Raw genomic sequence first — 72,089 nt, 5'->3', positions numbered from 1 at the left:
TAGTCCCACTAGATACTGCTGAAATTGCTGAGACCTTGCCTTGAGCACATGATTGAGTACTTGCTGAATAACTGGGGAGAATAAGACAGTCCATGTGCTAATTGTTGAGGCAAAAGTGATGGTTCTTATGACTTCATGACTATGAGAAACACAGGTCCATTAAAGTTCAGAAGCAAGAAAAATGCCCAAGACTCAGGAGTGACTGTGAAGGTCTGAGGTGGGCGCTGAGGTTAGGTCCAACATACGAGGAATCATCATCCTTTGTTAGTGTTAATCGTCATAAAAGGTAAATAAAATAAAGGAAGAAAAAAGAAAGCACTAATCAATAAAATAATAAATGTAGTTACTTTGAGGAGATATAAACATTAAGAAAGAGGCATGCCAGATATTTGGTGGGCAGTCTTGATTGGAAAAGAATTCTATTCAATAGCATAAGAGAAATGAAACATTTACTTTTTAAAATGAATGCAATTATGCAGTAAGTTTAACAAAATCAAACTTCACTGTCAATGTTTTAGAGGAGCCTGAGCCCCAAAGAGATTGGAGTTCTGATGTTACGATGACCATGTGGATAGAAGGAAGCGATTATTCTTTTTGTTGAGGTAGTAAATACAAGAAAAATTGTACAGGTCAACCAAATTCTAATGATATAGGGAAACAAGAACAAAAATAAGCCAAATTGTGAAATGCTTGTTTGGACTCTTGTTGGTCACTGCAAAAAGAAGAGAAAAAGCAGCAGATATCTGATTAGACAGGTTCAAGGTCTCTAACAAGACTAAATTGGGAACTCCATTCACTGTGGTCCTGCTAATAGGACCTTCATGCTCTTAGCATTATCATGAGGAAGATCACATGCAAATGAATAAAGAGCAATTAGGAGCTATTTAGCTCAACCTTGTAGGAAGAACTAGGGAGAAATTTGCTTTGTGTTGTGCTACAGGCAAAGAATGGATCCAATGAGGGAAGAATTTGGAGTTGTATATAAAAGAGCAGTTGAATGAATTTCAACTGCTAGTCATTACTTCGCTAGCTGATCATGGTCAGGTCAGTGTGTGCAGCAAATCATACAGTTTGATAGCCTTGTTGCATTGCCACTACTTCCCATGGGCTTTGCACTGGAAAAAGAAAAGTTCACTTTCATTTGTCCTGGAATCAGAGCAATCATTGCATACTGCATTTATAAATTGTCCCAGGGACACTACTGTGCATTGGGTCTACCTGCATAGCTGCTGAGCTCAACATTAAAATAGACATTTTTCTTATTACATTGGAATGCCCTAGAGTTTCTTTTTCAGTCTCGTTTATACCTTCTCACTATCAAAAACTTAATCTTTGCAAACACATAGAATAATTATCCTTTAGATGAAATAACATGTCCAAGAGAATACAACCTCACTGTGCTTCTACTAGAAGAGAATGCACCAGGATTAAGATGACCATGTGTGTAGAAGTGAGCTCTTTTCCTGGTGGATTCCCATAATTGCACAATGTACTGATTTGTGCGATATCAGCAGAGATTTTTCACAGTTCCAGAAATGACCGTTTTAATTCCTAATCACCCATTGAGTATTTACAACTTCCTATGGAGCATTCTGTCCCCAAAAGAACGGATAATCCCTGCTTAAAAATAATTCTGGTCAAAATTAAGTAATAGAAATCCATTCTGAAATACCACTAATAAGCAGTGAAATGCAATTTCTATCTGAGGTTTGAACATAACCATGGCATGAAATGGCTGAGTGAGGACATATGGATGCAAGTTATGTCAGTAAACCAGTTTCCAAATATGTTGTACTGAGAAGTTTTCAATTCCTCTTTAAGGAAACAACATAAGTGACCTGAACGGAATCATGATATGCTTGTGATTGGCTTTAACTCAAATATTTGTGCTAATAGAATTTCTCATACCCTTCAGGTTCATATAGACCTAATATATTTTATGAACCTGTAAAGCTATTAAAATAACATTTCTCAGTAACAACATTATACATTCTTCAGTTTCACAAATGAAGTCAACAATGTAGTTGTGGAATCTGTTATAAGGATTTGAAAGGTGGTATGCTCTAGAAATGGTATGATATTTCTTCAATGGGTTCTCTTGACTGTAAAAATTAATAATGACTCAATAAAGATGTTAGATTAAGAGACTAATGAAACAGTCTCTTTATTTTTACTTTCCAATTATTCCTCAACCCACTCCAAACTGGTTTCTGTTTACATACCCTGCATATTTTAATTTCAATCTGTTCATGTATGGCTTAGCTGATACTTAATTTAATACAGTTTTTAAAGTTCTTATCCTGTCCGACATTTAAGCAATTTTTGACACTGATGGACATTCTTTCCTTCTTGAATCATTGTCTTTCTCTGGCTTCCAAGATACCCTGGTTTTCTTCCTGTGTATAATATTGATCATTCTCAGGCTGTTTTTGTGGCTTTGTTTTCTCAAAGAAAAGATTGTACTGGACAAAGTTAAAGAAGCAAAGAAGACATTATTCAAGGCTATTGCAATGTGGGAGAGAGGCCAGAACTCAGTTTTAATGCAGCTCCTGTGAAAGAAATAGCACCAGGGTTTTGAAGAGCTGCAGTGAAGAGGAACTCACAGGCCATCTGTGTTTGCTAAGTGACTTAACCCAAAGGAAAAGTAAACTTTCGTATATCTTCATAATGGGAGGTATTTTATAATTTGGAGCAAAGTGCCCTCCAAAGTTAGGTTTCTACCCTCACACAGAAACTTACAAATGGAGACACTGTCTTCCTTGGTTACATTTCAAAAGCATGGCTCCAGGGTCCTTGCTAAAGACAATCCTGGATTGTAAAACTTGCAAGATGAATTTAGAAAGATTTACATCTCAAAGTCCTAGTGAAACAATTTACAAAGTTTTGTAAAGTACATGCTCTACGAAAAGGATGGTTCAGGGTCTAGAGACAGGAAGACACCTGTCTCAAATTTAGGCTGAGGGAAACATTGAGGTCAGCAGTCCTTTCCAGACATTTGAATTTAGACTTTTGTTTTACAATACTTTTTTCTTGGCATCCCCTTGGAAACCTTTCCTACAGGCATTCTCATCTATTCCTATGGTTTTATCATATGTATTCTAATGACTCCCAAATTTTAATTTCCAACCTAGCACCATCTTCTGCACTTCAGACATATCTGTTCAATTGCCTAAATCCTGTCTTCACTTCAGCATTTCACAGGCACTTCAACATGCCAAAATTCAAATCCTAATCTTAGCTTTTGCCCTTGTATCTGCTAACTCAAATTAAAATACATTTTCTTCAGCTCCAAGTATAATTCATTACTAAGTACTGTTGATTTTCTATCCTAATATCTCTCAAAAAAAAGTTTGTATTTCCAACAAAAATAGTTTGCTATTCATTTTGCCATTGTTTACTTACTAGGCCAATAAATCCACTATGACAGTGACTCTGGCTTGCCACCCTTACCTCCACCAGGTCTGCGTTTACTCACCCCTTCCTCTTCCCTCCACTTCCCCTTCTTTGCTGCACACAATGATATACAGTCATGTGACATATACCAATGCTTTGATCAATGATAGAATTCATAGTTGAGAGTGGTCCCATAAGATTATAATAAAGCTGAAAAATATCTATGGCCTAGCAATGTTGTAGCCATGATAATGTCATAGAGCAATACCTTCCTCAGGTGTTTAGGTTGATGCTTGTGTAAACAAACCTGCTGTATTACCAGTTGTATAGAAGTATAGCACATAAAATTATGTATACTACATAATACTTGATAATGTTCATAAATTACTATGTTAGTGGTTATTTGCTACACTATACTTTTTATGACTATTTCAGAATGAACTTTTTCTACTTATGTATGTTTTATTTAGAAAAAGTTAACTGTAAAACAGCCTCAGGGAGGTATTTCAGAAGAAGGCATTGTTATGATAGAAGATCTTTCATGTGTATTCTTGCCCCTAAAGACCTTCTAGTGAGATAAAATGTAGAGATGGAAGACAGTAATATTAGTAATCCTGACCCCATATAGGCCTAAGCTAATGTGTGTGTGTCTTAGTTTTTAATAAGGAAGTTTAAAAAGTAAAATAATAATAATAAATTTTCAAAATAGAAAAAGCTTATAGAATAAAGACATAAATAAGCTATTTTTGTACAGCCATACTATGTGTTTCTGTTTTAAGCTAATTATTGCAAAAAAGTCAAAAAGTTAAAAAATTTTTTAAATTAAAATGTTATAGTAAGCTATGGTTAATTTTTTATTGAAGAAAGAAGATTTTAAAAACAAATTTAGTGTAGCCTATGTGTACAGTGTTTACAAAGTCTACAGTCATGCTCTGTGATGTCCTAGAGCTTCACATTCACTCACCATGAACTCACTGACTCACCCAGAGCAGCTGCTAATCCTGCAAGCTCCATTTGTGGTAAGTGCACTAAATGGGTTTACCATATTTTATCTTTTATACCTTATTTTTCCTGTACTTTTTCTATGTTTAGACAGACTTAGATGTACAAATACTTGCCACTATGTTACAATTGCCTACAGTGATCAGTATAGTCACATGATAAAGAGATTTTTAGCCTAGGAGAAATAGGCTATACCATGTAGCCTTGGTGTATAGTGGGCTATACCATCTAGATTTGTGTAAGTTTACTCTATGATGTTCACGTGATGAGATAACTGAACTAAATAGCTTCTGCACAGCAAAAGAAACTATCATCAGAGCGAACAGGCAACCTACACAATAAGAGAAAATTTTTACAATATACCCATCGGACAAAGGTCTAATATCCAGAATCTACAAGGAACTTAAACAAATTTACAAGAAAAAAACAAACAACCCTATCAAAATGTGGGCAAAGGATATGATCAGAAACTTCTCAAAAGAAGACATTTATATGGCAAACAGACACATGAAAAAAGCTCATCATCACTGGTCATTAGAGAAATGCAAATCAAAACCACAATGAGATACCATCTCACTCCAGTTAGAATGGTGATTATTAAAAAGTCAGGAAACAACAGATGCTGGTGAGGTGTTGGAGAAATAGGAATGTTTTTACACTGTTGGTGGGAGTGTAAATTAGTTCAACCATTGTGGAATAAAGTGTGGCAATTCCTCAAGGATCTAGAACCAGAAATACCATTTGACCCAGCAGCATTGCTGGGTATATACCCAAAGATTATGAATCATTCTATTGTAAAGACACATACACATGTATGTTTACTGTATCATCATTTACAATAGCAAAGACTTGGAACCAACCCAAATTCCCATCAATGATAGACTGGATAAATAAAATGTGGCACATATACACCATGGAATGCTATGCAGCCATAAAAAAGAAAGAGTTCATGTCTTTTGCAGGGACATGGATGAAGCTGGAAGCCATCATTCTTAGCTAACTAACACAGGAACAGAAAATAAAACACTGCATGTTCTTACTCATAAGTGGGAGTTGAACAATGAGAAAGCATGGATACAGGGAGAGGAACATCCCACACTGGCACCTGCCAAAGGTTGGGGCGCAAGGGGAGGGAGAGCACTAGGACAAATACCTAATGCATCCGGGGCTTAAAACCTAGATGATGAGTTGATAGCTGCAGCAAACTGCCATGGCACATACCTATGCAACAAACCTACACATTCTGCACATGTATCCCAGAACTTAAAGTAAAATTTTTTAAAAAGAGAGAAAATAAAGAGAGAAAGAAATGGCCTAACGACACATTTCTCAAAATGTATCACCATTGTTAAGCAATGCATCCCTGTATATTTAAAAACATACATCTTGTTACTCAACTTTGCTGTTTAAAACTCCTCAATCATGGTTTTTGAGGTAAAGTTCAGAATGTTTCAGAAGCTTATATGTCCTCTACAACAGAGGTTCAATCTACATTTTCAGATTTACCATTCACTGTCGATGCTTCAGCTATAGTCTTGTTTTTTCTTGTTCCTTTAAAATATAATGTTTTCTTACTTAATGATTTGCATTATATTGTTTCCTCTTTCCTCTACAAATCTTTTGGCTAACTCCTATGCTTCCTTCCAAAGCTAGGCTAATATTAATTTTTCAAAAAAATTTTTTGTACCCACCAAACTAGGTTTGTTTTCCCTACTACATGCTTTCATCCCACTCTGTACTTCCTTCTTTTTTTTTTTTTTTTTTTTTTGAGACGGAGTCTCGCTCTGTCGCCCAGGCTGGAGTGCAGTGGCGCAATCTCGGCTCACTGCAAGCTCCGCCTCCCGGGTTCACGCCATTCTCCTGCCTCAGCCTCTCTGAGTAGCTGGGGCTACAGGCGCCCGCCACCACGCCCGGCTAATTTTTTGTATTTTTAGTAGAGACGGGGTTTCACCGTGGTCTCGATCTCCTGACCTCGTGATCCGCCCGCCTCGGCCTCCCAAAGTGCTGGGATTACAAGCGTGAGCCACCGCGCCCGGCCCCTTCTTTTAATAGACATCATACTTCATCAAGTTCTGTTCCCAGAACAAGAACCTTCATAAGAGTGCAGCCAGAGTCAAGCTTGCACACTGCTAATTCTGACACCTAGAACAAAGGCTGGTATGAAGTCAGTGTTTCACGGATATGGATTATATTAAATGAACCACATATTAAAGTAGCAACTCCTAATACAAATGCCCATTGTACATAAGCACATATAACTTATCTACTCCAACACACATTCTTCAAAATGACTGAAGAAGATTACAGGAAAACTAAGCCAAAACATGGCTTTAGAAAGTTAAATTAAAGTAGCATGTAAAGTGCATCTTTTGCCAAAGCAAGAATTATCTTGAAAGAGTAATGCATATGAAATATAATATATTGAACTCATGGAAATGTCACAACAATTGCATCACCTGATTCCAGTTGTCCTGGTCATTCATATCATAATTTAGTTCACATAGTACATCACATCCAGAAGGTTAAGGAGAAGATGCCTGAGGATGGTGTCAAATTTACGAGACTGTGAATAAATATTCATGAGCCTACAGCATTTCATGATGCCCTTTGACAAACTTTCCAGGAGAATTAAGAGTTTGTCAAGATTTCAAAGCTCAGATGATTGATGTTTCCAATAGCTTGTTATAAATATGCAGTGTGATTTTCTTAGAAGGAGAAGCTTCTCATCACTAGAAGCTTTTGAAAGTCTTCAGGAGCATTTTTTTTTGTTATGAATAGTAATTTGTCGCTAAAGATCCCATGAGACAATGTTATCCCCAGCTTACTGAGGATATGATCTGAGAGACTGAAACTTAAAAAGGGGATCAATAATTATTCAATCTATTGTGAAAATTCTCACAAAATTTAAAAAACAAAAGAGGACTGACCATTTACACACTGTGCTCTGAAAACAATGATGCACATCAGGTTAATTATGTTACTAGGAATTATGTCAAAACCTACTAATGAAATCACACTAAAGATACACAGTGAAAAAAGCCCATGAAGAAACTTTTAACCCTCTTTATTTAATTAAATCCTTATTTTTCTGGATTAAAAACAGGAGATAGAGGTATATCTTTAAAAAATACGAGAATGGTTGAAGATTACCCATCAGTAATTGAAAGTAATAAGGTTCAGTAAAGACGATAAAATGTGAAAAGTGTTCACATATGTTCCTACTAATAGTAACATTTTATTTAAATGTTCTGGAAAGTATTTCACAGTATTCAATGAAATCCTTGCAATGTTAAAAGCCTTTCAATTTTTCATTTCACTTATAGTAATGTATCCTAGTGAAACAATTGGACTTATAGAAAATACTAATTCAGCATTATTATAACAACCAATAATGGAATTATCTCATATCCAATGATAGAATTATATAAATTACTAGTATATTGATATTTCTGAATCTTTATGTATTAGAAAGTTTACTTATAGAGATTACATAATTGGAATAATTACAATTTTTAATAATGTGTGCTTGCTTAGGCAAGACAGCAAAAACAGACTTCCAAATTATATATAAAATTTTATAAATTCTGCATATACACATCATGATATCAATGATTTAAAAATATGTATGGAAAATGGAATAAATACTCTGCTTATCAGTTATTTTAGACTATCAGTATGCCACATATAATCAGAAAATATTTTACTATATTTAAAGAGAGGTTATTTTTTAGAGCAGTTTTAGATTCTCAGCAAAATCAAAAGGAAACTACAGGAAGTTCCCATATAATCCCTGAGCTCACACATGCACAGGCTTAGCCACTACCAACGTTGCACATCAGAGTGGTACATTTATTACAAATGATGAACCGGCACTGACACATCATTCTCACCCAAAGTCCATAATTTACACTGGAGTTCACTCTTGGTGTTGTATACTCTCTGTGGGTTTTGACAAATATATAATGGTGTGTATTCACCATTACAGTATCATAGAGAATAGTTTCATTTCCCTAAAAATCCTTTGTACTCCACTGATTCATCCCCCTCTCTCCTAACTCCTGGCAAACACCAATCTTTTTACTATCACCATAGTTTGCCTTTTCCAGAATGTCATATAATTGGAATCATATGAGCCTCTTTAGTTGGCTTCTTTCACTTAGTAATATACATGAAATGTGTCTCCATGTCACTTCATTGCTGGATAGCTCATTTCTTTTTAACACTGAATAATATTCCATGTACTGTTAGCTTATTGATTATTGTCTTCAGAATTATAAAATAAAATGCATATTAGTTATTACCACATAAAATACAATGGAAATTTAAGCTAATGCCAAAGAAATCTATAGGGTTATTGTATACTTTATTTTTGCATTCTTTCCTTAAAAAAAGAATTTTCCAGGGAACACCACATTTTATATAAAATGTGTTCTTCTGAGATGTGCCAAAGTCAAAATAAAAAAAGAGCTCTCTAATGTGGTTTGGCTCTGTGTCCTTACCCAAATCTCATGTCAAATTGTGATCCCCAGTGTTGGATGAGAGGCCTGGTGGAAGGTGATTGGATGAAGGGGGTGGTTTCCAATGGTTTAGCACCATCCTCCTAGTCCTGTCTCATGATAGCCTTCTCACAAGATGTGGTTGTTTGAAAGTGTGTAGCACTTCCCCTTTGCTCTCTCTTCCTCCTGCTCCAGCCATGTAGGACGTGCTGGCTTTCCCTTCGCCTTCCACCATGACTGTAAGTTTCCTGAGGCCTCCACAGCCATGCTTCCTGTACAGCCCACAGAACGGTGAGCCAATTAAACCATTTTTCTTTATATATTACCCAGTCTCAGATAATTCTTTATAGCAATGCGAGAACTAATACACTATGTTATACATTACAGAGTGCTCAATATATGTTACAATTTCTAATTATTTTTAATAAAAGCACTTTCTGTGTCTGAGCCCTGCAGACAAAAGCATTCTCCAGTGGTGGAAGTGGACTGGGGAGGAGGTTAGAGACAGGGTATACTTGGCTGCAAAGTTCTAGATTTACCACCTACATTTATCTCTTGTAAGGCTTCTTTTAAGCTCCATTAACACAAATTCTGATAAGTTGACCCTTACAAAATCCAAAATGCCCAGGTGGATTGATTTCTAAAATGCCTCTATATTTCTTCAGTAATAAGCCCTTAATCTAAAAAAAGAAAGAAAATACAAGTATTTTGGTAAGCTCTATTCAGTCCTTCGACCTGAACCAGCAGTCTTCTGCTGAGATAAATGTGGCAGTAGTCAAGATGGTAAAGCTAAGAAAATAGCCTTTGTGCTGTTTGAACAGTCTTGTTCATCTGATTGAATCAGTTAGAAGTTTCATTGAAACAACATATATACAGACATAGAAGCACACACATATACATTTGAATGACAGTTGTAGTAACTTTGGGCAATGGGGAATTTTAAAGTATGCATTATGGAACTGTAAAGAAACTGAGATTCCCACACTTACTACAGTGATATCTCCACATCCTTAGCAACAACTCCTAACAGAATTCACTCCCCACCAGCAGGGAGTTTCATCACACAATAACTCAAATGAATCTAAATAGGCACTTAGGGAAGAGAGAATTCAGTCATAGAAAAGGCAGTTTAGGAAGGCATGTATCTTAATTATTATTATATATGGGTTTCAAAGCCAGTATTGCATTTTCAAACTTGTCTGATCATATTTGGAGGATTAGCAAAGCAATCCATCAACGGTAAATTTGCAAGGTGATTTAAGGGGACAATGAGAAAGGATAAAAAGTATTTGGGTCTTTGGCTTCACCCTAAATGGACTATGATCCATGAGCTCTTTCAACTCTCAGTTTGTGAAATATCTAGAGAATAAAGTCATCTAAAGAAAAAGAGGAGAGGGACTCAAGAAATTTAAAATTATCACTGAAATAATGATTAGAGGAAAAGGACGGATAGGTAACCACTCAGATTATCCTTTGACGTTGTCTGCCCCATGCCAGCTTTCTAGAGATAACAGACCATGAGATAAGAGCAGGGAAGATTCTATGTCACAAATCACTGCAGCCATCATGGAAGTTCAGTCATACAGGTGTGTGGCAGAGAAATGCAATACAATACAAAAAGGATTGAGATGAATTCCCTAAACACCAGTGGGAGACACCACAGCAAGATCACACCCAGCCACACATACCTGGTAGTAGAGAGACTTCCTGGGCAGGGCTTTCCCTCATCCCTTTCCACTTGGCCACAACCCTACAGGTGAAAATGGCAAGGGTTAAACTGAGATTTGCTGTTTTGTTAAGAATTCTTTTCCTGGGCTGGGGCGGTGGCTCACACCTTCAATCCCAGCACTTTGGGAGGCCAAGGTAGATGGATCAGCTGAGGTCATGAGTTTGAAACCAGCCTGGCCAACATGGTGAAACCCCATCTCTACTAAAAATACAAAAATTAGCCTGTAATCACAGCTACTCTGGAGGCTGAGGCAGGAGAGCTGCTTGAACCCGGGAGGCAGAGGTTGCAGTGAGCCAAGATCATGCCACTGCAATTCAACCTGGGTAGCAAAGTGAGACTGTCTCAAAACAAAAAGAATTATTTTCCCTAATTCTATCTTTAAAATTCCGTCTTTCGCACATGGCAGTTACATTTGTAATAAAATTAATTTGTTGTTTTTTTAATTGAATCTTTAGCTACAATTTCTGTATATGTTAATAGATTGGTATCACTTTTCAGTTTAAGGTAAGGTAAATCATCTTTTCTCATCTTAAAATAGCTCTCTAACTAGAAAATACAAAATGTTTAGAAAAAAATGCAAAAAATTAGAAGAAACATGGGTTGTCAATGGATGTGTTATCAATATCACAATATTTGCTGAGAGTGTACTTTGAGCCAAATGTAGTAAACAATAAAATAAAACGGGATTCTTTTCTTCATGGGTCCTAAGATCTTATTGAGAAAAATCAGTCTAACATCACATGAAACAATTAGAAAACAATTAAGTATGTAAGTATTTTGTACTGAGTAAATAATAAGCACATTGGGAGAAGAGGGAGAGAAAATAACCTGTATAATTTCTCTGCTGCCGGCAATCTTAGAAGTAACTTGAAGCAGCTGAGGTTAAAAAAAGCGGAAAGCACACAATTGTAGATAGCCCATAAGGAGCTGAGAGGAGGCAATAAATGCGTTAGCAAGACACCAGTAGAGCACCATTACTTCAAATAAAATGTGGCTTTAGGAGTGCTTTTTTTCTTTGCCTCCATTTTCCCACACTTCCATGTGCTGTGACCCCCCTTAACTCCAAAGATTTTTTGTTTTTTTTCTGTGCATCCTGATCTTTCTTAAATTCTCTCTGATGAGACAGTTTTCCCCTCTCTCACAAAACTATTTATCCTGGCTGGGAGATGTGTTGCATTTGCAGGTAGTTCTAAGAACAACAAACATGGCATGAATGTTAGCATCTGCCATGGCTGTTTCTCTCCCACCACCTTCTGTAAGGAGTGATCCCCTTGGCTTCCAAAACCATTTCTAATACCAGGTGGGATGTTGTTGGGGGGAGAAGTAATAATTCATAGAAAAGTGATTTGTAAGTTATTTTTTAATCTGTTTGATTCTCATAAAATATTTAAAGTAATTACTTAAGCTATTTGAGATCCTCCAAGTTTTAAAATTAACAAAGCAAAGCAATAGTTTAAGCATTAAATATCTATGCTTCTAATATATAGATTTACATGACACAGCTGAAAGCTAAAATATGATATCTCATAAACATGCCTAACCAACAAAATGTTGTACATTATGTTTGCATAATCATAGACATTTTAGTAATTTTTCACATGAGCTATTTTCATAGGCAATAGAAAGATGATCATTATGATAATCCCTATGATGATTTGACAAATTCTGAACTAGGTGTTTAGAGTTAATGTTATCACGGTGTTTTTCTACTTTATAAACACTCATTTATGATTTTAAAACCTATCTGTGATAATATGTTCTGTCACTTTTATGTATATGTTCTTTGTAAAAGAAATTTTCCCCAGTTTGCCCAACAGATGGTTCAACTATTTTCTCCTGGTTTTTACACAATTGAATGGATTTTTTGTTTACTGCTTCCATTCTTTATTGATTCTTTGCATTTTCTCTTTTGACATAACTGAATAAATCTATTCTTTAGTGCATTCATAGAAGGAAAAAATCCTCAAAACATAGACTGAGATTATTAAGGGAGAAGAGCATTGTGGATTATATTCTTTTTAAATACGTGTTCTATTAGCTGGTCATTTTATGTTAATATCAGATGTAATGTACTTAAAAAAAGTTACAATAGAAATGGAAGTCTAATAAAAAGAAATTTTCTTTGATGATAGAGACAGAAACCTTTTAATAAAATAACATTTGAAAACATTATCAGACTTTTTTTTCCAATACCTACAAAATTTGTTTAAAATTCAAGTAAAATGCTCTACATAATATCAAAAATAATTCTATAAAACCACATTGAAAGAAAAAAAAAGTCATGATATTACAGATGCTATTACTTTAAACAGCATGGATAACTACTGTATTGATCAATTATTTCCATTCAGATAATTGTTAGGGCAACTTTTACTGCCACTTAACAATGTATTAGTGCCTTAATAACACAAAGTAACGCATTGTAATTTTGTGAGGTTTGTGATGATAAATCTGTCATTTACCAGTGGTTAGCAACAAATTTTGAGGCGTGCCCAATGCAGAGCATATCCTATTAAGTTTAAAAATTCATTAAAGTTTCTATGTGCCAGATGGCACAATGTAAGAAATGTTTGAAGTACACAGCAATTAAAACTCATAAACATATAAAAGCCTAGCTGGCAATTTGTTATATATATTGCATGTTAGAGCACCACAAAATGCTGGCTAGATAATATCCATCTGTTAATATGTTGAATTTCTCAGAACATAAGTAAATAGATAAGCTTGAGGCAAATTCACATTCTGATTTCTAAAGACTATAAAGGCTTTCATTTATTTCTTCAATGTTATAAGGCACAATTGCACTTCAAACTGGAAATGCTCAGGAAGATGAAGACACCAAGCATTTAGAAAATTATCATCAGAGACTGACTGATTGATTTGCCTAATAAGTAAAATTCATTTTTAAAAAGTACCCTTGTATATCCTATTAGGAGCAAGTTGAGGTTTGAACTAGGAGAGCAATCACAAGAATGCTAAATTTCTAATTTAATATTATATTTTATATGAGAGCTTTTAAATTTGAAGAGTAATTCCTTTGAGTCTACGCTGATTATATTTACCCAAACAAATGTACTACCTGTTTACACTTGACCATCCACAAATTACCTCAATTATTTAGTTAAAAATGTTTTTATTCAATAACTAATTATAATATTTATTTGAATGATCTGAGAATGCATTATTTACCCCTTGCATTATTCAACCTTATTTTCATCATTAACTAAATGATAATATTTAAACCTCATATTACTAAGTGGAAGGTCTCCCCAATCCAGAATATATTTAATTACCTTCACTCTTATGTTTTGCTTGGAATAAGTATTAATTAAATTTGCATTAAAAATCTCCAAATGCGGTTTTGAAGATGAAACTTTCTTCATCTGTAATAATAAATAATTTAATAAAATGATAAAACAATTTGTCTACTTGTGTTTAATATCTACTAGTCGCTGTATAATCATATTTCAATTTTATTTTTACATCACACCCATGCAGTAGATTTTATTATGCCAGTTCTACAAATGAAGAAATTGAAGCTTAGGGAGGTTAATTAACTTGCTCAAGGCCACAGAGCTAGTAAATTAAAAAACTAAAATTGAGAGCCTGCAGTTTAATTTACAAAAAGTATGTTTTTGTAAAAGTAATGTCTAGACTCAGATTGTCTGGTCTGGAAGCCCAAATGACAACTACAAGCAGCATATCTCAAAGCAAGTTAATGAGTAGAAATTTCTAGAACCATAACTCTATTTAAATCTATACTGTATAAGGATGTGGCAAACATCATAAGCTTCCAGTGGAAGGGGAAAATAAGAAAAAACCTTTATTAGGCATGTTTTAAACAGGAATAAACACTAAGGATATCATAATGCTGTTGGAAAATAGAATATTAACATAAAAGTGGTTTTAAATACGTCAAATCATGAGCATATGCTGACATATGTGTGTATATGCACATATATGTAAGTCAGAGAGATAAATACGGCTTTCAAATGACATGAGGAATAATAAAAATCTGTGGAAGCACTTGGTTTAATAGCTTGAAAAATAGGAATTAAAATCTATTGAATTAGAACATTATATTTCTAGATTTTTTTCGATCATAATGGTCTTAAAATATAGGCCATTTGTGAAATTGAAAAAAATGATCTAGTATACTAGGGAACAGTGCAAATTAAGTGTTGCTTACTTTACTATCTGATTATACTACAGAATCCATTGATGGTAACAAAGTAAAAAAAACTTACATAGATAAGTTAGATGGAGTTTTGTAAACACTGCTTCATTCAAAAACTTAGCTAGACTATACTCAGAAAAATTCCTTAAAGTATGTTGTAACTTCTAACGTTTCATATATCCTACAGAAATGATCTAGTCTTATCCCATGACTTCATATGTGATGTAAAAGTAACCCCAATTTATACTCCTATAGAAATTTAGGAAAATGGATAATAAATATTATTTTGTAACCTAGACTATCTAAATATTGGTCATGTGTTACAAGAGCTATTTTGGTAAGATGTATAAGATTTATATGAGACTACAATAAAATTTCAGTTTAGCATGTGATCAAATCATAGACAGTATGATTATTTTATTGATTATTAATATGATCTCATAATTCAAGACACAATGAAATGAAAATAAAATTTAAGCAAAAAATCTGATAATATGTTTCAGCAAATAGATTCTATCTGTTTTCATCACATCAATATTCGTGCAAAAACTAAGCAATTTTACAGGTAATTGTCTCATGAAATATTGATCAGCTAGATATTATCCTTTGCCATGATTCATGATGATAACCAAAACACACTTAATTATTTTGTATAAACAACCAAACCAAACCAAACCAAAGTATCCCAACTAAGCAAACAAACAGAAACACATTCAAATAAAACTGTCATAGTGGTTATCAAATATGCCGTAAAAACAAATACAAATGGATGGTTTCCTTTGTTTCCCCCTCTCAGAAAACTTATACTAGGTTTTCATGGAACTACAATACATTGAATTAATAATTGAGGCATGTTGTATTTATTTTTAGTAACAATAACAACAACTTTAAAATATGGACAGATATCTCTAGAAATCACACTTCTTGTAAAAAATGAAACTAACTTCACAGAGGCAAAACTTCACAAGTCTGTTGTTTATATTTTACAGTCTGAAGAATGACAAAAACTTGAAGATATTTTTGAATCTGATAATAAATTCTGAGAAATAAAGGTGAACAGACTTATTTTTCATAAATTGAGTTGAAATACTTCTTAAATAATTAAGCAGAATCACTAATAAAGCAAAGATGTTATGTATGATAAACAATTTTTGATCTAAAAAATAGTTAAAATTTTTAAGAATCCATATTAGTTACATTTATTCACATGTGAAGTTAAAATTCGTGTGGAGATGGTTTTTTTCTAAGAAAATATTTGCAAACTACCTAGCTGACAGTGTTTTACTATCCAGACTATACAAGAAACACAAACATCGTAACAGCAAAAACAAAACAAAACAAATACCTGATTTTAAAATGAGCAAATGACTTGAACAGACATTTCTCAAAAGAAGACATAAAAATGATCAACAAATATATGAAACAAAAAAAATGATTTTTAAAAATAATTAACTGGTAGAGACCGAAAAATGTTTCTGAAAATATAAATATCATGGAAGATTTTTAAAAAATCCTTGAACAGCTTAAAAATATAAACATGATAATAAGAGATGAAAACTATAAGAGTAGAGATAATAAAAGAGCCATGTATGAATGCAAAAATCTAAAAGTAGGCATTGAAATAACAGATGATATGCAAAGACACACTAAATCTATCAAAGAAATAATGCAACAAATTGTCACAGTGCTGAAATACATTCATTTTCAGATTGAAAGAACTTTCCATGTGCCACCCTTTCTTCTGCTAAAATGACCCACATCAATCACATTATTACAAAAGTTCATAATAAAAGGTATACAGAAATATTATCATAAGCTGATATAAAGGACCTAAAATCAAAAATAGTAATAGAATATAATTAAAATGTAATTTCCAAATTCATTGGAAAATTATTTCAAACAGACTTTTATATCAAATATGAGCATGAAATTTTTTATATGCAGGATCTCAAACATAATTGTCTGTCATGAATTTATTCAAGATTATACAGATATATGTGATAAATAAAAGTGATTATTTAGAATACAAATGATAATTTAAAAGATCCCTGGATGATAAATGAAGATCAAAACTATAAAGCAACAAGATGGACAAAGGATGAATCATAGAATCCAACACTATAACATTCACTGTTGATATGACGTGAAGTTATAACCTATCTCCATTTGGAGAAAAAGAGGAGGATGTCTGTAGAGATGCAGGGTCAAGGGAATATAAATCAAATAAATATAGTCATTAATGCCAAATGAAATAGCTAATATCCTTGATACTATTTCTTTTGTAGTGTGAAATTCAGGAAGTGAAGGGATTGGGATAGAGGATTTTGATTTTCACTAAATCTTATAGACGTTTTGACTCCTTAAATTATGTGCATATAGATTTTTTAATAAAAATAATTTAAAACATTGTAGATACCTTTGATAATTAGAAAGATTAAAAAGTAGTCTGGAAGAGCTCATAGAAGATGACCTCATTAACACATAACAAATACCTAAGCTGTGATGTTCTTCCGTTGAACATAAATTATTTCACAGAACATCATTATAGAGCCAGAGGTACTCTATAAATATAGTGGATAGAAAGAAGTTCATTATAAAACCATATCAGAGTGTAGAGAAAAAGAAGAAAACTGTGAAACCAACAAAAATTACCAATGAGTGACTGCTTCTTCTTTACTAATGACAGCTTTAGCCATGCTCTTTCCCTCCCACCTTCTAATTCAAATTATTAAGTTACACAAGTCTTTGTCTTTTTGGCAATCTTTGTCTTGGATTAACATTTAAAAACCATGTAGGGGGAAATTTCTGTTTCAACCTAAGATGTAGTGTAAGAGACAAGATTCGTGATCTCATCTAGAGCAAACAAAAAACATATAAAATATATGAAGCAATGGTTTTAAGACACTGGTATCAGGCAATGAAGGACACTGTTCCCTGAGAAAGAAGACACGAATGAAGTGAATCTGATGACTGCCAGCTTATGGCCTTGATAGAAGTTCCAGGAAGAGGAATAGGGAGGGAAAATCTAGACTAAATGCAACAGATTACCTATGGAAATAAATCTAAAAGTCAGGGGAAAACAAAGCAGCTGGAGTTCACAGGGCGGAATATACGGATGGGGAGTGTAAAATAGAGAGAGAATGCCTTCACCATAAATACTCAGTTCAGTGCATGGGTGAGAGGTAATTACCCAAACCAAAGATGGAGCAACTGAAAAGGACTAGAGGTAGCAGCAGCTGGCACTGACTCAGGGCTAAGAGGAATGCCTGTTCCCATCAGGTAGACAGAAAACCTTAGAATTCATAATGTCTTGAGTAGAATAATAGAGAGTGTATGTCAGGAGTGCAAAATAATCAGGTTTATATGATGTATTCTCAACAGGGAGTGAAAATTGGTTTTTGGGAATCAAGAAAATCTTAGTAATCACAATATTTTATATACCTTTAAAGAACGACAATTATAAATGAATATACCCAAATTTGTGACATTAAAATTTCATGGGAGAAAAGTGATTGAGGGAAAAATCTAAAAAGACTTTTAAAAAGCTAATTTAAAAAATTTTAAGAAACACTGTTCTTACATTTATCAGTTTAATCTCAGCTAACAAACCTTAAAAGAAAAATTGGAACGATTTAAACTGTTTTAAGTAATTTGCATTCTACAGTAAGGCTTAAGAATATTACAGGAATGCAAAAATATTCAACACACAATTAATAAAAATTTTACAATATCTGCCATCAATAAAAGATTACCAGGCATGAAACAGAGTAGAAAAATTAAAATGTGGTCTTTAAAATACATTGTTAAGAGAATGAAAAAACAAGACAGCGTCTGGGAAAATACATTTGCAAATCATATATTGGATAAAGAACTTCTATCCAGAATATGTAAAAAATATAAAATACTATTTTAAGAAAACAAATATTACAGTAAAAAATGGGAAATTATTTGTACAGACACAGGCACTTAACCAGACAGAGATTATAGATGGATAGATCTAGGTAGATAGCTAAGTAGGTAGGTAGGTAGTTAGATAAGGAATGGCAAACAAGCTAAATACATAAACATATGGCAACAATTAATTATTAGGAGATTTTAAATTAATATGAAAATTAAAGACTAATACATTTAGAATGGCTAAAAATTAAACGATTGACTATATTGAGTTTTGGGAAGATATGGAGAAACAAGAAATTTCATACAGTGCTGGCGGGAATGCAAAATGGTAAAAACCAATTTGGAAACCAATCTGACAGTTTCACAAACATTAGATACAAATACTTATGTACTATCATACTTAAATATGACCTATCCTCTGCACTGTAAGGCTTTACCCAGTAGAATCGAATGCATATATTCATAAAAAGACTTGTATATAAGATTTGCAGGGATCTTGTTTATACAAACATGTCTTGTATTGAATGATTTTGGCCTGTCTTAGGCACTGACATTTTCAGTATACCCTAAACATCCAGGATATCCTAAATCTCAGGGTTATGCTTTTTTAACAACTTACATAAATTCAGCAGAGTTTTTTTTTTTTCACCACAGTAATCAGTGCTTAAATCACTTAAATTCCAAAACTACTTTTTTTTTTTTTTTTTTTTTGTAATTTTGTAAACTTTTCAGTGGGTCAACCTGGATTATGGTCAGGAATTATCAGTAACATATGTACTCATGTGATCATCGCATTCAGTTTTTTAAAATTCTTACAATGCTTGCTACTATCTATATTTTTATTTCTGTATGTTTCGATGTCAAAGTGCCAAAGCACAAGTATAAATTCTGAGATCAGTTTTCTGAACAGTGGATATTTATTAAAAAAAAAAAAGGCAAAAAAAAGCTCTTTTGAAGCTCTTAGTGCAACATATTCATTCACCTAATCTAATCTAATTCATTCATTAGATATTCACCTAATCTCAGAAACCATGAGAAAGTCATACATAGACCAGCATATACTAACAGATAAGCATAAGAGAGGTACAATTTTCTCAACCAGGACCAGAAAAGTGATTTAAACAACATTTTTGATTAAGAGAAATCTGGATGAAGAGGATAAACCAATTGTGGCAAAAGATGTCATGGCTTTCTAAACTGTATACCACCCTCAGTCTTTTAGCTCAAATAATTATTTAAGCGTATTTTTATCAGAAGTATATTCTGAATCCAAAAGGGCAAGCATATTTTCATGTACTAGGACAAAATGAACTTTAATAATGAATAACTATCATTCTCTGTATTCATGGCATAATCATAGGTACAAATAATTTCAATGCAGAAAAACGTTATAAATCACTTGTAGATAAGGCCAGTAATGGTAGCAAATTTTTGCAGAGACTCTCCTAATAACTTTAGGGTTAATGAGAAAAACTACACTATTAATGGTTGAGATAAATAAAAATATTGACGGGTATTTGTGTGAAAGTACAATGTTTATTCAAAATTGAAGCAAGGCATGAATAATTCCCTTGAAGGTGTTGGACATTCTGCCCATGTTCTGCATAACGCCACTCACACAGCATCTGATGTCCTTTCTATTGACATTGAAATAATTGTCATGAAATGTTTTTACTTAATTTATACTGTTTGAACTGAGCAATTTATGAGTATTTGTACATTTTTTAGCACTTTGTAGTCGTGCATTCTGTTGTATTTTAACAAAAGTTGGTCCTCTTTATCAAATTCAGAGAACTGTTTATTTGAAGTATTAAATCATGCTTTAATTCCAATGTCTTCCAAATCTTTACTAACTGTTTTGTTTTTGTTTTTGTTTTTTGGAGACGAGGACTTGCTCGAAGTAGCTGGGACTACAGGCACACACTAATTTTTTATTTATATTATTTGTTGAGACAGGGTCTCTCTGTGTTGCCCAGGCTGATCTTGAACTCCTGGCCTCAAGCCATCCTTTAGCCTCAGCCTCTTGAAGTGCTAGGATGACAGTTATGAGCCACTGAACCCAGTGGGTTGACATTTAAAATAATCTAGTAATTAAAGCCTATTGTTTCTTATGCACAGTTTTCTATACCTCTTTAGAAATAAGATTATACAAATTGATAGAAAAGCAAATTAGATAATTCAAGTGCTGCATTACTTAAAATAACTTGTTGAATGTGTTAACTAAATAATTTATTTTAAAAAAACTCTTTAAATGTTAGGACTTTCTTTAAAAGGGAAAATGCTATTTATATATAGGAAAAGAAATTTCAACTTTAGTTTAACAATTATTACAGCATTTGCCATAACTATTTTAAAAACAAATTTTAGCCCTTGAAAAATTGATTATTTTACCTGGATGTTACAGAAGGGAAGGAAATTATCACACATAGTATTGATGAAGGGAATAAAAATTAATGGCATGTTCCTTTTTTGACATTTAAAAAAGTCACTGATCAACAGATGCAATATAATCCTGAGAAAAGAAACACAAGTTATTCCATGAATAATGTTGTTTTGTGAGTCAACAAATCAAATTTGAAGAAAAATTGTCAGATTTATTAATTTTATGCTAGGAAGGTTAGTATACCAACTTATAATGCTAACGTTTGTGTTTACTCATTAGTGAATGTTCAATGGAAAAAGAACAAAAAAGATGGATGCAACCAATGGCAATGTAAATGGAACATAGACCACAACGGCAAAACATTTTATATACAAATTAAGCCAAAAAAAGAACATTTAAGGACAGCAAAATCCTTAGGGAAAGAAAAATTAAATAAATCAGTATGTAATTTAGACAATTATAATTTGTTATAGATAAACAAGGAACAATTTTTAGAATAAGCATGGTATTATTGTTTTGTATAAGCATTTAGAAATAATTCAAATTTAATAAGGTACTTGCTTAAGGACCTTACTGTTTGTTTTTATTTGCTAAAGATAGCAACCTTATTGGTATATGGATGTTTGTGACAGCTTTATTTTTAATAGTAGAACCTGTCAATATTGCAGAAGTCCATTTGTTTAGTCCATTCGGGCTGCCTTAACAACATATCAAGGACTGGGTGGCTTAAACAACAGAAATTTTTTCTCACACTTCTGAAGGCTGGGGGGTGTAAGATCAAGGTGCCAGACAATTTGTTTCCTGGTAAGGGCTCTCTTATTTACTTGCAGACATCCACTTTCTCCATAAATATGCAAATTGTCTTTCCTTTGTGCTCTCAAGGGAAGAGAGTGCTCTCTGGTGTCCTCTTTTAGGGACACTAATCCTATTGGATCAGGGCCTCTTCCTTATGGACTTAATTACTTCCTTAGAGTTCCCATCTCTAAATACAGCAATGCTGAGGGTTAAGGCTTCAACCTGTAAATATGTGGAGGGACACAAGTATTTAGTCCATAACATACATTGAAAGATAAATGGAAAAAGGAACTGTGGCATAGTCATACTGCAAAATATTCTTTGGAACTCAGTAGAAGCTGTTAATACAGGCTATAACATGGATGACTCTCAAAATAATTATGCTGCTGAAAGAAGTCAGACAAAACATATGTATTGTATTATTATATTTATATAAAAGTCTAGAAAGTGCAACTAATTTATGATAAAATAAGTAGATTAGTGGCTGCCTGGAAATGGGGAAGATGGTTGTTTGAAGTGTGGAAGGCAAGAATTATAGAGGAGCATGAGGAAAATTTTGTTATGGTGGATATATTAATCATTTTCATGACAGACTTTATTTGTTCATGCTTCGTTATGCTACAATAAAACTGTTAAAAAATCCTATCATGGCCACTGCCAACCCATGAGGCTCACTGAAAATATTGTTGCATAGAGCGGGAAGGTTTCATCTGGCCTCTAATTGGGAAATACTGATCTTTTTACCAAGTTCTAGAGATCCAATTCTGCCTAATCACTGTCATTCTAATGTGCAGGTTCTCACTGGGTTTTAATTCTAAAACTGCACCTGTCCTTGGACAAACACCTGTGTTCTTCATGTTTTCTCCTTATCCTTAAATCACATGATTCTTCCTGACTGGCATAATTTCACCAGATACAGTTTGGATTTGCAGTAGTTGCTTTGGATAATTTTGAATATAAGCAAGATTGTTTTATTTGAGAGGTGCTCTAGACCAAAATGAGAAAAAAAAAGTCAGACTGTTCAATTATCTGCATTCTTTAATTGGAATGAAGAAGCTTCAAATTTCAAGTTGAACTCAAACATTGCTTCACCAAAGCATTCTTTAGTTAACACCAGTGAAAACTGTGAAACGTAAAACTACTTCATGTTGTCAATACATCCAAATCATGTTGTCCTTCTCTTATGTTATCTTCCCCCCTGCCCTTTTTTTTCTCCTCTTGCTCTTTCTGAGCCAGAGGTACTACTTCAATGCCCCTTAAGAATGCAGCCTGCACATGAAGAAGATATTGGTTTTTCTGTAGCCTTAGATCCTTGGGTCATTGTTAAAGAATCAGGACTTAAAATATATTGTTATTGAAGAGTTTAGACTTACCATGGCCTCAGATGCTCTAAACTCTACTGATCTCTACCAATCAGAATATCTTTCGGTGAGTCCTGGTGATAAATTTAGGTTGAGAAAAACTAATTGTCACAATCCTGAAGATGATTTAAAGCTACTGTATCTTTAAGAAACAATAATGCATGCAGAATACTATATATGCATGTATGTTATTTACAATATATTTAACATATACAAACACAGTCATCCTAAATAAAGAACAAACATATTATACAGAGAAAAAATCATATCATTAGAATTCACATTTTCTGAGTTTTATCTGACACTTGCATATGGTGGTCATAAATTTTAATATCTCAATGTTAATATTTCTTGTCTCTCAAAAATGTAGTAAGAGAAAAAATAACTAGTATTATCCTAATTTCTCTAAGTTGTAACTAAATTATGGTGAATGTGAAAATACATCATAAAGTTTTAAATAAAAATATATATAACCCTATAAAATGAAAAATAATAGTATCATTTTAAGTGCAGTAGTAAACAAGTAGCACATAAATAGCATTTATTTAACCACTATTTATGATTGTAACTCTTCTTGAAAAATAAGTATGTGTGTTTTCCACTCTGTATTTTTTACCATTTTATAAAAAAGTACTTGTATTTTCATTGTGTTCCAAATTCAAATTGTTACAAAACTCAATTTTAATGTAATTTTGACATAGAAATATATGTAAAATTAGTTTCTATTTCTGCACAGTAAAACTTTAAAACTTTTCTAGAAACCTATGGCTTCTTTTTCTTAACTCTCACCTTCTGTATCTCCACAGAGAATTCATCTTGACTTCTTAGGCATTTTTTTTTCCTTCCAAATTTGTCTCTCTTTTCCTTTTCTGAGCCATGGCAATTTCTTCGGGGCTTGCTCAGGTCATCTCCCAATGTTTAATCTTATAAGTCACCTCAAGAACTACAAATTTGTGCGGATTCCTTTTGTCTGGATTCCTTTCAATCAAAGGGGGTCTTATGCTTGTCAGCTTCTTTCTTCTCCCTGAGTATTCACTCCTGACCCCTTCCATTGAGTTTTAGGCCACACTGAGTTCTTCATTCTCTGTATTCTATTACCCTTAAAAATAGGGTCTCACTCTTTATATCTTAATTGGTCTTCACTTATTTTCTTTGTGGATGAAGAGACAGTCTTTTATTTTGACCACTCGTATAGTGCCTTAATATATTTTTGGATATAAAATTTAGTTTCCAAAAATACTAGGTAGTTGTTGATTGCCTAACTTATAATTCTACATATATGCGTAACAGTTACTTAAAGCTACCTAAAGAAAAGAAGTACTTTATAGATACATATTTGATATAGTATAGATGCAAAGTTACTGAAAATTCTGTTTTAATGCATATGGTATCAGCTACATCATAAAGAAATGAGCTCTTTCTGGCTGCTTTATATAGGAGTAAAATGCTGTCTGATAAGAATACTGAATTTTCAATAGTTAAACAAGGCTAGAGCAATGGAAGGCAATCAAATGGGCTATAAGATCCCTATTTCAAAGACGATATAACATAGTAAATTATCTATAAACTACTACTTAAATTTTATGTGCTAAATTATTTATTATTCTCCCTATAGAGATTTAAAGTCACCTTTGATCACCAAACCCAGTCCTGATCCTTGTCCCATCACACACAAATTTGCATACATAGCACACTCTTCAGAATGCTATGATCAGGTTTAATTTTATGCAATGTTACATGACATTGTAATTTATTTTTCTTTAAAACAGGCAACTATTGGTACATGACAGGAAAGGAAATGTTTTAAAAGCAAGCTCCAGAATTGAATTTCAATTTCTATAGGTATTAATAGCAAAAGTTTTAAAGATTTAAATGTATGTGTTTTAAAGAGAATCCAAAGCAAATATGAGTTTTATAAATATTAATATACAAGAATATATTATCTAAGGTGGAACAAACTACTATACATTTTAATTCACCTTTCTACATAGGTCCGGATCATTTGTATTTGCCACAGTCTTACAACTGCATTAATTAGGTTTTACAATTATACTGGTTTTACAGATGAAAAATCTGAGGTCCAGAAAGTTTTAGTAACTTGGTCAAGGTTACATGGCTAGTAAATGACAGACCGAGATCTTTAAACAAAACAGTGTGATGCTACAAATGGTTTGTAACTACTGTCTTATATTGTCTCCTATACATTGTCAATGTTAACATTTACAGTCTCACTAGTTGCCAGGCTCTGTTATGAGTATTATGTTTGTGTATATGTTCACATATAAATTCACAGCAATGCTTTGGGATCGATCTTAGTGTAACCCTATTCTATGAACCCTATTCATAGATGAAGATGTTGAAACACAGAGATTAGTAAATTTCCTAAGTTTGCACAGATGAAATGTGGGAAATTAAGATTTGAACCAAGACTATCTTCCTGAAGTCCACTCTGTTAACCACTACAATAATATCTCATATAGAAAAAATACAAAAAAAGTCAAATGAGTTAGCATTGCTATGCTCATACATTTATATTTATATTGTTTTACTATACAGTTTCTTACTGATCAATCTTCTTATTTCAATATGTTAATTAATTCTTATACTTTTTAAGAATCATTCAAATTTAATAGTAAATACTGAGGACAATGAAGATCAATTGACTGAATCATGACATAATATTGTCCTGAAAAGATGTGATTTTCTATCATTGGGATGTAAGATATTATAATATTTCCTATTTGTGCAATAAAAATATCCAGCATTTCTATTTTAAGGACTCCAGAAATTTCATCTAAGCATCTTTTTCAGTGACTGTTTTTGATCCAAAGCCTGTCGATTGTTACTTCAATAAACAGTTTTGTGATGCGCCATGGTAAGTTACTTACAAGAGTATGATCCTGAATAAGCTATGGATTCTATGTTGTACTGGGTTACTGATTTGCCTGGTCAAATTGAAGTGATTTTTGATTTCACTAGATATTATTTTTATTTTTAATTGTCTAAGATGAAAAGAAGGAAGGAAAAAAAAGAAGGAAGGGAGGGAGAAAGAGAGAGAAGGAGGGAGGGACAAAGGGAGGAAGGGAAGAAGAGAGGGAGGAGGGAGGAAGAAAGGAAAGAACTTAAAGACAAAAAGAGAAACTCAAGTCTTCTTCCTGAGGTCAAAGGTTAGCTACAGGTACTCTGTCTCAGATGATAATACACATTAAATTGAGCTTGTAGATAAAAAGGATTGGTGAGTACTAAAATGATGTAATGTTTCTAGGTTCTTGAAGATGACAGCAAAATGGAGGAGGCAGTTAAAAACAGTAAAGAAATAAATGCTCAAACACTGAATGAGAGTACCTAATTCAAATCCCAGTCGTTCCGTTGATAAGGACATGACCTTTGGTCACCTTCCTATACCTCTCTTTACCTTCATTTTTACACCTGAGAAATGAGGATAATTATGATACTTTTATGAATTGGACTACACAAAGATATTGTTTATATTCGCCTCTGACCTATAGTAAGGACACTATTAGCATTTGCCATGAGTTATTTGTATTTTTAAAGTTTTTATTTGATTGTATGATACAGTATTTTTACCAGTGGTTTTTATTTCAGCTATCTTGAAATATATTTTCTTAATTTTTAGTAGTAAATTGTTCAGTGGAGCCAGTTTAAAATGACTTCCCAAACTAATAATTTAATAAATTTAAAAGAAAGTTGCATTGATCTGTTTTAGTAATCTACATGCCTCCTGAATTAAATGATACTTCTAAATTTTATTTTGTTTAAATGCTTATAGTCGCTCTTGCATAATAAAAAACCCAAAAACAGAGAATAAAAACACACAAACAAAATAACAACAGAATAATTATGATTAATCCAGACTGAAATACCCACATTCTATCTCATTTTATACACATGTAAGTTACAAACATAACTTTTTAATTGCCTATCACTAATATATCTAGACCATACAATTTGCAGAAATAATTTTAATTTTTTAATAAATCTTCTAACATAGCATCACCATTATGCTAAAGTCTTGATAATGTTTTTAAATCTGATTTTAGTTTATTTGACAGACAAGCATTGAAAACATATTTTTTAATTAATGTAATCAATCTTTTTTTTTTTTTTTAATGTAAGTTGTGCCCACTTTTCTTTGCTTGGAAGAATGATGATTATAACACTAGAAATCTTACCATGTCAGATGTCCTATTTAAGATCATGCTTAAATTGCAAATTTTAAAACACAGACGTTTTGTTCATTTTGTGGTTATACTTTCCATCCCACCTCTGTGATTCAAAACACATAAAAGAATAAGCGTTCACAATAGAAATGACAATAAACTTCCTCAAGTAGTACTGCCCTAAAAATTAAAGCAATAATAAAAAATTTCTCCCCAACTCACTATACTGGCTTTTTAACCATGATTCATATAAGGAAACACACACACACACACAGCCCGGATTAGAAGAAGAAGATATAAAATCTCCTTCTTACATAGGTGGGGTTAAACTTTTCTCAAATTCTACTGCTTATGACAGTAAAATCTTCTGGCAATTTATCAAAAACTCAGTAAATTCTTGGACTGTAAGCAATGACATAGAAACTTCAAAACAGCCACAGAGGAATAGAACATTTAATTGTTTATACCTTGAAATGAAAAAAAAAAAAAAAAAAAACAGCTGGTGAGAAAGAGTTCCAAAATATAAGGAAACATGTTATGAAAGTTAGCAATTTTTGTTGCATATGTATTTTTTCAAAGCACATACAGATAAACTAGTCCACATGTAACATAAAATGTAATTGAGAACCATGCAGTTCATTCATAGAGACATACATTTATTCATTTGTTTATTCACCACACTCCCCACACCACATTCTTCCACTTTAAGATCTGGAGTTAGCGGGAGTGATTCCAACCTCACCACTTAGTATTATATAAACTTAAACTAGTTATTTGTGGTACCAGGACTTCATGCTGTTAAGATTACATCAAGTAATGAATATAAAATAATTAGCACAATCTCTGATACATAGCAAATGTTTAATGTATGTTGTTCCATTTTATTAATATTTCATGCATGTTGTTGATCAATATATGATGTCAATTGGGACCTTGATCACAAGCTGATAAGACTATTATGGTATAAAAGGAAAATGCATAAATAATGGTCATACAATGTAGAAAGTGTAAAAGAAGGGCATAAGAGAAATATAGAAGCATGTTCTAACTTTACAATTTAGAAACAATAGAATACTTGTGGTATATAATATTTTTGACTTCTAATGTGTAAATTTTCTCACCTAAACTATATTTACCCTCTTCCTCAAAGGCACAGCTAAACATAACTCGAAACTTTTCTGATCTTATGTGGTCGTCTACGTTTTGTTGTTTAATGAAATATAATCTCATCAATCGGTTTACTCAACTTTATCAGAATAGACATATTGAAAACTTACAAGCACGGTTTGAAAGGCCCTATAGATTTTGCATGTTAATTAATTGAAAGAGAGTAGACAATTTCAATGTTAGTTGACTTCAGTTTTTGACCATTAGTAACATAAAACCAAAAGCTTTTTAATGACATGTCAAAGGCCCAAATATTAATTAACAACAGGAAATCAGAATGTAAGTTTGCCAACTATTTCAAAGTTCTCAATACACAGCATTATAAATATTACTAGGGAGTCTAAATTACTAAACTCAGAATCTTAAAAAGTCAGATTTCTTAGATACAAATTTCAGGTCCACAACTTACTATCTGTCAGAACATGGGGCGTTTGAATCACTCTTTGCCTCAATATTCACATCTAGAAAATGGTCATAAAATTATTATCAGTCTCTTAGATTTGTCATGACATTAAAATAAGACAATATATGAAAGTATTCTGGAATGTTCTGGCAGGATTTTAGCTCAAGAAATTTTAGTTATTATCATTAATATTATGGATTAAATATCTGTATTTCCTCTTGTAATTGTTCTTTCAACTAAGAAATATGACACTGCCACAAAATTCTGTATTAGTAGAGATATTTCATTCAGAAAACGGAGCGGTTAATATTTTATTTTGTGATAACTTTCCCCTTTTTTTATTGAAAGTGCCAATTTTAGAAAATATGCTGCTGCCTACGAATCTCAATGCATATCTCATCTTAACTAGGGTATCTGTTTTATCATGGTACCTAGCTAGTTATCTCATCCTTTCTAAAGAGATAGTCAGGCAGACCCTGTTCATGTACTTCATCCTAAACTAATTGAACTCATTCTAAGACCTCTTTGCCATTCTGTAAGCATTCTACATACTGATAGCAAGCCTTGCAACTCATTTAAACTTCTCACCAAACTAGTTTCCTATATTTTGTATTTCCTAGTTAGCTGCCGTTAAGTTTCAAACATACTTCACAGGGATAAAATTTATACACAAACGTTCTTTTTTAAAACGTTGTAGACATAAAGATAATTTTATGATTGCTGAACACATCCAGGGATATTTTTACCAACAGCAGTAGTTAAATTTTGATTACAGTGTACTGAATCGTATGTATGTAAGTTGTGACATGTATACATAGCATGAATACAGCTGAAAGCTTTTTAAGAATCACAACTGGAAAGAAAAGAGAGAGAGAGAGACTTCATTTTTACCTGAGGGTCAGTCTGCAGAACAATTTCGATTTTCTAGTTTCAATGGCAGATAAGATCCATGATAATGTTATTCAGCATGTGAGTGTCATGGCTTGTCTCATTTGTAAACTCATCATCCTTTTCATATTCATTACAGAATAAAAGGCAATAGGATAGGATCATGGATAGCATTGAACATGATATTCATTCAAATCATTCTGAGCTTGTAAAAAAATCACAACAGCAGCGTGGTTCTTTTTTTTTCCTTCCTAATGGATTTTCTGCAATTGTGGTGAATCATTTTAATTAATGACTAAAGTTCCAGTTAAACTTATTTTTAAAGATATTTAAAACATTTGGCAGCATGATAATTTAGAGTAATCAAATTTCTACTCATAGAAAAAAACAGTGTTTTCATTATATATTGTTAGACAATCTGTGCTATTATATCCAATGCAATGATACAGAGCATACTTCAGCAGCCAGAGTTTATCTGCCTCAGTGCAAGATTTCACACATGACAGATTGCAAATTATTATTGTGTGGCTCTGTGATATAATCAGCTACCATTATTAGATAGTAACCACTGTAGTAAGGAGATTTTCATAGGGCTGTATTTTTAATGGACTTCAGAACCAAAAGCAGAACAAAAGCAAATACCCTCATTGAAGCATTTTTTTAAAGTAAAGACATCACACTAATTTTAATGTTGTATTAACTTGTTTTAGAAAACATTGGCTTTCTAAGTAGTCTATGTTCTAAATGATTTAAACTCAAATTCATAGCAAAATTAAAATTCATGGCTAAATATCTTTCCTTGATATGGAACTGGGTGAGAATGCCACTCTTATCAACATCTAAGATGTTTAAATCAAGATTAAAGCCTCACTTAAATCCAAATATGTTATTATTGATGTCCCAATAAGGATTTTTAGTTACATGGATTAAATTTCCCCCGTTGAAAATAAATAAACTCAACAAGTATTCTCTGGGGAGATTGAGAATAATAGTTTGCTTTTTACATGAGCTTATTTCCAAATCAGGTGTATGAAAACACTCACAAAGAGAGAGACGGCTATTTGTTAGTATCAGTTTTGTTCTTAAAAGAGTTTGTGAGGAAACCCATTAGGAAAAAAAAGTTTGCTCCAGCTACTTCAATCATTTTTTTCAATGATACCTACTGCCCCCTGCTGACTCATTACGGAATAAACCATTACATTCCTCTGGAAATTTAAACAAAGGCCTTTGAGTCATTAAGCGTAATGGAAGATATATTTGTTAAGGTTTGAAATTGCATACATCTTATTCCTCCCATTCCTATGTATAGAAAATATTATTTCCATATCTAAGTTCTGAAATGTCCCTATTCAGCTTGCATTTTGTGTGTTCTCAACTGATTTTCTAATATCCTCCCTTTCACCCACAGGCCAGCTTATCTTATAAATCCAAAACTAGTGAAAACACAATTAGAGAAGACCATGTGAAGTGTGAAGAGCTTAATGTTTTAGGGCAATTGAGCAAGATTTATTCAGTAAATCAGAAATGTGTTTTCACTGCAAGTGAGTGTTTTATGGTGTTTCGCTTTTGACAGTCCCTTGTGGAAAAAGATTGAGAAAAATTTAAGCTGGGTTTTGTAATTTATATGAAGATCAATGGATATTTTGTTTCCTCAACACTGATTAATCTGTGAAATGGAACTTATTTCAAATACACTGCAGAGTTGCTATTAAAAAGAATATATTATCCAAATTCAGGCCACAAGACTATATTACAGAATGGAACGTGTTTCAACAAATTACTGCTGACACTTTCAATAACTAGAGCCCAGGAGAAAGCCACACAGAAAATGATATTTTAGTAAGGCTTCCAGGGAGTCAATCACCAGTTTTTAGTCAATAACATAATCGCTTGTTCTCTCTTTATTCTGAATTGCTAACCACAAGAACTGTGTCTCCTTAATTGATGATCTTTGAGATTATCTATACTTGCAATGTCTCTAAGCTATTTCAGCTGGAAAACTTATGAGACTATGTTGTTAAAAACATTAAAAGAAAACAAAATCTCAGCTAGAAAGGGGAAAATAATGTATCAATTGTTATTAGCTTGCAAGTGAAGTAATTACTTTCAATTTCTTGTATTAATCAGTTGTTTTAAAAGAATACATACATTATAAATTATAAATGTTGATTACTAAGAAGTAATTAAATGTTAATTAATAAGGAAATGCTGCAAAATACAGTATATAAACTTAATTTTTTAAGAGAGGTAATTGGTATTTAATTATTATATATACAAGTAAAGGATTATCAGGGATTTTAGGTAAATATATAACATTCTATAAATTCTTATTTTTAAATATATTATTATTATATACAAGTAGTAGTTTATTTTTGTTTGAGTAAGACAATTATATCAATAAACAGAAGATATCCGTTTACCAGAAGATAACTGCCTATCAGAGGCATGTATTTGAAAACTACCAGATGATAAATTGCCCTTTATCATGGAAAAAATAATTCCATTTTTTCTCATGAAATTAAAAGGAGTTATAGCACAAAATATTTCATACTCATGACTCAAGAATTCTGCCCAAATTTACAAATTATTCTTGTATTATCCAATCAGAAAAGAACAGGGAAAACTGTAGAAAGAAAAAAATCTACAAAGCTACAGCATTTACTCCAGCATGCACTTTACAATGAGCTTTTCCTCTAGTGCCATCTATTAAGTTTATTCTCCCCAAATATGGATTAAATGATTGCATTGTGTGCACACGTGTGTGTAGGCATCGAACATTTCCAGGATAATTAAATGGACTAACCTATGCATTTTCTTTCTAGATTCTAGGTGTTACAAATTATTGTAATATTTCCTTGAATGCAGAAAAAATATGTATGTTTACTCAATTGACCTTTTCTTCCTGAAGAAAACACTCGTGTTAAAGCTATATACTGCAAGTAATTGTATGCTTTCTTCGAATTAGTTTTAACCTTTTACTGAGCTTTCACAGTATAAAAATGGAACATAAAATACTCATAGAACTGGAAGTTTCCATGTATCTCTCAATAAAAATGATGAGAATTCAGGAGTGGAGACTAAAGTGTCTTGCTAAAACACATAGTAGAGTAATTTATTTTCATCACAGTTAATGCTATTTTCCTAAGTTTAATTACCTAGAATATCTAAAGAAATGCATTCTAAGCACTGACTTAAAAATTAGGAATACTAGATTCTAATATGGCCATGGTTTATAACAAGCTATGTATATAACAGCTTGGTAAATCATTATACCTTATGATCTTTAGTTTCCTTATCTGTAAATGTTGAAAAGGACTAGATTATTTTGCAAGTCACTTCTAGTGATATATTTCATTGATGAACATCAACAAGCTTCCCTACATGGTCCACTTCCCAGCGTCCTCCATTCCCCTAATTTGGCATAATCTGAATAAACTCATTTACTCCTCAGAATAATTCTCTGAAAATGGCATTGCTATCCTCATTTCACCAGTGAGAAAACTGAAGTTCAGAAAGGATAATAGGCTTGTTGAAATTCAAACAGATGGTAAATGGTGGAACTATTCATAACAATGAAAAACAATACTGTCAGTGGGAAAGTGGGTTTTTAAGATCACAAAAATGCATGGGTAAATCATTACTATTACAATTTTAATATTGTTTAGTGGTTATTTTCTATGTAAATTCCATAGATAGATAGATAGATGATAGATAGCTAGATAGACGGATAGATAGATAATAGATAGATGATTAGCCAGGCCTCTCCAGAGAAACAGAACCAATAGAATATATATGTGTATATATATATATATATATATATATGTAGCTAATTCAATTGGAGGCTGAGAAATTCTTCCATCTGTTGTCTGTAATCTGAGGAACCAGGAAAGGAGGTGGTAATATAATTCTGTTTGTATCTGATTCTGAGGGTTTGACAACCAGAGTAGAGGACCAGGGTGGTTAGGGGTGGGTAGTGCTTGTGTAAGTCCCAGAGCTGGAATGCCCTAAAACTAGGAACTCCAATATCTGAGGACAGGAGAAAATGGATGTCCCAGCTTAAGAAATGAGAGCAAATTTGCCTTTCCTCTACCTAATTGTTATATTGGTCCCTCAGTGGATTGGACGACGTTCACCCACATTGATGAGGTCAATCTTCTTTATTCAGTTTGCCAATTTTAATGCCAATTTCTTCCAGAAACACCCTCACAGACATACCAGAGATAATGTTTACCACCTATCTGGGTATCCCTTAGCCCAGTCATTGACACATAATATTAACTATCAGATAGATAGATAGATAGATAGATAGATAGATAGATAGATCAACTTACATCATTATATACACAAATAAAAATGTACAAGATAAGCTTGAACAAACACACTGTGTAAGTTCAGGAAATTAGTCACTGACATACATTAAAATGATAAAATATATACCTGTGACAATAATAATTCAACAAAACATTAACAATAAATTCAGTGAAGTTAAATAAAATATTCTTGGATTATTTGACATATCATTGAATTATTGGATCATTGGTGGAATTGATCAAAATGGACTGTGGTTGAAATAGATTCATTGTGGTTTTCAGAAGCTGAAGTCAGGATAGACCAACTCTTAGGATAATATGAGCTTTGCTGTCTCATCTCATAGAATTTCTCATTATTTAAATCATTTCTGTCATTTAATGGATTTTTCACTTAACAGTAGACTCTCATTACACTTAATTGCAACTAACCTGAATTTTTACCTTTTAAAATAGACTTTTCTCTTTATCCCTAACTAATCTCTAGATTTCCATTTCATTTGCAATTCTCTTTTTGGTCACCAAGAATCTCCAAAATGAAGTCCAGTTCATTATATGCCTCATTATCAATATTACCATAGAGCTATTGTCATTTACTCCAATGACCTTTGATGTCTTCAATTCAGTCCTAATCTGAAGAAGCCAGGAAGTGCTAAAGCCAGATGACTTGGACCATTTTCAAAGCACAGACTAATTTTATTCTGATAGACAATAAATCTCAGGGCTCTGCAGGAAAAATAGCAATCAACCAGGAAAGTTTTTTTTTTCCTCTTCTTCTTGTTTCTCCTTAGAGATAGAAGAATTTGTTTGCGTTTTATATTTGTTTGTTTATTTGATCAGTGTTTTTATTTGTTTCTTTTGGTTTTTGCTTTTGTTTTTGCGTAGAACCTAATGGAGATTAAAGGTCAAGAATGTCCTGAAGGTTTACTCCAAATTACTCAGCTCTGTACCTTTAGTGTAAGTTTCTATACAACCTTATTCCTTTCTATTCTCTTAGTCCTTTTAAATCTTAATAATTTTACAATAAATTATTAAAGACAAGCCAAATAATTTAAATACCTTCAATGTAATTCGAAGAATATAATAGTATGATTTCACTAGCAGAAATTACAATAGTAAACTTCAATAGAAAGTTGAGTTCTTTTAACTACTCATACCAGCATGTTGCTGATCTAAAGGCAATACAGAAAAAAATCACTTTTATAAAACTATATTTTTGATGGTACTAAATATTGTGTTAATGCCTCTTTTTTAAAAAGTTGAAAATGTAAATCATTATTGTTTCAGTTACCCAGTTTTCATAGCTGTACTAGCTTATATAATATAAATTAGATTTTCAAACTGTTTAGAATTCAATACTGATGATATTAATTAAAATAAAAAATTATTATATTAAAAAAGAACATTCTTCTGCATTATTTTTCTCCAATTAGACTCAACATTTTCATAACAGAATTATTTACTAATTGGCATTTTACACTTGTATGATTTTAAAAAAGGAAAGACCTAAAATATTTTGTATTCTAAATTTTGAATCCTAAAGAAAACATTAAAATGTGTTCAAGATAACCTCAGTATTTTATTTATTTATTTATTATTTATTTATTTTAATAGAGTCTTGCTTTGTCACACAGGCTGGAGTGCAATGGCACAGTCTCTCACTGCATCCTCTTTCTCCCGGGTTCAAGCGATTTCCCTGCCTCATCCTCTGGAGTAGCTGGGACTACAGGTGTGTGCCACTTAATTTTAACTCAATTCTATTTTTTGCCTCCCCATCAGACTGCAATTTTTTAAATATTATAATGATAATTTATGTACTTCAAACTATGCATTATATGTACTAGCCAATAAGACCTTAACATTACCCTCAGGCTGACTAAACTTTAGACAGGCTTAATTCCAACTATGAGTTCCTGAATCTTATTTTCTTTAGAAAACTTTCAATTTAGGCAACAAAAGCCAAAATTGACAAATGGGATCTAATTAAACTGAAGAGCTTCTACACAGCAGAAGAAACTATCATCAGAGTGAACAGGCAACCTACAGAATGGGAGAAAGTTTTTGCAATCTATGCATCTGACAAAGGGATAATATCCAGAATCTACAAGGAACTTAAACAAATTTACAAGAAAAAAAACAAACAGCCCCATCAAAAAGTGGGTGAAGGATAGGAACAGACACTTCTCAAAAGAAGACATTTGTGTGACCAACAAACATAAGAAAAAAAGCTCATCATCACTGGCCATTAGAGAAATGCAAAACAAAACCACAATGAGATACCATCTTCACACCAGTTAGAATGGTGGTCATTAAAATGTCAGGAAACAACAGATGCTGGAGAGGATATGGAAAAAAGGGAACACTCTTACACTGTTGGTTGCAGTGTAAATTAGTTCAACCATTGTGGAAGACAGTGTGGCAATTCCTCAAGGATCTAGAACCAGAAATACCATCTGACCAGGCAATGCCATTACTAGGTATATACCCAAAGGACTATAAACCATTTTACTACAAAGACACATGCACACATATGTTTACTGAAGCACTATTCATGATAGCAAAGTCTTGGAGCTAACCCAAATGCCCATCAATGACAGACTGGATAAAGAAAATGTGGCACATATACACCATGGAATACTGTGCAGCCATAAAAAAGGATGAGTTCATGTCCTTTGCAGGGACATGGATGAACCTGGAAACCATCATTCTCAGCAAACTAACACAGGAACAGAAAACCAAACACTGCATGTTCTCATTTCATATGTGTGAGTTGAACAATGAGAACACATGGTTACAGGGAGGAGGACATCACACACCAGGACCTGTCAGGGAGTGAGGGGCTAGGGGAGGGATAGCATTAGGAGAAACACCTAATGTAGATGATGGGTTGATGGGTGCAGCAAACCACTGTGGAACGTGTATACCTATGTAACAAATGTGCACACTCTGCACATGTATCCCAGAACTTAAAGTATAACAATAATTTAGAAAAGACAGCTAGCTGTAGGTTAAACACTGGGTATGTGAGGCCAGGCAAATGTTTTCAAAATAAAATATGCCTTGAGAAAAAAATAAAAGAAAACTTCCTATTTAAATTATTTCTCTGCCTCTTTGAGATATAAATATTCTACACCCAGAAATGTTTCTCAAGGACCTGGGAGTGATCCCTTTGAAATGTAATGATTGAAAAAGACAGGGTCCGTATCTCCCAGTTTCTGTGGGAAAGCAGGAGTTTAAGTTTTGATAAACACCAATCACCAAATACTGATAGCCTGCTTGCATTGACCTGGCCTCCCCTACTGTCCTCCAATACTTTTCCATTAGCTCATCCCATAGTTTTAAAATCCTTCTACCTTTTGTTTCAGTAAAGTTGAGTTCAATTTCTCCTCACTATTGCAATAGTCTTGACCCCTATTTTAATAGTCTTGAATAAAATCTTCCTTGCTATTTTCGTAAGTGTCCAGTGCAATTTTCGTTTTACAGCCCAAGGATAAATTGATTAAACTGAAAGTTTTACTCCATGTTGATGGTGTATTAAAAAGATGCAGCATATCCTAAGACACATTTTCTCATTTATGTTTATCAATGTATTCATGAATCATGTATATCCATGTATTCATAAACATGAATACATTCATATTTATTAGAAAAGGTAACATTTGATTAAAAATCTTGGGAGCCAAAGCTCAAGCAATTTCTGATTAAATCAGAGCCCCAAGATGTGTACACAGCTTTCTTCACAGTTTTCCTCTGTTGTCTCTTATGTATTTGGTAAACCACATAAGGTTTTACCAGGAAAATATTTTTTGTATTAAAATCATATACAAAATGCTCTCTGTACTGCTACAATCTTGCTTTTTAAAAAAGATTCTGTTTATTTCAGATTTGCTGTTATAGCAGAACACGTTTCTGGTGTGTTTTACACTTTACATTTCCACTTCACAACAGGGAACAGCTTATTAGTGGGTGGCAGAACTGGGATCCAGACGTGACTGCGCCAATATGTATATACCCAAGTTAACTTCAGCTCTTTTTCAGGCTGGAATACGTTGGATAAAATAACTTGGAAGACACATACACTATGAAATAAATGAAGAAGCGTTTGAGAAAACAGTATACATTGCCAGTTTACCTGGGCCCTGTTTTCATCTCTTTTGCTGACTTGTTACATAACATGTTTCTTAGTCTTCCTTGTTGTAATAATAATGATGATTATTAGTATTCCTTCCATATTCTGAGAAATATGAATAGTAATATTTCCTCCTTCCTCAAATACTGTAGATTAATGTTACTTCAAAGCAATGCTTGGGAATTGCATATGAAAATAAGTAATATCATAATATCTTTGTAGCTTGGGTTAAATCTATGCAACATCAAATCATCAAACAGATTAGTTAGGTATAAAGATAAACTTTTTTGTCTAAATAATGTAACTGGCCAATATTTCAAAATGTCCTTTTAAAAAGTGTACTAAAATATCCGTGGTCCATGTTATGCAACAAATACTAAAAAATTACAATTTACCATGACGTCATACTAGATATTAGAGTGAGAGTACCAAAACAAACCAAGAAAAAAACCAAAAACCCCTGAATGTTCCAATGATGCTTATATAATACAGGAGAAACAAACAAATACAAATGCTACGAAATAGTGAATTGTGAGAAAATAATTAAGAGTCAGGTGAAGAATTGGGAGAAGAGCTTTCATATAGAACAAGCAGTATTTATAAAAAATCAGAAACAAAAATAGGTCATAGGACAGTTTAGTAGTTCCCAAAGACAGAGCTTTTCAAAGTGGATCAGCAGGATGAACATTACCTGGGAACTTGTTAAAAATGCAAATTGTTGAGAACCCCCTGCTGATCTACTGCATTGGAAACACTTGAAGTGGGGCCTGGCACTCTGATTATCCTGGTGAGCATCATTCCGGCAAACGTTTAAGAACCTCTAATATAGACTTTGCATGTGCTTGGACCAAGGTCATTTGGGTGAAATGAAGGGGAATTGCTTCAAGTTTCCTAGATGCTGCTAGACACTGATAAAATTTCTCTGGCACTGGTATATTTCCTCTCTTTTAACCCTTATAACTTTCCCTCAATTTGAATGCTTAGGGACTGAGGAGTGCAATTATATTTATATTAAGGTGAAGAGTTTATAGTGAGGTATTAAACTTTAAGTTGTACATTTTAAATTATAAAACAAATAAGCAAACAAATTTAACCCAAAATGTACAAAGTTTTTGGATAGCAAATATTTCTAAAACACACTGAAAAAGGAAGTGCAGATTTGTTTCTAAAAGCATTTCAATGGATAAAAGTACAAATGCTTGCAATGATTTTTCAGTTTAGTACAATAAAAGTTAATTTTGATTGTTTTGAAATTGACTTGCATTAAAATCTTAAATCACTTGGAGCCCAGCCTTGCTGTGGAATTCACTCTTAATATGACATCCCAACAAAGAGAAAAATGTGTGTGGTAAAAAGAAGAGCAGTATGCTTTTTACAGCTGTTGTATGTTAAGAGATGCTGTGCAGAAAGTATGGATCTGGAGAAAGAGAATATATTTTAATAGAATTGTAGTTTTGTGCATGATGAGTTCATGTTAAAGCATTTATCTTTAGCTCTTGTCTGCAAATGTTCTCTTCACTGCATAGGTCTAAACACAAGGCTATCTTAACAGTAACTGCCTTTATTTCTTTCAAGCTTTTAATAGAAAATATTTCACTCTTTGCCTGCTTTAACTTTTTCTAATTCTAATGTACGATATTCTATTTAAAATTATTCCTATTGGATTGCTTATTTATATGCACCAAAACTGCAATCCTTCTGGCTGTGAAACATACAGAAGAAACTTTAAATATAATTAACATAGCAGCAGAGGAACATGGAAGAGGGGAACATAGGTTTATAAAATATATTGTGTAAAAGAGCTTACTGCACTTATAAGAAATGCGAGAGCTTTATAGAGGATGATTACACAGGCTTGAAGAATGCGTTAGTAATAACAGATAACAGGGATGAGAAGATATTTCAGGAAATAACAGCAAGTGCAACATCATGGATATGAGAGAGAAAATGGTATCAGGACAAAAAGCAGTTCGGTAAGTACAGCATAAAGTCAAGCAAGCAACTGATGGGAAATGTTTGCAAAGTCAAACTAGGGAAATATTGAAGGAACATGTCTCCAATGCTATCGAGCTTAGATGTAGACTTCAAGTGAGGGAAATAATAGTGGAAATAGTGTGAAGGATAAATTAAAAGTAGGATTTGCAATCTGGGATAAGGTTAACCACCTGAGAGACACTTACTACTTGTAATAGGGATAGAGAATACAGAATACTTTAAAAGAGTAATATTTTTAGAATATAATTGTAACTTTAATTTGATTTGTTAGGTTGGCAGCATAAAGAATAACATACAGGATGATTGTCAGGTTTTTATCTTGGATGAGTGGTGGTTACACTTATTGATGGAAATACAGGTTTTTCATGTGGGTTAGTGTTAGGTTCTATTTGAGCTATAGCAAGAATGAGATTTTAGGAGAACTTTCAAGTGAAAATGTTGAGTTCTGCAGGTTTTATAAGTCTAAGCTGGTCATAATAATTCTGGAGTTATCAGTGTATAAGTTAAAATGATGCACGTGGAAACAATAGTCTAGGAAAACCATGTGCAACAGGAAGGTAAAAAACAGAATTTTGAAGACCACAATAGGGAATAGAAATTACTGGTATTGTAGTGATTTTAGTTGCAGGAAAGCCACATTTCAAGAAAGACTATTCTGTTTTTTTTCTTTCATTTTAAAACCGTTGTATAAATGAGTAAGTGACAAATCTTCAGTCAGTTCAAATGTATGGAAATGGAGGACATCCAAATATTGCATGCAACTATAAAACTCATGTCTATCAAAAAGAAGACACAGTTTTCTACTCTCACCTTTCAGCAATATGCCTGATTGTCAGAATTCAGGACTAATCCTAATGCACCTAAGGTGCATCATCTGTGTTCACATTAAGTATCTAATTTAATTCTTTTTAATAAAATATAACTAAGATTATGTTTACCTCAACAATCTTCCCTTTACATCTTATGTTTGTGTGTCACCCAAAATGCTGCTGATAGATGTGAATGAGGAACATTTTGCTATTTTATTCTTGATTATATTTTCCAGAAATCTATTTTATCAATCTGTGACTTAATAAATAAAATCGTATGTATATTAATGTCATTCTTTTCTATCCCATTGTTTAAAATTTTGTTTTATGTATATAGTTCCCTTTCTACATCCTATCTTGAATATTTAGTTTAATCTTCTTTGTGAACACTAATAATAAAACTGTTGAAATGATGATTTAGCCATTGCCCATATGTTTTAATCTACATTATTTAGTTTTCTTCCCCCTAAAATGTATTATCTACTGTTTTACTATAGTATTAAGAATATTCTTCTTTAATTAATGCCAATAGTTTGCGATGCTGAATGGGAAGTTTATTATGAAAGATAATTAAAGTTACTAACTTAAAATATTTTATATGTTTTAAATTATTGAGAATGTCATTCTGGCTTTAAATATAAAGGGAAATTATATAAATAACCCACTGAAATTATAAATTGAGATGTAAAAATGTGAGCAAAGTATAAAGATTTCTATATGAGTTGTTTCTATTATGTTGATAAGATTGACCAAATCCTCTGTGTTTTATAATTTATGTATTCTTGTATAGGGTGAACTAATGATAATTTGCTAAAATGTGCCAATAAAATTACAAATTTGTTTGTTCTGAAATAGCTAACAACTGTTTTTAATTGCATATATATGTTAATTTGCTACATAAAGTTCAAAATCATCTTGTATTCACAATTATGTTTTCTTCTTGCTATTATCTTTGCCTAATATTAATATTGCTATCTTTTTCTCAATTGGTTGCAGGTTTCCACAATATATATCTAGATTTAAATTAGTCAATCTCACTTTATTTTTGTCTAATTCTGTAGGAGCAGACAGTCACACAATTTTTATTTTGATACAATCTCAAAAATTAGCTTTTTATAAACAGAATTCATATCATAACAAAAATGTTACTGCTATCTACATTTGGTCTCCATTTTGTGAACTAATGTTGTAACATTAGTTCTGAGGTGATTTGGAATATATGTATTCAGTTGTTAAACCAACAAGACTTTAGCTAAAAATGTATTCTACAAGTTATTTGTAGAAATATATTTATCTAATTATAAATACCAAAAGAATAAAATTTGACTTTTCTTTGTTGAAGACATAAAAAATATATTTTATTTTATTTTTAAATTACTATATTTTCATTTTATTTTCCAATTTAAAATAATAATTAAATCTCTAGCAATTATTTAGTATCAGAAATTATCCTAAAAATAAACTATATTTATTTACCTGTTTTTACCCTATTTTGTTGGCTTACCTTATTTTGTTGGCTTAGTTCTGGGATACATGTGCAGAATGTGCAGGTTTGTTACACAGGTATACAAGAATGAGATTTTAGGAGAACTTTCAAGTGAAAATGTTGAGTTCTGCAGGTTTTATAAGTCTAAGCTGGTCATAATAATTCTGGAGTTATCAGTGTATAAGTTAAAATGATGCACGTGGAAACAATAGTCTAGGAAAACCATGTGCAACAGGAAAGTAAAAAAAAAGAATTTTGAAGACCACAATAGGGAATAGAAATTACTGGTATCATAGTGATTTTAGTTGCAGGAAAGCCACATTTCAAGAAAGACTATTCTGTTTTTTTTCTTTTATTTTAAAACTGTTGTATAAATGTTGTTGATGGCTTCACTATCCCCTTTTAATGCGACTTTTCAAATCTTAAAAATTTACATTAATTTGTCAAACATTTTGTTGCATTTGAGTGAGTTTAAAAATATCTGGATAATATATTTTCTCAAAATTTGAAAATTTGAGAATTACTTTGGTTATCTTAAAAAGTATGCTAAAACTGGCTGCATCCTTAAATGATAATCTTGATATTATTCTAGGATTGTCTGCCTTTTTTTTCTCTTTGTGTTGTTTTTGCTGTTGTTTTAATTGTTGATTTCATATTTTCTCTTCCTTTTTTTCTGCTAAGTTTACTTATTTTTATCTAGACAATTGTCATTACTATATCTGAAATATGACTTGAAGGCAAAGATATTTGTTCAGCTTAGAACATTTCTTATATACATTTTATTTTGTATCTGTGCCACTGTTTTTTTCTGGTTGCAGGAATAAATAACTTCCATATGTTGAATCTCTGTAATCTTTCCTCCATACATTTTTTGGTCTTTTCATCATATTCCATACTTTATAGAATTTTGCTTATTCTCGTTTGTCATCCATATCACCAGGTTTATGTGCTGTGATGCCAATTCTTCCCTACTAGAGTTTTGTTTTTTGTTGCTAAAAAAACAACTTTAAAAAAAAACCTAAATACAGAAAATATAATTACATCAAATATATAATTTAAGGAATTTTCACACTAAACACAAGGCACTTATGGGCAGATTTTAATTTTGCTATTTCCTTTTAAATTTCTTGCAGTGCTTTTTTGAATACCAGTCAGCAACTGATGTACTTTTTTCTGTGCATTTTCCTTTCTTCTGTCCCACCCACACCAATATACATTGGGGATTATATCTCTTAGTGCTAATTGTTTATTGCTTGTGTTATGTCCTATGAGGTATATGAATATTTTCTGAGTGGATCATCAAGGAAAGAAATTCATGGCCTGGATCACATATTTTCATATCATCCTGAATTTTCATAATTTGTAATACTCATCACATTTGTATTTATTCTTTTAATGTTTTCTCAAACAGATGTTCAGCTCCATAAAGATAAATAGGAACACTTTATAATTTACCACTGTATTTCCAGTGTCTTTCACAATGCTTTAAATATAGTAGGTACTCAACCAGTATTTGCTGAATATAATAACAATTAAATAATTAGGGGAAAAAGTGAATCAATAAAAAAGTTAAAGGAGTACTTCCCTGATGACAGTAAGTGTCAATAATTTTTCTGTAGGTTTCAATCTCTAAATTACCCCCTTAGGACATAATAGTGTGTGAATAGAATACTTACTTACATTCTGGCTAAGCATGCCTATCCATTTCAAAATGTAGAACAAGTTGTATTTCTAGACAAGCTCCATTGTTATGGCACAAAGAAAGAATTTTGCCAAATCCTAGCATACATTTAACTACTATCGTTTTAGTATGCTGCCTTTTTTACTTTACTGAAGTGTTTCCATAAGATTTGGCAAACAGAGAGCAAAAAGGCTTTAAGAATTTAGAGCCTGCAATCATATTAATAAAGAAGAATCACTTGCATTTCACAGAGAAAAGACATTTTATGAAAGTTGTTTTGTTTGCATGAAGTAGCCATTTAATGAGGAGAGTTACCTTCGAATTTTGTAGATTTTCTCTTTTCTCTACTAAGATATTTTCCCTGAGCCTTTAAACCATAAAAATATATATTTCAGTCAAGTGTAGAACAATAAAAAACATGGATTTTCTCATTCTTTCCAATGGTATCTGAAGTTAAAAGACACAAAGAGATATGTGTGAAACACTTGGCTCAGTTACTGGTTACAGCAGTGAATCAGCAGCTCAGAAATGATGTGAGAATTTAAGGCTCATTGTTAGTGCAATTCAGATAGTTTCCCTCCACGTTGATTGCAGAAACATTTTTGGGATCAACCTGTCCCCTACTGACATATAACTTAACTTCCAATTTAGTTTTTATTTTTTCTAACTGAATGGATATATGCACAGACCTTACACTTAAATTTTAGCTGAACATAGCTATAACTTTTGCTTTTAAATTATAACCACACTAACTGGGTTTAGATTTTTTTCTATGATCTATCATTAAAAGGAAATACAAAAATACTAAAATCTTTTAAAAGTGGTATACAAACTTTATGAGTGGATTTAATTTTAAATATTTTCAAATCCTTTAACTATATGATATTCACATTTTGCATCCCCAACATTCGGTAATTTCTTTATTATTATTATACTTTAAGTTCTGAGATACCTGTGCAGAACATGCAGGTTTGTTACATATGTATACACGTGCCATAGTGGTTTGCTGCACACATCAACCCGTCATCTACATTAGGTATTTCTCCTAATGCTATCCCTCCCTAGCCCCCAACTCCCTGGCAGACCCCAGTATGTGATGTTCCTCTCCCAGTGTCCATGTGTTCTCTTTGTTCAACTCCCACTTATGAGTGAGAACAGGCAGTGTTTAGTTTTCTCTTCTTGTATTAGTTTGCTGAGAATGATAGCTTTCCACTTCATTTATGTCCCTATAATGGACATTAGCTCATCCTTTTTATGGCTACATAGTATTCCATGGTTTATATGTGCCACATTTTCCTTATCCAGTCTATCATTGATGGGCATTTGGATTGGTTTCAAGTCTTGGCTATTGTGAACAGTGCTGCAATAAACATATGTGTGCATGTGTCTTTAGAGTAGAATGATTTATAATCTTTTGGGTATATACCCAGTAATGGCATTGCTGGGTCAAATAGTATTTCTGGTTCTAGATCCTTGAAGAATTGCCACACTATTTTCCACAATGGTTAAACTAATTTACACTTTCACCAACAGTGTAAAAGCATTCCTATTTTTCCACAACCTCTCTGGCATTTGTTGTTTCCTGACTTTTTAATGATCACCATTCTAACTGGCATGAGATGGTATCTCATTGTGGTTTTGATTTGCATTTTTCCAATGGCGAGTGATGATGAGCTTTTTTTCTTATGTTTGTTGGCCACATAAATGTCTTCTGAGAAGTGTCTGTTCATATCCTTTACCCACTTTATGATGGGGTTGTTTGCTTTGCTTTGTAAATTTGTTTAAGTTCTTTGTAGATTCTGGATATTAGCCCTTTGTCAGATGGATAGCTTGCAAAATTTTTCTCCCATTCTGTAGGTTGCCTGTTCACTCTGATTTGATAGTTTTGTTTTTGTTTTTGTTTTTTGGTTTTTTTTTTTTTTTTTGCTGTGCAGAGGCTCTTTAGTTTAATAAGATCCCATTTGTCAATTTTGGCTTTTGTTGTCATGCTTTTGGTGTTTTAGTCATGAAGTCATTGCCCATGCCTATGTCCTGAATGGTATTACCTAGATTTTCTTCTAGAGTTTTAATGGTTTTAGGTCTTACATTTAAGTCTTTAATCCATCTTGAGTTAATTTTTGTATAAGGTGTAAGGTAGGGATCCAGTTTTAGTTTTCTGCATAAGACTAGCCAGTTTTCCCAACACCATTTAGTAAATAGGGAGTCCTTTCTCTATTGCTTGTTTTTGTCAGGTGTGTCAAAGACCAGATGGTTGAAGATGTGTGGCATTATTTCTGAGGCATCTGTTCTGTTCCATTGGTCTATGTATCTGTTTTGGTAGCAGTACCATGCTGTTTTGGTTACTGTAGCCTTGTAGTAGAGTTTGAAGTCAGGTAGCGTGATTACTCCAGCTTTGTTCTTTTTGCTTAGGATTACCTTGGCTCTACTGTCTCTTTTCTGGTTCCATATGAAATTTAAAGTAGTTTTTTCTAATTCTGTGAAGAAAGTCAGTGGTAGCTTGATGGGGATAGCATTGAATCTATAAATTACTTTGGGCAGTATGGCCATTTTCATGATATTGATTCTCCCTATCCATGAGCATGGAACGTTTATCCATTTGTTTGTGTCCTCTCTTATTTCCTTGAGCAGTGGTTTGTAGTTGTCCTTGAATAGTTCCTTCACATCCCTTGTAAGTTGTATTCCTAGGTATTTTATTCTCTTTGTAGCAATTGGGAATGAGTTCCCTCATAGTTTGGCTCTCTGTTTGTCTATTATTGGTGTATAAGAATGCTTGTGATTTTTGCACGTTGATTTTGAATCCTGAGACTTTGCTGAAGTTGCTTATGAAAATTTTGGGCTGAGATAATGGAGTATTCTAAATACACAATAATGTCATCAGCAAACAGAGACAATTTGACTTCCTCTTTTCCTATTTGAATACCCTTTATTTCTTTCTCTTACTGATTGTCCTGGCCAGAACTTCCAATACTATCTTGAATAGGAGTGGTGAGAGAGGGCATTCTTGTCTTGTGCCAGTTTTGAAAGGGAATGCTTCCAGCTTTTGCCCATTCAGTATGATATTGGCTGTGGGTTTGTGATAAATAGCTGTTACTATTTAGAGATATATTCCATCAATGCCTAGTTTATTGAGAGTTTTTAGTATGAAGGAGTGTTGAATTTTATCGAAGGCCTTTTCTGCATCTATTGAGATAATCATTTGGTTTTTGTCATTGGTTCTGTTTATGTGATGGATTATATTTATTGATTTGCATATGTTGAACTGGACTTGCATCCCAGGAATAAAGCCTACTTGATTGTGGTGGGTAAGCTTTTTGATGTGCTGGTGGATTTGGTTTGCCAGTATTTTATTGAGGATTTTTGCATCAATGTTCATCAGGGATATTGGCCTGAATTTTTCATTTTTTTGTCTGCCAGGTTTTTGTATCAAGGTAATGCTGGCTTCTAAATGCCCACAGGAGAAAGTGGGAAAGAGCTAAAATTGATACTCTAATATCACAATTAAAAGAATTAGAGAAGCAAGAGCAAACAAATTCAAAAGCTAGCAGAAGACAATAAATAACTAAGATTGGAGCTGAACTGAAGGAGATAGAGACACGAAAAACCCTTAAAAAATGGATGAATCCAGGATCTGATTTTTTTTTTAAAGATTAACAAACTAGATAGACCAATAGCCAGACCAATGAAGAAGAAAAGAAAGAAGAATCAAATAGACACAATAAAAGTTGATAAAGGGCATATCACCACTGATCCCACAGAAATACACACTACCATCAGAGAATACTGTAAACACCTCTATGCAAATAAACTAGAAAATCTATAAGAAATGGATACATTCCTGAACATGTAAACCCTTCTGAGACTAAACCACGAAGAAGTTGAATCCCTGAATAGACCAATAACAAGTTCTGCAATTGAGGCAGTAATTAATAGCCTACCAAATAACAAGTTCTGTAATTGAGGCAGTAATTAATAGCCTACCAACCAAAAAAGCCCAGCACCAGATGGATTCACAGCCAAATTCTACCAGAGGTACAAAGAGGAGCTGGTACCATTCCTTCTGAATCTATTTCAAACAGTACAAAAAGGGGGGGATCATCCCTAACTCATTTTATGAGGCCAGCATTATCCTGATATCAAAACCTGGCAGAGACACATTTGCTTATTTTAAGCAATAGATTAGCCTCAGTTTTAGTATGGTACCTTTCTCAGAATCAAAAGACTGGACCATTATAAAAATCACACCCTCCCTTAACTCACTATTTTTAAGATTAATCGCATTCACTGTATTTTATTTGACTATTTCTAAAGAAGACTGTGTTTTATTCACTGCTGTACTGCAAATGTTTTCTTTCCCTTCCCATGAATATTTCTGGAAATCTCCTGTATTTATTTACTTAATTTGTTTTGTTTTATAGTTTACAAAAGGGCCATTGTAATATGGTATGAAGTTTGTATTCTTTAATAAAACTTGAATCATTAATTATTCTCTAATACTAAAATTGTCAATAATAATGTCTTCTATGTAAACCTGGCAATATTCACTTAATTGCTTCCATGTTTATAAAAGACATAAAAGATGATTAACATCTGGTCTACTGTGGAACAGGCCTTGGAAATTACTTAAATAACTTTCCGTTGATACCTTGGGCCATAATCACTAATGGCTTATATAACTTGCAAATGATTCAAATCATTTTATTCCACAAATATTTAGCAAAATAGTAGCAAAAATATGACTTGGCCTAAAACTGTCACTTATTTATTGAGGGCACTGCATAACTTAAGCTAATTATGATTGTTAGTTTTAGATAAATGCATTAGTAGGCTTCCCTTTGGCTATTAAAATGAGTGTTTCTCAAATCAACTTGCCATAGAAAACTTTAAATAATCCTATTTTAAAATATCAAAATGCAAAATATTCTTTAATCAGCTGCAAAGGTCATTTCTATTTTCTCTTGATGTATCTTATTTATACTGAAAGATGAAATGGCATGATGTAACATGGGCACCAATCATCAATGAGATAAAATTTAACTCAAAAACATTCACTTAATTGTAGAGGCATTTGTGAAAATACTGTAACAGTGAACTTTTGAATTTAAAGGCATGCTTCTAATTAAATCAGTGACTTGGCCACATATCAGAAACACCTAGTTAAAGTTTCACTTTTTCCGTTGATAGGACCGCATCTAGATGCTCAGCTATAAGGTGTCACAGCATTAATGCTAAAAGCTGATCTAAAGCAGGGAGATTAGGGATTGCCAAAGTGTTATGAATCAGTTAAGAGTGTTGCCTGAAGGTCGTATTTGTTTCTCTTAATTTTATATTACTTTTCTGTACAGTCAAAGGACAAGTAATGTTTGTTGATGTGAAAATACATTGTTTATTCCTAGTAGCTCCACTATCTTATATTTAATAGCCTTAAAATTTTTCAAAATCACTGCCTTACTTGGTTCCTACCAAAGAAAATGTAATTTAATAAACTAACTTTTGTTATATTTAAAGCATATAATGATGATTGTTCTAAGGGGAGTTGCATTTTAAATGTTGATACCAAGGCCAAGATAATTATTTGCCTTAAATAATAACTACAATGGAAGAATTATAGGCATACTTAAAATAGAAAAGGTGTTTAATAATTGTGATTTTAAACATTTAAAAATTAGAAAAAGCATTTGGAAGTAAATTAAATATTCCTATAATTTCACTAACCAGAGATATACCCTGGTGTTATTTTGGAATATTTTCTTCTATTTATATATTGATGATTCTTGAGCATGCATAATTTTACTTTTTGTTATTTTATTGAGAAAAGAGTGAAAATTAATATATACATGTTTTCCTTCTGTTAAGGGCTCCTGTCTAAGACTCTCTAAGCACTGATAGACTGCCACTAAACACTCATCCACCAGCAGGAATAGAAATTTTGAAGCAATTAAACCTTTAAGATTCAAATTTGTGCCCAAGATATAAGACAGTGTATTAATCTCTCTTTTACCGCAATATCTTCATCTTAACTTCTCTTTGCTTCCCCTTCCATAACCTTAACCTTCAATGCTCTTGAACCTTCGAAATCATTGCTTTGCATTGTGTTCTCTGTAACAACAGCAACAAAAACAGCAGCTCTGGCATCTTTCAGTTCTGAACAAGAGGTCGTGAATGCTAAGTGTTTCTTGCCTAGAGCAATGCAACCTTGAAGGATTCGGAAATGCAAGTTGTATATTCTCTGGGTTGGGAATTGAGATGAAGAGTTTGCTAAATCTCAAATGCCACTTTTACTATCTTATGTTGCAGTGTGGCTCAGGCTTTCGGGATATTTATGGATTGGTGCCACTAAATATGCAGGTCTCCATTCTTACTGGGCCCTAAATTCTGCTCAGCATCCCATCTTCATTTTCCTGCACATTCTTCTGTCAGAAAGAAAATATTTCATTATTTTTCTACTTTCCTTAAACCTTAGATTTCATTTTCTCTCCTCTTGTGCTCATAAGATACCTTACCTCCATCCTTAGACAGTACCAAATAGAAATAACTTTTATGTTTTGATGTGAAATGTAGGAACTTAACATAAACAAAGTCCTTCTCCCTTCTCTCTTTTCTTAACCAAAATGGAAAATGTTGGCTCTGTTTGCATTCAGATTTCCTTCATTTCCACTATCGTATACAGTATTGATTATTGTGTATGCTATTGATTATTATCCATTTCTTCCTTTCTATTGGCATGTTCTCATGACCTTCAAATACCTTCAAGTTATTTTTTGATTTTAAAAATATTGCTTTATTGTAATGTTTCTGTTGCCATGTTCCTCGTTTCTCTGTTAAAACAAGCTCCACTGTCTCAATATCTTTACTTCACTAATTTCCTACTAATGCTTCAACTTGAAACAATCTGACTTCTGCCTGTAGTATTCCACTGAAACATCCATAAGTTATCCAGTAATTTCCTATTGAGGATTCCCGTCATTTATTCTTAGCTTACTTGTCTTCTCCACACTTTTTGGCACTTTTTTTTTTCTTGAATCCATCTGCTTGTCCTCTCTCACTCTGCAAACTCCTGATATTTTTTTCTGTCCCTATAGTCACTACTTCTCAGATATTCTGTATGGATATCTTCTTATTTAACATATTTTCCAAGAACACACCTTTCACTAATTTTTTTCCTCAATACTCTTTGTCCCTGGGTGATATGCTAAGACTAACCAATATCTGCTAACATGCAAGATCTCCTCCTAGAGACTCATACTATTCCATGAGAATGGCCAGGAGCTGAAGTCTACAACAGGAGCTGGATGTCTCGGAGGCTCTTCAGACTCAGCCTCTTTACAATTGGATTCCCTGTCATTACATAAAACCTACTTTTCTTTCTATGCTGCCTACTTAATCCTGAAAATTATTCTTGACTCCAGCACAACAAGTCAAAAAATCTTGTAGATTCTAATTCTAACATGGCATGGCTGCATTCACTTGTCTCCACCTCTATAGCTACTAGTATGGTTCAAGTATACATTTTTTTCTTCCCTATACCAACAATCTGCTAACTCATAACTTTTGCCATCAGTCTTGCTTTCTTCCAAGCCATCTACCACACTCTAATAAGCCTGATACTTCAAAAACACAAATCTACTTGCCTGAGTAGCAAACTTAAATCCTTTCAAAAAATTTTTAGAATAAATTCCTTAACATGCATGATCATGCTTTGTCTTACCTCTCCAACTTCATTTCTCACAAGCTCTTTCTGCACACACAAACACCATGTGTGCATGCACACACAAACACCATGTGTGCATGCACACACACACACACCACACCATAGATTTCCCTCAAATATTACTGAATTCCAATTTCCACTTAATCCTTGTTTAACTAGTGTCATTATTCTATTTATCTGTAGGATTTTGCATAATCTCTTCTCTCATATCAATACTATTCTCTACTTAACCCTTCCCTTTCTAACTCTTAGTCATCATTCTTATCTGTGTCAGTCAGAACTAAGATATGTTGCAATAAATCTTAAAGGCCTATAGCAACAACAATTTATTTAGGTGATTTATATACAAACTATTTAAAACATCACTGTCACTCACTTTCAATGACTCAAACAAGACATACAGCTATTTCTAAACTCAAGGGATAGTAAGGATTGGAGTGAGGAAGTACAATACTACCAAATACAAAGAAGGAAGATAATTAGATTATTTATGAGAAGTATCCAAAAAGAAAACACAGAAAACTTATGAGCAGCCCTAAGGATATGCATATAGTTTCAACTTCAGTAGCATTTCATCAGAAAGTTGCCAACATAACCCCCTACCAGGTCCTAGATAGGTGCCTGTCTGAGTACTTCCATATTAAAAGTTCTTCATCATGTAATTTATGGAAATGCATTGTATGCATTGTAGTCTCGTAGTTTTGAAAAATTGTTTTAGAGACAAGGTCCCACTCTGTTATTCAGGCTGGAAAGCAGTGGAACAATCATAGCTTACTGTTGCCTCAAACTCCTAAGCTCAAGCAATTTACCCACTGCAATCTCCCCAAATAGCTGTGACTACAGGCATGCATCACCACACCTGGCTAATTTTTTGTTGTTGTTGTTCTCAAACTCCTGGCCTCAAGCAATCTTCCTACCTTGGCTTTCCAAAATCCGGAAACACAGGTGTGAGTGACTGCTCCTGGCCTGTAATTTCTTCATTATTTATTTGCATCTACAACTAGACTATAAGTTTTGAAAGGCAAGCCCTTCGTAAGTCACATTTTTTTAACACTTAGCAAAGTAGTTGACACATGTAGGATACCCCAAAATATTTATTGCTGCAAAATAATTGCTAACATATACTATTTTAAATTATCACAAAAATGAGAAGTATAATACAAAAGTTTACATTGGTCTTTAACTTGATGGATTGTGATAAGCCATTAAACTAAACACAAAATACAGACTTGTAGCATGCGATTGAGACCATTAAAGACTTTTAAATTTTGTATTATAAAACTTTAGCTAAAAGTCAGATAGCTCTGGAACGATCCATAAAAATAATTGAAGGATTGTAAATTTAGGAAAATGTTTTCTAAACTATAACGAACAGAATTGTATTTCTTGTTAATACCATTATAAAATAATCCACTTTGGAGATTGCCTTATATTTCATTTTCACATGTATGTATCTGAATTGACATTTAATGGTAGAACTCATTAGGAATTTGGATGCATGACCTCAATAATACAAACAATAATGTTTGGCTCTTGTTCTATCTGGAAACAATTATACTGGCTAATTATTGAAGGAAACAATAGCAACTTTGCATCAATTATATTTTATAAAGATAATTGAATTTTATAACTATTCTCTAAAATGTTAAATAACAATTTAAAATAGGTCCATTGGATAAATTTATTTAAAAACTGAGATGTATATCATATGGTTACCAACCTGGAAGACCATCAAGTGTCTAAAATTTAGCAATTTTCAAAGTGTCATTTGGGACATCTTAAGTTTGAGTGAGACAATTTAATGGGTGTGTCAAATATTGATGAATCTAAATTATCTGTACTTACATATGATAATATTAGCAAAAGCAATGTATCTGGACCACAAGAACTTGGTTCTCTAGAGAAATGCCTTTATCAACAAAAGGTAATGTTATGTACAATTCTATGTAGAACAATAGCAATTTTGAATCTTGATATTTTTTGCAGGCATTGGAAATTTAGGAAATGAATTTATTCTTTTTATGCTCTTTTTCCTGTAACATTGATAATTTAATAATCAAAGTATTTTATATCATAAATAGAATTTATTTACTACATGTCATTCATTTAATCACAATTTTTATTATTAGTCATAGATAATTAATACCCATATCACTTAACAGATTTTTGTCACACCTCCCTAAAGCAAAGATAATGTCGAAAATATCACTCCATTACTGAGAAAGGCATGGTTGGAGGACATGGCTAAGGAATACAGGAAGAATGTGTTTCCTAATAGTAAACCACCGAATTTCCTAGGCTGACTCATTGACAGTATGGATTGGGCAGTCCTCTACTCACCCCTCTCTGCATACTAGGGTGACTGGGGACCTGGAAGAACATTTGCATCCAGAGCCATTTGCCCTGGAAGGCAAGAGCTCATGGTCTGAGCATAAGATGAAGTGCTGTTCCATTATACCTGCATGAACCCATTATATCTTGCAGAGCCCATACATAAATGGTGACCCAGTAGCTGAAACAAAGACAGTTGAAATAATCAGAAGTTACCTAAATGGGTTCATGAGACGTGTCCATTATAGCCCAGATGAAAGTTGGTATTAATTTCTGTTTATGATTCAAAAATTACATTGAATCTCACTAACTGTTAAGATTTTTTTAGCTTTATTGAATTTTATAGAGTATTAATTAATAATTACTTGTTTATCTGTTGAAAAACACACATTGAAATGGCCCTATGTATGTTAGTTTCTGGAACTGATGGAGCGCTTTTCCTTTAAGAAACTAGAGTATAATTGAGAAGACAATGCATACCTATTTATATATATTTTAATTTGGTAGTGTTATTTGTCCAAAATAGGAGTTTCAATTTTTTTTCTTTAGTCATCAAGTTGACAAGGTTCTCGACTTCTTGTGTCTAGTTCTTATATGTTAAGTTTTTCTTTCCTAAACCCAGAGCCACGTGGAATTTTCCCCCTCCTGATTCAAAAAAGCAAACCTATTAACTCAGATAATTAAAATACAGTAAAAAAGTAATCAAGTCACATAAAACAGAGAGCTGAATATGTGGAGTGGGTTAAATCCCGCCAGAGTTCCACTGAAGCCAGAAAAGGTCAGTGTCCCCTTCCACAACATATTTAAGTACGGAATTTTAAAAATTCTTATTTCTATTCCAGTTTGAGTAGTTTCTTCATTCTCCCTGAATCTCGCAATACAATTAAGGGAATGAAAACATTTTTAGTGGATGGGTTTTTTCACATGTCCAAGTCTTCAACAGGGATTCTCTTCACAATTTCACAATATTTCACAAGCTAGTTCCTAGGAGTGAGAAGGTTTTTACTTTTTCACAATTTCTTCAATCTCTTCAAAATTTCACAAGCTAGTTCCTAGGACTGAGAAGGTTTTTACTTTTTCACAGTGATCATCAACAGCTTCACAGACATGAGGACTCTGATTGACAGATGACGCTTCTTGTATTGACAGTGACCTCATGGCAGTAAATATGAGAGAAGAAGCCATAAATATGGACACCTGCATGGATAGCATTTACATTTCTTAGGTGACAGTGGACAAGTAGGCTTCCAGACTATAGAACCAGCTGCTGCTCTTCTCTTTTGCCTCTTTTTCTAGGAAACAAAGAAAATTAAGTTCTCTCTCTCTCTCTCTCTTTCGCCCACCTCATCTCTCCCATCTTACTCTGTTTTGTTCACCCTTCATGGATAGAAAAATATGTCAACATCTTCAAGCCTAGGAAACAGAACAACAACAACAAAAAAAAATGGACAGAACAAGGAAAGGAGAAGTAAAAGAAAAGAAAAGAGAGAAGAGTAGAAAGGCCTAAATGCATTATGGTGGGGTGCCTGCTAGACGTTTTGATGGACTAGGTATTTTTGTCTTACCAAATTTTGCATTTCTTTGTATACTTGATTAAAGTCAAGTTTGAACATGCCCATCCTAATTTAGATACATATTAATTTGGGAGAGAGTTTATTGTATCGAGATTTTCATCTCTGCCATCCTCTCTGACAGGATGTGTGTAAAGTATATTTCCCAGCGTATTTCAGGAGTGGAATAACAATATGGTCTCATCAGGTGTTTCTCACATTCCTCGAATATTTGAAAGCTGTAGCATGTAGCTAGTCCCCAAACTTTTACCCCTAAAATTAGTCGTTCTACCAGGTTTTAAAATATCCCACTTACGTGACTATAAAGAAGATTATGTTATTTAATCTGTGGGATGTTTTCTGCAATGTTAGGTGACCGGTAAGCATATTTGTCAATCAAGACTGCACACTTAATCTTTTCCCTTGGCATATTAATATAATCTTCCTCTGAAACCAGAGAGTGTGAATTAAAAATAATTTTGTTTGAGGGCCTTTTCTGCAGTTTTCTCTCTGATACCTCAAAAACAAAAGCACAGGAAAAACACGAAAATGCTAATTCTTTCTTACAAATATGTTGAAGATAGCATTTTTTGATAAAATTCACATTAGAAGGACATACTATATTATTATTGAGAGTTTAATAGATTAACATGATTTTATGTATATATTTTGTGAAAAATTTACTACTAAATTATTTGTATGTATGTGTAGATGCATTTTTGCAAATCTGGTGCAAAATCAGAATAAAATATTTGCATAGAATGAATGTAAGTGTTTAGTATGCACTGTAAGCTTGCCTACCATGAATTATAGAGTAACTTAAAGGTAAAGTAATAAATATAGCTAGCTGTTGAATACTGAAAAAGACTTTCAACATGAATAGAATCCATTTAATCCAGCCATTACAAGTGAGAACCTTTGCATTAATTCACTTCCAGGATTATGAAATATAAGAACACAAGTCCAAATAGTTGAAAATGTCATAAACCAAAATGTGATGCTAAAACAGTAAGTTGTTATAAGACTCAACTAGGAATGTCATTGACATTTTGTAGACAATCAATGATTTTTCCTTCCCAATTCAGACCCTCCTTTTTTATTGAAAAGATGAAAACAAATAGTCAAGCCAAAGACATAAGTAAAATATTAATTTAACAAAGTAAAGTATCTTTGTATATAAATCTCCACTTTCGAAATAGAACATTTACAAATCTTTAAGAGCTTAAAACAAACCATACATCTTTATTTTAAGGAATATGATATGTAAAATCCTGGTCGATTACTTTAAAATATCGATAAATACCAATTGTCTAAGCTATAGCTTAAGCAAACAAGGGAAGTAAGGACTTTGGTAATCTTAGCTCAAATACTTTTGACCTGTATGTACACATGATATCTTTCTAAAATTTTGTTTATAAAATGCAATGTATGAAGAATCTATGTGCTCTTTTCATATGATCACAAAGAGATCTCTAAGTCTTTCTCTCAGTTTTGCAAGGTAACTATTATTATTACTCATTGTAACGTATAAGAATATGAAACTAAGTCTAAATAATTGACTTCTCTAAAAGAAGGAATTGGCTTGCATCCAGATATCTATGATTGCAGGTCCTTATTTTTTTCCTTTTTAAAAAAAATGTATTTCTTCTTTTCCAAACTTGATGGCACTGTTTATTTCCTCTCTCTCTCTCTCTCTCTCCGTTTTTTTTTTTTTTTTTTTTTTGGAGACAGTCTCACTTTGCGGCCCAGGCTGGAGTGCAGTGGTGTGATCTGTGCTAACCGTAACCTTCACCTCCCGGGTTCAAGTGATTCTCCTGCTTCAGACTCCCGAGTAGCTGGGATTAGAGGCACTCGCCACCACACCCCGCTATTTTTTTTGTTTTTGTATTTTTATTAGAGACGGGGTTTCGCCAGGTTGACCAGGCTGGTTTCAAACTCCTGACCTCAAGTGATCCACCCACCTTGGCCTCCCAAAGTGCTAGGATTACAGGCGTGAGCCACCGTGCCAGGCCAGGTCCTTATTATTTTTATTCTAGGAACAATGTGACTCTCTTTATTAAAAAGAGAACTAGCAAGAACATGAACAACAAAAGCAAAAACTCTGGAGAAAAAGGAAGAGGTGGGTAGAAGGAGTGAGGCAAAAATATCCAACTAACAAAACAGTGACTGAATGGAAAATCTGAGTACAAGTTGTGTAGATTGTAATGGTTCTATATTATTTTTATGTTTACACTAATATCAAAGCAAGAATAATAAATGTGTAAAAATTTGATGTACATTTAATAAATGTTGATAGGACTTGCTATGTTAAAATAGTGAATATAACAAAAGATAATTTAGTAGAAAGACCTAAATATTCTTGAAATGACCAAGCATTAAAAGCCTCAAAAATATCGGGAAATAGTTATATTTTGGAATAAAGTAAGGACTCTGTAAGTTTTGCCCTTTGAAAAGATCTATCTATATATCTATCTAACTATCTATCATCTATCTATCTGTCTATATCCCTGTTTGTTAAATGTCTAAAACAGTAAAGAAATGATAGAGCCAGGTTTAAATCTAAGAAGTCAGTTCCGAATCAGCTTCTTAAAGCAATCCATTGTACTATAGAGTGTAGGTATTTTCTGGAACTGCCAACAACGTCCCTTCTCCACTCTCATAGATCCCTTACACCCAATATTCAGTTACTTTCTTATCTAGGAAAATATAGATAACTGCTTGTTTACATATAAACTATATCCCAGTTGCACACATTTTATACCCAATGTTGCCTGTCAATGCACTTTGGTAAACAAACCATTGCATATCTTCATAGAATAATTATGTAAATCTCTTAGAGGCAAAAGCAGAGGTCACTTTTTTTCTCTCCTCCCCTCTGATGTTTAGAGAAACAATGGCTTGTTCAGACATTCAAAATGTAGATTTAATTGTTAGACCTGTCCTGTCCTGCTGAAAGGTATAAAAGTTTAATGATTGTCATGTAGATGGATCTACACACGTAAACTTTGACAAGAGCTGAGGGATGGCACAGCATAACAAATCATGTTTTAGCATTTTGCAGGCTAAATTGATGTTAACAACTACAGAAAAATAGTGTAGATGGCATGGCTTCAAAAAGCTGTTTTAAGATAGAATGGAGATAATATTCCAAATGGTTGCAATTTTTTAGACCTGATGTTAGAGTGAATAATACATTATTAACAGCAGTTAAATAATTTTTGAACACAGTAGAAAATTGGGTTCTAAATTTAGAACCAGAGCCTACTAGTTCTAAATTGAACTTTTCTTTTTAAAAACATGAATTCAAAATAGTTCTTTGTTCTGTCATTCTAAATTATATCTGAAAAATTATATTTGAAAAAGTATTACTTTCAAAGGTAGAAATATGGCAGTTTTAATAAATGATTCCTATTCAGTTAGAATAACTAGTGTGTTTATTTGAAACGTTGAATATGTTAAACATTGAATGATTTGTAAAACCTGGAATTTTTAAATTAGCGATTCCAAGATTATTGTTAGAGAAGATTTAACATCTTAATGTGACAAGATAGGCACATTATATCCATTCAAGAAAATGAAAGACAAGGTCTTGTAGACTATTACATCATGCATGTATATAATTCCAAGTTCCTGAAACTGAGGTTGCTGGTGCTTTTTATTATTTTCTCCAATAGTAATTCATAAATTTCCTCTGGCTCAATCTAATTTACTAAGTGATAATAGTAACCTTGAATATTGCTTGAGATCTCTTGAGTCCTATTGTCCTTCTCTGCAAAATGGAATGCTGTTAAATTTACTTTTGAGAGTTGTTGTGGCTGAGATATTAAAAGTGTATATGAAAATTTATCCTTCTTTATGTCGATTAAGATTCTTTGGTAAAACATCAATCAACTCTCTCAAGAGGCCATTTTTTCTCCTAAAAGTGAAAACTGATTACAAGTTTTTGTTTATGACCCTTAAATTTTTCTTCACCCATCTATTACTGATTTTGCCCTCTTATTTTGTGAGAAACCCAGAATTATTAGAGGAGGAAATATCCTATATGTGACCATATGAAGTATATAAATTCCACATACAGTCCTGGCCTGATTTTCTTTAATTCCAGATCATTTTCTTTCATTAACAAGCTGCTAACTCAATTAGACTTTTCCTTACAATTAGGTAAGAAAATAAAAATAAAGATATATTTGTAAATTCTAAATCACTAGAACTATTTTTAAAAATCAACCAGTTCTCTGTCAAAGCCTACTAAACATCTGTTAAATTCACCAACCACTAACTAAGCTCTTGTCTGTAAAAAAATATTTCTTTTGCCCGTATCATGTGCCAGGTAAGTGCTTAAGTATATTTATCCCACTATTTCCTCACTTCTCAGAAAACGAAAACACAGAGAGGTAGGTCGCATAAGTTTTAATAAAATAAGAAGCAGAGCCAATAATTGAAATCAGGCAATTTGTCTTTAAAATGCTATTGAGCACCGTTTTCTGCTATATATCTAATGATTTGTATCTCCATTTGAAATCAGCAGGAAATATCTAATGTTATTTCAAAAAGGGCATAATTGTGAACCACAGAATGAATATTAACATGTTTATACATTTATATATAATATTCTCACATCTCAAAGACTTAAATTTTTAGGAGTTTTCCAAACCTACATAATGACATTTATCCAAAGAAAATGAGGATTTACCACAACTTCTTGGATCAACTTATACGATGAATCACATTTGCTAAAGTGGAGAGCTTGAACATATTGGCATTTTTTTTTCTCATTCAACAGATTTCTTTCAACCCCTTACATAAAAAGCCATCTACCCACTAGATTAATTCTGTACTTATCAATATTATAGAAATGCATCCTGTGGAATTTTCAGACACCTACACATGCCAGGTTTAGAATTCCTCAAGCCTATTTTTTTTATCCTCTGTATTTTCTATTAGAAAAATACGTTTCAACATCATAAAATATAATGTATTTGTTTATTTAACTGTATATATAATCAATGCAGGTATTTATTATTCTCAAGAAAAGCAATCATTTTAACTAATATAATATAGTCTTCAGACATTCAAAGTTGTTTTTAAAAAATATATTACTAAGATTCTTTTAACCAGTACATATAGGGGGGAAAAAAAAGCAACTTGAACACTCCAGAAGTTATTTCATTCCTGTGAAAAATTCTTCCGTATGTGCATGCGAAAGATATTATAGATTTCTCCACAGAGTAACCACACACGAAGAGAAAACAGAAGGGGCCAGTAAAACAAACAAACAAACAAAAAAACTAAAATAATGATTAACAGAACGATTTATATAAAAAAATAACATATACCCATTAGTAGTTTAAATTTAAGTGAATTAAAGTTGTCCAGCATTTTCTAAAGGCCTCAAGATACCTTGATTAAAATTTACTCTTCTAGAATATATTCTAGAAGTTCAGGGATAATATAGCTTCAGGATTGGGATTTGTACTTCTTAAATTTTAAAACGAGCTGCTCCTAAAAGAGCACACTGCCTACTTGAAATTATGCTAAACCATTAAGTTATTCTGGTACATGAGAAAGAAGGTAACATGTAAAATCTTGTCATTACTTCTTGTCACTTCTTGTCATTTTCTTAGGAGGTATCCTATTCAAAACTAGTATGCTAAGTTCTAATTCTGCCAACTCTTATATATGGAAAAAAATCAGCCTTGAATATATCTCAGCAACTGGTTCTCTCCAATATTATATGTTTGTTTTCTTCTTTTCTTTTTCTTTTATTTTCCCTTATATGCTAAATAAAATTGTGCTACCTACAAAATTATATGTTTTATCTTGAAATACTGATATTTACCAAAAATGCCACTTGGCAGTTCAGTTTCAAACTTTTATTATTCCTAAAGACAAATATAACCATCCTAAGTATTGTAGTGTTAAGCTGCCTGGGTACCTTCTAGATATAATTTTATAATTATTTAAAATTATAAGCTTCTGCATTTTCTCAATAAGCAGGAATAATGATATACCTGTAGATTTAGGTAAAACCCACCTGAATTAGTGATTGAAAATGCTTATTACTCTACTTTTCAGAAAGCTTTTTTAGAGTACTGAAGCCGATTCATTGTCCCTATATTTTATCACTTCTAAGCTGAAATGTTCTGAATTTGATATAAGAAAGTACTGCTAATTAGTATTTACAGAAAAGCTGAGGCAAAAAAAAGTATCATGTTTAATATATATGGTTGTCAATAAAAAATACATTTTAAAAATAGTATTTTGTTTTAATAATATCTCATTTCCATCTAAGTAAAAACACATTGGATTTTTCCATGGGCACAGTTCTGAATCTAGTTATAAAAGGGTAAAAAAAAAATGGAAGCAAGTAATTCACCAATTTTAAAGCTTCTGAAACAAATATAAGAAATTTCAGTAGGATAATTTGCTTATTCCAGAAAGACTCCTATATTGAGGAACATTATTTTAATAATATCTCATTTCCATCTAAGTAAAAACACATTGGATTTTTCCATAGGCACAGTTCTGAATCTAGTTACAAGAGGATCAAAAAAAAGGGAAGCAACTAATTCAACCAATTTTAAAGCTTCCAAAATAAATATAAGAAATTTCAGTAGGATAATTTGCTTATTTCAGAAGGAGCTCTATGATGAGGAACACTTGAACACCTGAATGAGTAATAATAATAATAATAGTAAATAAAATAAATGAGGTTTAGTTTGAGAAAAAAAGGAATAATTTTTACTATTGACAAGAATTGTGACTGAATCAATATAAGGAGGGAAGGAATAGCAAGTGGCAAGAATTATTTGCGTATCTTTATCTTAGGTGACTTGGGATGTCACAGTAACACCAAATCAAAAATAAGAAAAATTATAGGGAAAAATTTATTAAGGGCAAAGATTACCAATACACTTTTTGTATGCTGTGTTTGATGTGCCAACAGAAGACTATGATACAGCTACAAACATTTGGAAATGTAGTAGCTTAATTATTAGGAACATAGATATAATAGTAGAAGCAAACAAACAAACAAAAAAGATACGAGTAGAGTTTAATCCTTTTTTTTTTTTGGAGATGGAATCTCGCTCTGTCACCCAGGCTGGAGTACAGTGGTTCAATCTCTGCCCATTGCAACCTCCACCTCCTGGTTCCAAGCAATTCTCTTTTTTATTTTTATTTTTTTATTTTTTTGAGATGGAGTCTCGCTGTGTTGCCCAAGCTGGAGCTCAGTGGCGCGATCTCGGCTCACTGTGAGGTTCATGCCATTCTCCTGCCACAGTCTCTTGAGTAGCTGGGACTACAGGTGCTCGCCACCATGCCCGGCTAATTTTCATATTTTTAGTAGAGACAGGGTTTCACCATATTGGTCAGGCTGAACTCGAATTCCTGACTTTATGTGATCCACCCACCTCAGCCTCCCAAAATGTTGGGATTACAGGCTGAGCCACCACATCTGGCCGAGTTTAATTCTTAACTCCCTTTGCTGTGTGTGACCTAGGACAGATTCTATAATCACTTTTGTCTGTAGTTTCCTCATCTGTAAAATATGAATAGTGGCTGTAAAACCCTTAAGGAGTTGGTCTCTAAACTCAATGAGATAACCCACATAAAGTATATAAAGCACTTTGTACAGTATTTGGACATTGAACATAGTAAGTGTTTAATAAGCTAACATGAGGAGTCTGAATTTGAAATATTCATTTCAGAAGCTTAGCATATAAATTGCAATCATAACCATGAAGTTGGATAAAATGATCTAAGGAAAATGCATAGTATGAGAAGCAAAGGTTATTTTTCCCTTCATGGGTATTGTTTTCCTTTTTGTTCTTTCTTTTTTTCAAAAAATTGTTTTTTGCTTAATTCGGAAGTGAGTCAGCAAGACATTTAAAAGAATAGTTTCATGAATGTATACTGTGATTAACTTCCCCCAAATATTCGATACATTTAATTCACATCAAATATAATTTAAATCTTGGCCAAAAATCAGTTTAAACATAAGTACATTTTGAACAATAAGAAAATTAGGAGGTACTGCATTATCAGGTGTTACTATAAAATGTAAAGTTTCAAAGAAATGAATTGATACTTACTTAAAAAAGAATAGGCAGACCTATCAAAAGAAAACCAGATAATCAGACCCTTTAATCAATGAGAAAGATGGTGCCAGGAAAAGGAGTCAAACATTTTAATCAAAATCAAGTCCTTATAGCTATTTAAATACACATGTACACACACATACACTACTAACTTCTAGATGAGTTAAATAATATCTTAAGAATAAATAATAGAAGAATTAGAAGATGATACTAGTCACCGTCTGTGTTGGCTTTGAGAGATCTCTTTTAATGAGAGATATTTCAAAGGAACTAACTATAAAGAAAAAGATTAACGACAACTTAAACATTTTAGGAACACCAATGACAAAACTGAAGTAGAAATATTATAAATGGATGACAATATGTCAGTTTTATATATATATATATATATTGCCTGTAACAGGCAAACAAAAATTTATGTATGCAAATAACACAAACAGGCAATTTATGGAATAAAAACACTTTAGAAAAAAATAGTAGAAAAAATGAAAACTTCATCAATATAATTTATTTCTCTTTGGCCAGAGTGTATGGTTTTTTAAAAGATGATCACATCTATCCTTGTCAAAGGGTAGTGACAGTTGCACACTGCTACCCCAAAATGGTAAAAGACTTGATAGTGTTTGAGGGTCATTTGTGACACACTGTGTGAATTTTTAAAATGTCCTTCCAGCAATTAACATTTAAGAAATTCTCTTAAACAAATAATGCTTTATTCACATTAAAGTAATTATTTCACTCTAGTACATTTGTGCGTGTATCCAATAGTAGGATTTGGTTATAGGTTTTTTAGGGCAGGCTGTAGGTTATAGGTTAAGCTTTAGGTTTTTATGTTTGGTTGGTCTTTTTTTTTTTTTTTTTTTTTTTTTTCCCAGGCTGGAGTGCAGTGGCGCAATCTCGACTCACTACAAGCTCTGCCTCCCCTGTTCACGCCATTCTCCTGCCTCGGCCTCCCCTGTTCACGCCATTCTCCTGCCTCGGCCTCCCGAGTAGATAGGATCAAAGGCGCCCGCCACCACCCCTGGCTAATTTTTTTATATTTTTAGTAGAGACAGGGTTTCACCGTTTTAGCCAGGGCGGTCTCGATTTCCTGACCTGGTGATCCGCCCACCTCGGCCGCCGAAAGTGCTGGGATTACAGGCGTGAGCCTCCGCGCCAGGCCAAGCTGTAGGTTTTATAAAGTGTAATGGATGTCTAAATTGTCATTGTAATAATAAATTACCAGCCTAAATAAAGTTTTAGAAAAATTTAATAGCATTGAAAAATATTTATAATTGCTTAATGACAAAAGCAGTTGACAATATATTGCATATACTATTATGTTAATTTATAATGGGTATTTTGAAAATGTGTGTATAAATAAATTACACTTGTAGCTATATCTTTATTTATAATTGTAAACTGCAGATATATATAGTTTTATATATATACACAAATGCATATATGTATGTCTATGATGTATATATACACATTTTTCTATTATGATTTTCTCTGGGCAGTTAGATTATGGGTATAAAAAGCTTATTTTTGTATTTTTTTCAGAAAATCCATTCTTTTGGTAATCATGAAAATATAATAAAAACTTTAGACAAAAACAATACTTTAAAATAATTTAACATTTGTTATTTCTTGGCCACAGCCACTCTGCCAGAATGACACAGAAATTTAACACCTACTGGCCATGCACAGTGACTCACATCTGTAATCCCAGCACTTTGGGAGGCCAGGGTGGGAGGATAGGTTGAGGCCAGGTATTTGAAAGCAGCTTGGGCAGCATAGTGAGACTCTGTTTTTTTTTTTTTAAAATAAAGAAATATTAGCCCGGCATGGTGGTGCCTGCCTGTAGTACCAGCTACTTGGTATAGGCCAAGAAGGGAGGATCGTTTGATCCCAGGACTTTGAGGCTGCAATGAGCTGTGATCATGCTTCTACACTCCAGCCAGGATTACATAAAAAGATCCTGGATCAGGTTTTAAGTTTTGTTTATTGAGTAAAATCTGGATTATTAGAGACAAAAAAACTGATGTCAGTCAGATATTATATATATGTTTTATATACATATTATTTATATATATATATATGATGAGAGGACATGTGAGGAGGAAAAAGATGATGGGGGAAGGGTGATCTGGGAGAGTATTTTAGTGAGTTTGGCATGGAGAGAGATTTCTTGGGTCAACCATGTTGTTAATATTTTCAGTAACAGAGATTGATGAAGAATGTTCTAAGAAAAGCTTTTAGAATGTAAGTGAATACTACTCTTCTTTGGGATTTGGCGGGAGCTCTAAGGAAGTTTAATAATTAGTTGGCTATTTAAATCATAGTTTTAAAAATACAATCCTGGCTTTAGATAAGACTAGAAGAAAAATGAACACTGAACATTTTAGAAGTCTGGGGCATACTGTTGGCTGATGCTCCATACCTATTTTCTTTTCTTTCTTACAAAATTCCGCTATGGATCTAGTTAGTGTCCCACTCATCTGCTCCCCACCCAACCACCCCTAGCAAAATTGGGTGCATCTGAGGAAATTAACTTTACTGCCAGCTCTCCCAGCTCCATAGATGGGACCAATTGATTTAAAGATAAGCTCATTCCCAGGTGCATGACTCAGAAATGGATACGTAACCCATTCTCAGTCTAAAAGCTATCAATGAAAATGTACTGGATTTTCATGGAGAAAGTTTTATAGCTGCTAATAGAGACCAGGGTAAAAAGTTGTGGTTCTTTCCTCTTCCTCTTTATTGTCATGTCTTGTGAATTCTGAAACAAAGGTACTCACATGGCTACAAATCTGGGAATGAAGAGAGCACAGTAAATAACAGACAAGTAACTGAAAAGAATCAGGGATGTGGAGCACTCTCCTGGGTGCTCAACAACCAGCTTTAACATCAGTGGTACCTCTGCATTTCCTAAACATTTCTTTATTGTTAAATCAATATGAATGAAAGATTCTATTACTTGTAGCCAGAAGTTTCCTACTTGAATATAGTTTACATTTTGGAGGCTATAATTTGATTTCTTGAAGCTAAATTGCCACTGTTAGAATTAAATTCTAACGGAATGTAATTTTACTGGACATGGTAAAATTTGTATTATTATTCAGCAACAATTCATTTTGCCCACCTCTCACCATAGAAGGGCTTGTTTGTTTGTTGTTGTTGTTTTGTGTGTGTGTGTGTGTGTGTGTGTTTAAGCTCATTGACTTGTTCTGGCCACATAAGTGCTTGTTAAGGTCAAGGCCCCAGGAGACAGTGAACTTTTTCTTTTAATTTAATTTTTATTTATTTATGTTTTTTGAGATGAAGTTTCTCTCTTGTGGCCCAGGCTGGAGTGCAATGGTGGGATCCTGGCTCACTGCAACCTCCATCTCTCGAGTTCAAGCAATTCTCCTGCCTCAGCCTTCCGAGTAGCTGGGATTACAGGCGCCTGCCACCACGCCCTGCTAATTTTTGTATTTTTAGTAGAGACAGGGTTTCACCATGTTGGCCAGGCCAGTCTCAAACTCCTGACCTCAGGTGATCTGCCCACCTTGACCTCCCAAAGTGCTGGGATTACAGGCGTGAGCCACCACGCCCCAGACAGTGAACTTTCTCTGTGCTTTCTAGGGCTTTTGCAATCACCATAGGAAGAAGATTCCATAGTAGCCTGTGATTCCAGAAGAATGAAAGACATGTGGAGCAGCTATGGACCAAGTTAACTAGAAGCCAACTTAGATCAGCCATTCCTCAGCCACAGACATGCAGGTGGGATATAAATGTGTATGCTGTGTGCTACTGAGTTTTGGAGTTGTTTGTTATAATGTATTAGTTTTTAGCTGACTGAGAGAACATCAATTATGTTGGTTTTAGAATAATACACAATTAAAAGACAATGATGGAAATCACTCTGCGATCAACACTATAATTGTGGAACTAGTGTGAAAACTGTGATTGGATGCATTTCTCTGAGAACCAAATATACCTCTATTGGTTTCAGTTATTGAAAAAAGCCTAAAAAAATCCATGGTGATATGAAGATTTAAAATAAATTTTAATATATACACCTTGTTTCTTAAGAAACTAGTCTTTCTGGACAATGTGAACAATGAGGTTAGACATTGAAATCTTGTAGGCTGGGCTCTTACTGTGATATTTGAAATTTAAAATCTTTAGAATATGTTGTGGTTAAAAAGAAAAAAAAATCCTGGAAAAATTTGGATATTTATTTTTCCATTGCCTGAAGAAATGGATGGAGAATCATGTTTAGAAATTGTTATGAAAATAAAATGATAACACACTTTGAAGGTAGAGAAAGGTCACCAGCTATGTGAGGCTCAATAGGCTGTGCCATCGATATTTTCTATGAAAATATCAGAAATTTTCATAGAAAATTTAAATTCTAAATTCAGAGAGGATATACACACAGAGAGAATATACAGAAGGGCAGACTATTATTAAGTATATCAGTATGACTAAGATTCTTATGAAGGGTAGAAATACTCAGATTTAGTAACTCCTATAACCATTCCTCTTCCAGCATGTTGTTGGGTGCAGCTTGCAATCACAAATCACAATGGAAGAGGAAGAGGACAACTGTATAAAGCAGCGTGATTTAAGATGATCTGTGGGACAAAGAGTTGAGCCACAAATATTTGGGGAGAGAGGTAAGATAATTTTCTTGGTCAGATTTGTGAATGATTTGATAAGGATTGAAATGTAGATGAGGGGCCAGGCACAGTGACTCATACCTGTAATCCCAGCACTGTGGGAGGCTGAGGCAAGAGGATTATTTGAGCCCAGGAGTTCTAGACCAGCCTGAGCAGCATAGCAAGACCCTGTCTCTACAAAAAGTTTTTTTAAAAAGTTTGGCCTGGTGTAGAGGCACATGCCTACAGAAGATGCTACCTACACAAGATGCTACCTACACAAGTCCTACCTACACAAGATGCTAAGTGGGAGGGCTGCTTGAGCCCAGGGCTTTGAGGATGCATTGAGCTATGATGACAGCACTGCACTCCAACTTGAGTAACAGAGCTACAATCTGTCACTAAAATGTTAAAAATAATAAAAAAATAAAAATTAAAAGAAATAGAAGGGAGCAGAAGACATTTTTCCTTAAATTCTAAGAACTATTACAAATTTACTCTCCTTGATATTTCAGTAAAATGTACATGACTTTTTATCATTTTTGATGCTGAACTGGTATTTTGGTGTTATTTTGATGAGTTAGATATACATAGATGTGGGGCTTTATTGAAGTTACTTTTTTTGTTTGTTTCTTTTTTATTGAGACAGAGTCTCACTCTGTTGCCCAAGCTGGAGTGCAGTGATGCAATCTCTACTGACTGCAACCTCCACCTCCCCGGTTCAAGCAATTCTCCTGCCTCAGCCTCCTGATTATGGTGTGCACCACCATGACTGGCTAATTTTTGTATTTTTAATAGAGAACAGAGATTTCTAATGGGATTACAGGTGTGCACCACCACTCCTGGCTATTTTTATGTATTTTTAGTAGAGACGGGGTTTCATCACATTGAAGTTACATATTTTTATATATGAAACTTTAATATTTTAAGTAACAATATACAACTCAGTTAAGATAATAAAATGAGCTAAAATATTAGGGTGTTGAAGGCATAATTTCCTATATGTAACCAAGGTTATAATTAATTTGCAAAGGAGAAAACAGGAAATTTCCTTACTTTCATTTCCTTTCTAATCTAGTTCCTCTTCTGAACCAGATGCTGTCTTAAAACCTATACTTTTTCCTTTCTTCACTTATTTTACTCCTGATATATCCTCAACTTTCACGTCCTTTAGATAGTAAAAATAGAAAGATAAAATAGTTACAACTACAATTTATCTAAGATGTTTGTCATAGACATGTGGAGGAAAAGGCAAACCTAAAAATCATCATGTTGAAAATCTTGCAAGGAAAAAAATTAGAAATTAAATAACACATTATACTTAAAGGAAACCTTTCTCATAGTCATGACCTAGAAATCCTATTATGCCTGCTCTTTTTAAATGTTGAACTGGGAAGAAGTAAACAAAAAATATTCTCCTATAAACTGTTAAATTGTTTAAAAGATTTCTGAGATCCTCTGCTGTATATGTTAACATATAAAATGTATGCAAATCACCATGTTAGAAATTAATGTTGCAAATAACAAGATATAAGAGAATGATATGGCACAGACAGAGCTCGGAAGCAAAAAGAGATTGTCAAGGAGAGGACAAGATGATCAACGGAGAAAACCAGCCACGCAGGGCAGTGAATCGTCCTATCAGGATCCTCAGAATTCCTAGGTCAAAAACATTGACCTTCTACTAGGTCTGATAAGAAAATATGTATCAACCTATTAAAAAACACACACATGGAAACTAGAAGTTTGAGAAACTCCATTTATTTATGGATTAAGCAAAAACACACTTATTTTGATAATTAAACTAACCCGATTGCAGAATGGAATGAGAACTGACATTAGCATACTCTGTCACATGTCTGTTAGAGACAAAGATCTTTAGGTTTAAAAACGGGTTGGAAATCTTTTTATTCCAGATCCCCCAAAAATATTCTCTTTTTAAAAACCATCTTCACTTGCTATAAAATTCATAGAAACTCTTTTGATTTAGTTCTCACTCAACCTTAGGATCTTTTGTCCTCAATCCTAATACAGTTTATCTCCTGAACTCTGGTCCATCTTACTTTTATTTTATTAATTAATTAATTTATTTATTTATTTATTTTGAGACGGAGTCTCATGCTGTCACCCAGGCTGGAGTGCAGTGGTGCTATCTCGGCTCACTGCAAGCTCCGCCTCCCGGGTTCACGCCATCCTCCTGCCTCAGCCTCCCGAGCAGCTGGAACTACAGGCGCCCGCCACCACGCCCGGCTAATTTTTTTTGTATTTTTAGTAGAGACGGGGTTTCACCGTGCTAGCCAGGATGGTCTCAATCTCCTGACCTTGTGATCCGCCCGCCTCGACCTCCCAAAGTGCTGGGATTACAGGCGTGAGCTACCGCGGCCAGCCCCCATCTAACTTTTAAATGTTTGTAATGTTTGCTCACAGGAATCTTAATCAGATTATTCAAAAATCCAGCCTAATCTCTTGCCCTGATCATTATCCATATGTGGCTCTTGTGGTAGAAATTCATCTAATTACTTTGACAAATAATTCTCTTAGACATTAGCTTATTTAAAGTTTCCTTGCCATTATGTTAATCCATAGTATTTCTAAGTAGAGTTGGTGCTTATAAGAGAAAACAATTTTTAAAAAACCGAAGAGTTGTCTTAACAGGTTATTGAAACTGAATTAGGTTGACACGGTGTGTTAGTCCATTTTGCATTACTATAAAGAAATACCTAAAACTGGGTAATTTATTAAGAAAACGGTTAGGTTCATGATTCCACAGGCTGTACAGGAAACATGGTACCAGAATCTGCTTCTGATGAGACTTCAGGAAGCTTCATCATGCTGGAAGGCAAAGGGGGAACACACATGTCACATAGAGAGAGAGAGAGAACGAGAGAGAAGGGGGAGGTCCCAGACTCTTTTTATAATCAGATCTCCTCATAACTCATTACCACGGGGAGGGCACCAAGCCATTATGAAGGATCTTCCCAGATGACCCAAACATCCCCCACCAGACCCCACTTCCAACATTGGAAATCACATTTCAACATGAAATATAGGGGACAATAATGATGTAGCATTACCAAGAATAAATGAATGTTTGTTGTTATTAAATTACATAGAGCATCCTAAAATTGAAACAGAAGAAAAAGGGAGGTGTAAAACACTGTAGATATCTTAGATATTATTCTTCAAATTATATTTGTGTGTATTTACTTGGTATACATATGTAATGTTAATATAATTTACACAAAGACACAAAACTATTCTTTTGATTCTAATTACATATGGCTACTATAACAAAACAATGGCTATTTACAAAACAGTGTTAACTATAACAATGTGTTGACTTGGATATCCCTCAGCGTCCATGTAAAACTTGGCAATCACCTTTGATTTGAATAGTCAATGGAATATTGACATTTTAGAAATGTCTCATAAATCTATACTGTTTAACTTTTAGGTTCTCAGTTTCTTAAAGGTACCAATTAGTTGAAATGATAATT

This window comes from Hylobates moloch, unplaced genomic scaffold (assembly GCF_009828535.3).
Source record: "Hylobates moloch isolate HMO894 unplaced genomic scaffold, HMol_V3 SCAFFOLD_5, whole genome shotgun sequence".
NCBI classification, from domain to species: domain Eukaryota; kingdom Metazoa; phylum Chordata; class Mammalia; order Primates; family Hylobatidae; genus Hylobates; species Hylobates moloch.
The sequence above is the reverse complement of the archived record's forward strand: the minus strand, read 5'-3'. Positions refer to the sequence as shown.